The 66,837-nt window shown below is 53.3% G+C and overlaps 6 protein-coding genes across 11 annotated transcripts; all 6 read right to left on the reverse strand.

The window, feature by feature from the left end:
* Positions 1-3,620: 3,620 nt before the first annotated feature.
* On the reverse strand, positions 3,621-35,715 carry HOXD3 (homeobox D3). Of its 2 annotated transcripts, XR_015699005.1 has the most exons (5): positions 35,404-35,715; positions 11,551-11,634; positions 7,546-8,091; positions 6,090-7,084; positions 3,621-4,770 (listed from the first exon to the last, which is right to left on the reverse strand). XR_015699005.1 is itself a non-coding variant. In XM_087733323.1 (4 exons), exons 3-4 carry the CDS (start codon positions 8,039-8,041, stop codon positions 6,330-6,332), a joined length of 1,251 nt encoding a protein of 416 aa, XP_087589449.1. In that variant the 5' UTR covers positions 8,042-8,091; positions 11,551-11,634; positions 35,404-35,715; the 3' UTR covers positions 4,897-6,329. The 2 variants fall into 2 exon arrangements, 1 of the variants encoding a protein (XP_087589449.1); XM_087733323.1 differs by lacking the exon at positions 3,621-4,770 and having other exon boundaries at positions 4,897-7,084.
* On the reverse strand, positions 21,905-28,720 carry HOXD4 (homeobox D4). Of its 2 annotated transcripts, none has more exons than XM_087733326.1 (4): positions 28,608-28,720; positions 27,347-27,373; positions 22,885-23,876; positions 21,905-22,475 (listed from the first exon to the last, which is right to left on the reverse strand). In XM_087733326.1, exons 3-4 carry the CDS (start codon positions 23,291-23,293, stop codon positions 22,171-22,173), a joined length of 714 nt encoding a protein of 237 aa, XP_087589452.1. In that variant the 5' UTR covers positions 23,294-23,876; positions 27,347-27,373; positions 28,608-28,720; the 3' UTR covers positions 21,905-22,170. The 2 variants fall into 2 exon arrangements, with proteins under 2 accessions (XP_087589452.1, XP_087589451.1); XM_087733325.1 differs by having other exon boundaries at positions 22,885-23,873; positions 28,608-28,713.
* A 3,326-nt stretch (positions 35,716-39,041) lies between the features above and the next one.
* HOXD8 (homeobox D8) lies at positions 39,042-41,159 on the reverse strand. 3 transcript variants are annotated; one of them, XM_087732142.1, is made up of 3 exons: positions 40,914-41,134; positions 40,487-40,634; positions 39,050-39,879 (listed from the first exon to the last, which is right to left on the reverse strand). In XM_087732142.1, exons 1-3 carry the CDS (start codon positions 41,034-41,036, stop codon positions 39,584-39,586), a joined length of 567 nt encoding a protein of 188 aa, XP_087588268.1. In that variant the 5' UTR covers positions 41,037-41,134; the 3' UTR covers positions 39,050-39,583. The 3 variants fall into 3 exon arrangements, with proteins under 3 accessions (XP_087588267.1, XP_087588266.1, XP_087588268.1); XM_087732141.1 differs by having other exon boundaries at positions 39,042-39,876; positions 40,487-41,159; XM_087732140.1 differs by having other exon boundaries at positions 39,046-39,879; positions 40,487-41,146.
* Positions 41,160-45,173: 4,014 nt separating this feature from the next.
* Positions 45,174-51,920, reverse strand: HOXD9 (homeobox D9). Of its 2 annotated transcripts, XM_087731543.1 has the most exons (6): positions 51,755-51,920; positions 50,720-50,870; positions 50,345-50,470; positions 48,798-48,855; positions 46,716-47,333; positions 45,174-46,250 (listed from the first exon to the last, which is right to left on the reverse strand). In XM_087731543.1, exons 3-6 carry the CDS (start codon positions 50,345-50,347, stop codon positions 46,009-46,011), a joined length of 921 nt encoding a protein of 306 aa, XP_087587669.1. In that variant the 5' UTR covers positions 50,348-50,470; positions 50,720-50,870; positions 51,755-51,920; the 3' UTR covers positions 45,174-46,008. The 2 variants fall into 2 exon arrangements, with proteins under 2 accessions (XP_087587669.1, XP_087587670.1); XM_087731544.1 differs by lacking the exons at positions 48,798-48,855; positions 50,345-50,470; positions 50,720-50,870; positions 51,755-51,920 and having other exon boundaries at positions 46,716-47,643.
* Positions 51,001-53,879, reverse strand: HOXD10 (homeobox D10). The gene is made up of 2 exons (XM_009462343.2): positions 53,126-53,879; positions 51,001-51,710 (listed from the first exon to the last, which is right to left on the reverse strand). Exons 1-2 carry the CDS (start codon positions 53,865-53,867, stop codon positions 51,433-51,435), a joined length of 1,020 nt encoding a protein of 339 aa, XP_009460618.1. The 5' UTR covers positions 53,868-53,879; the 3' UTR covers positions 51,001-51,432.
* A 7,710-nt stretch (positions 53,880-61,589) lies between these two features.
* Positions 61,590-63,018, reverse strand: HOXD11 (homeobox D11). Its single transcript, XM_009462344.2, has 2 exons — positions 62,412-63,018; positions 61,590-61,825 (listed from the first exon to the last, which is right to left on the reverse strand). Exons 1-2 carry the CDS (start codon positions 63,016-63,018, stop codon positions 61,590-61,592), a joined length of 843 nt encoding a protein of 280 aa, XP_009460619.1.
* Between the last annotated feature and the right edge of the window lie 3,819 nt (positions 63,019-66,837).

Below are 66,837 nucleotides of genomic sequence, written 5' to 3' on the forward strand. Positions count from 1 at the left end.
AGAAACATCTGTGAGAACAATGGACCAAACCAACCCTTGTGCCAGCACGCTTCTAGAAACATGTGGGCCCCTGCAAAGCCCGAGACAGCCACTGTGAAATTAAGACATGATGTAGGAACAAGCCCAGCCAAAAAGACCCTAAGCCCTGTTGGGTGCAGACACTTACCAGCAGTGCCCCGGGGAGGCTGCTTGAGCAGCATGTGCATTGAAGGCAATGGCAGCCCTGAGCCACAGGGACTACTTTGAGGTTGGGGCATGTTGTCTTTCCTCTCTGGAGCAAGCCTCCACCCTCTGTGCTTGTCACAATAACTAACACACAGGAGATGCAACAGATCCCTCCCCAGCCCTTAGGAAAGTGATGTGGAAGGTCTGGCATGACCTTGTCATTGCTCCTCTGCTGCCACGACATTGCCAGCCGGGGAGAGCTGGTTCTCAGCGGTACGTGGGGATGTACATCCATGGTGTGGAGACAGCCAGGGTGTGGGTGGGCATCCCGAAGAGAGGTAAGCAAACACTGGGGATTTAAGCAGTGGCCCTGTTAACACAGGCAAACCATCAAAGGCCCCTGGAAGGAAGGCTATCAGAGAAGAACTCTGGGGAGTTTATTTTGCAAAGTGTGAATAAAACCAGGGAGGTACAGAGACCCCAGGGCAAAGAAGGGGAATCATCCTGCTGCTCCGGGGGAGCCAGACTCAGCTCCAGCACAGGCACAGCCCTTCCAGGCAGGCAGGGCACTTTGTGCTCTTCCTGAGGAAGGTGTGTTTCCCTCCGCCATCGATATTTCCCTGCCACAAGCTCCCCTTTCCTGGCTGACCCCTGGGGCGGTTTCACCAGGCCTGGGACAGGGACCTCTCCTCTCCCAGTACGTGGGATTAACTACAAAGATCCTCTGCGTGAACACAGAGAAGAGTAAAGTCTCTCCCTCCCTCTGTAAGGATTTCCCCAGAAGAGTGATTCCCCATGGGCCCCTGTACCGTGTAATGCCCTGTTTCCTGTCCCATGGCTGTGAGTTTGGTAGGAAGGAAAAATTATGCGTATTGATAACCCAGAGGTATCAAGGTAAGCCACACTGCTGTGTGCAAAACAGAGATGTCAAAGGGTTTGCAGCCAATATTTCTGCCTTGCCTAGCCCTTCTTGCTCCCAAAGATCCTAAAAGGTGGCCTAGATTCCTTGGAGGAAAGATCGAGGGTATGCACCTCACTCAGCGTGGGGTTGTCTACCCTCTCCCAAAATTTCTGCTGTGGCAAGAAAAACTGTGTATCAGCAAATAAAGAAAAAATGAACCCAAGTGTTCAAATTGTACATTCAGGAGTATTTTTACCCAGAAGACCTCCATCCTGCCTAGTACAGATCCCGTGCTAATTTTGTTCAGCTTTGTGCTTATGGTCATTGCAGCTGAGCCTTTCTGGGGTTCATCCCAGAGCTCTTCAGGGAGCTCTGGGTCCCTGGGCTCTGAAGGTGGAGACAAAGGCCCACCTCTGCTCCTGAGCAGCATCTGCAGAGGCCTGGGGATGTGCAGGCACAGACACCTCACTGTGTCCCCTTTTGCATCTCAGCCTTTGTGACCAAAGGAGCTCGGTCCCGTCCTGCCACGTTACTCTGTGGCTCTCAGGCTCCGGGACTGGGCTCTACCTCTGCTGGCCGGAGTTTCTGGTCGAGTCCCAGCTGGCTCAGGCCCAAGCAGAAGTAGGAGGAACCGCTGTCGAGTGAAAAGTGCTCATCATGTGATTGATGACCCTTAATAGAGCCAGCCCCTTCCCTCCCCTGCTGGCCCCACTCCCAGCGAGGACCACGGCGTACCCGCTGCCACTGCACACATGGGAATGGAGAGCTGTTGCCCATTCAGGGATTAACCTGCTGCTCAGTCCCTGGAAAGTGTCTGCGGCCAACAGAGCTCTGGTCCAGCCCATCTCATGCCTTTTAAAAGCAGAGGTAGCCAGTTCATCAATATATAACATCACGTGGTGGCCAACCAACCACCGCAGCCCTAATTGCCCCGGCAGCACCAGCCCCTTTGTGCTGCCCGTCTGGCTCCAGCTTTTGTTCCCAGGCAGGTCTGCAGCAGCAGTGCTGGATGCCTGGGCCTCTCCGCCGTGCAGCACGCTGCACCTTCGCCAGGCTGCCATTGTGTGTGGCTGCTGGGCACACACGGCAGGCTGGCACATAGAAGGACGGCATCGCAACCTGCAGCTCCTTCCCTCCTTCCCTGGCCAGCAGCTGTCAGTGAGGCACCCTCCCAGTGGTAACCCAGCAGCTCCATCCCCTTTACCCTCTTTTTTCCCTAGCTGAGTTGTCCCTTATGTGCCTGGACCTTCCTGCAGGCTGTTTCATAGGGCTTGCCATGGGGTTCAAAGGGTGTGAGACCCCAGTGGTGGATCCTGCCTTCAGACTTCTTGCCATGGAGCTCCAATGACCCAGCTGGTCCCCAGGAAGGTCAGGGGGATTCTAGCTGGTGCTGGTGAGCTTGCTTTCTTAGCCAGCCTCCCCTCTGCCTGTCCTTGCCTCCTGAGTGTGCAGCCAGTTGCCTCCTCTTCACCCATGGACAAGGGTGCCTGCAGCCCCAGGTGACCCAGGGGTGGTCCCATGGTGGCAGCCATGTGGGATGCCCCAGAGTCCCTCCCTGGCCTGCCCAGGGACCAGGGCTGGGAGCCTGCAGTGCTCTGCCCAGGGAGGACTCGCTAATGGAGCAGGAGTCATTTGGCTTTGTTTTCCCAGCCCCACACAAGTGGCTCCTGCAAGACAGTGGCATCCCTGGGAGCCCCTGGCTGTGCCTGCCTAGGTCCCCCTGCCCGGGTGCTGCTCACCAGGTCCTAGACAGAGGGACATGGATGGGACCGCCCTCAGAAGAAACAGGGCACAAAGGGGCAGCTCAGCCCTGCACTGACTGCACAGAGCTAACACAAAGCCTCATCTCCTTTTTCCAGTGGGGAAATGGCTGCAGCCCCATTAAATGGTGGGTGACTGTAAGGGCCAGACCAACAAGTGGAGACCCAAAACCCACTGATCTGAACAGGAGAACCTGCATGGCTTTGCTGAAGCTTGGTGCACCTCTGATGCCTCTCAACCAGTGCTGTCGGCTGCTCCCCACCCCAAACACTGCTGCAGCACTGCTGGCATTTAGAGGCCTTGGCTCAGTGACCCTGTTACGGGTCTGGAGCAGATGAAGGGAGCAGGGAAGGAGGGGAAGGGGTGCTCGGGCTCCTACTTGCAAAGAAAGGCAAGGCTGGGATCAGCCCCAGGCTCTTGGCCTTGGCTGATGCGTTGTGTTTTAAATGGGTGACCAGAGTTCAGCACATCAGATGTTGTTGCAAAGGAGCTGAGTTTCTATTGAGTGTGAAAGGGCGTTGGTTTTAATTTATGGGTTTTAAATGATGGGCCAAGAAAAAGTCTGGCTTGTGCCAAAGTGTCTCTCTCCTCTAGATTGCTGGTGCTTGTACAAACATTGTAAAAATGCCAGCGATCTCGCTAAAGTAACATTACTTCTAATAATTAGGTTATCATCACAGACTTCTGTCGCGTTACAAACGAGACGCCTCTGCCAGAGTCACGGAGAAGAAAAGTGAATTTATTTACAAGAAGATTCCCCCTCGCACATGCTCCTCCTCCTCCCCCACTGGAAACCAAGTCTGCAAACCCCCTCTCTCTGCAATATGAAAATAATTCAGGGCAGTGTGCCTCAGTAACACCGTGTTTGTGGTCAGGGTTCCTCTGAAACCCCCTTCTTCCTCAGATCTGGGGAAGGGCTATCTATAAACAGCCTTTTCTTTCTTAACAGATTTAATGAAGGACTAATAGTGTAAGTCAGAGCAGACGCTGTTTGAAGAACAGCCTACAGAGCACGAAGGTGGGAAACACTTGGGAAAAGCACATTGGGTTACACCAGGGACAGCCCTGCAGAAATGGTGCCTTGCCATTTTGCAGGTAGAAGCAGGTGATGCAAAATACGTCGTGTTTTCAAGAACACACAAAAAAACCTACGTGGACAATTTCAGCCGTGGGTACATTGGTTACAGAAAGTTTTGGAGATACAAACATATATATATATATATAAAATTATGGAATATTATAGAAGTATAATTCACGAGTGGTGTTTAGCCTTACTTTTTGCATTGTTTCTATGTTTTGTTTACTCCTGGATGGAGCTTCTAAGAAACAATTTGTGCAAAAACTTCCATAGAAAACAATTTTAGGGCTCAAAATGGTTAAAATATGTCTCCGAACAAAGTAGTTTATTCTGCTCTGTTTTGTTTACAGATCTACAACACATATATCCAAATTTGCTTGGGTAAAAGTGAAATTTAACAAAAGATACACTTCTCAACGTAGCACGACATTGTTAAAATTGCACAGAGGGGAAAATAAAACCCTAGGTAATATTTTGAATCGTTACTGTCCAGCCAAACACAAATACCAGAAGGCGAGGAAGAAAGCAGGGAGGAGAAAGAAAAGAAGAAGAAAAGAAAGAAAGGAAACTTGTCTGTGTTGCCCAGAATCGGAGGAGTTAAAATCTCTCTCACAATAGGAATGCCAGGTCCTGTCATTAGAGGATGGAGTAGGAGCCGCAGCGTTTGTCAAACCGGGAACTGGCGCGTCGGACGGGTCGGTGGGGAACACAGAAGTTCGGATCAATCTTTAATTTGACACTTTTAGAAAGAGATAAGAATAGTCTTCTCGGAGCGACGTGTACCGTCAGGAAGAGACTTTAATGACAACGTTTACAAAAGAAGTATCTCTGTAAATCCAGCGAGGGATTCAACACAGCTGCGTAACTAGAGAGGAGGAAACACGAGGGTTCAGAGCATCGTTCCTTTTTTTTCCTTTTTTTTTTTTTTCTCCTTTCTGTTTTTTTTCTCTCTCTCTCTCTCTTTTTTTTTTTTTTTTTTTTTTTTTTTTAATCCTTCCCCGTGTTAGCTGTCCCGTCCGTGGCAGAGAGAGGCGGCGGTGCCCCTGGTGCCGCGGGCAGAGGGGACGGCACCGTCCTCGCCGGGCGCGGGGGGAGCGCGGCGGCACCGCCCAGCCGCTGCCCGCACCCCGCCTCGGCGGCTCCCCTTCGGCTGTACGGATCTGATTGTCAATTTTCTTTCAAAGTTTATTTTTATGAAAAACAAGAGGAAAAGCTCGGGCTTCCAAAGATGTCTAAAAAATTGATTTATGGTTAGTATAAAGACAACAGTATAAATAACAAAGGAGGCGGCAGCTGCTGCGCGGATTGCTATGGAGACCCTAATGAAATTAGCACTATCAGAGGGTTTCTAATTTTTTTGCGTTCTAAGCGTCTAATTTCTTTCCTATTTCAGATAGCCAGAGTGTAATTTAAAAAAAAAAAAAAGAAATAAAAATAAAAGAAGGAAAAGAAAATAGCCCACCGAAATAATAATTTGTGCGATAGATACCCAGTCAATAAATAAATGTTAACCTCACCGAGGTTTTTGTACGCAGGATTTGATCTGAAACGAGATGGCCAAGCGCCCCACTTTGCAGATCGCCTCCTCAAAGCGGCTGCGCCCCCAAGTAAAGGTGGCCTCACCCGGCCGAGCCAGCTGCCGGCCAAGCCACCGAGGCGCTCGAGTGGGGCCAGCCGCTTAGAAATAAATACTTTAAAAATACTTTCGGGTTTTTTTTTTTTTTTTAGTGTAACGGCTCTTCGCATGATGTCACAGTTTGTTTTACTCTATTAACGACTTACGACTTGCCGTCTTAATTAATCCTTACATAAACTACAAACACCAGCCACTGTTACAACTGTTCAAGACTACTCTCTCAACTAGCTCAGACCGAATATACTAAATAGGTGAAATGTAAGTCACCACGGACCTGAATCGCTCTCCCGGAGTACTGGTGAAGAAACTCTACAAATACCCACATAAATACATTAAGACGAGGATAAATAATCAGTGATACAAAAATGTCTCGCTTAAAATAATAAATACATATCATTTAGTCCGATGCGATCCTTACGTTCCGGAAGAATCCATAAATTAACTTCTCTGAAATAAGCTTACGCGCGGGTGAGTTCCCACCGCTCACGACTGGTCTAAAACACCTCAGCATGACGCGCTGCTAACACTACGGCATCTCTAAGACTTACCTTCAAGTACACCAAGCTTATCAGTCCCTCGGTTGGCAGTATATTGCACTGTCATGCTTAGCACAGCTCTAAGAGAAGGGGTCCTGCTCACGGACCTACTCGGGGCTGCGGAAGAAGGAAGGGAGCTGCTAGGGGAGACAAATCCACTAACACTGTTGGCACTCGAGAGCAAAGTAACACTGTCCCGTCAGAAAAGTGAGGTAATGGAGAGAGGAGCGGGCCCCGCCGGCCGCCGCCCCGCTACAGATGCGTGAGCTTGGGTGCCTCCTGCATCCGTCCCTGAGAGGTGTGGTGGGAGGAGAGGTCCGTGTAGGTGGGGTGGGGGTCGCAAGGTCCGTGGTGGTGGCCGCCGGGGATCTGGGCGGCGCAGCTGTAGTCCACGCTGGCGGAGGAGGGGTGCTGCAGGTGCCCCAGGTTGAACATGGGGCCCGAGGCCGGCATCGAGTCCACGAAGTTGCCCCCCACGTAGACGGGGCTGCCCTGCAGGCTGGGGTTGGCGAAGCCGCCGCCGCCGCCGCTCTGCATGGGGTGGGGGTCGTACTCCGCGCCCGCGTAGCGCTTCTGCTGCGGCAGGCAGCTGCTCAGCGGCGCCGTGTAGGCGGCCAGCCCGTACATGCTCTGCTGGGATTTGGCGAAGGAGGTGGGCGAGGGCGCGTCGTAGCTGAGGCTGTTGACGCTGGGGAGCTGGCTGGAGTAGCCGACGTGGTTTGGGCCGCTCAGGGGGGGGCTGCGGTCCGGGGACTGTCCGACGGGGGAGTGCATGATGCCTTTGGCTTTCTGGTCCTTTTTGTACTTCATCCGCCGGTTCTGGAACCAGATCTTGATCTGCCGCTCGGTCAGGTTGAGCAGGTTGGCCATCTCCACCCGGCGCGGCCGGCACAGGTAGCGGTTGAAGTGGAACTCCTTCTCCAGCTCCACCAGCTGCGCGCTGGTGTAGGCTGTGCGCACCCGCTTGGAGGCCGGCCCGGGGGGGCTCTTGTCCTCGCAGCTCTCTCCTGCGGGGAAGAGGCACAGAGAGCCGTTGGTCCCCCCCGAAAGCCCCCCCCCCCGGGGTCCCCCGGAGCCCCGCCGCCCCCTCCCGCTCTGCCGGCGCTCGGGGAGGGGGCGCGGGGGGCCCGGGGGCGGCCTCCCCCCCTCCCTGCCCAGCATACACCCCCACCCAGCTGCCTCCCCCCGGGGGCCCCCTGGGGCCGCCCATCCAGGCGCTGCCAGGACCCGTCGGAGCCGCGCCTGCCGCCGCCGGGCGGGCAGGGGGAGCGGGGCGGGAGCCCCCAGCCTGCCCCACCCGCAGCGCCCGGCAGGGCTGGGACCCCCGAGCGGGGCGGGGGGGCGGTGGCAGCTGGAAGAGCAGGGGACACGGCGCAGGGCCAGGGGGCTCAGCCCGAGGGGTTCAGCCCGAGGGACTCAGCCCGGCTCCCCGGGCGGGCGATGGGCCGGGGCGGGGGTGTCGGGCTACCTGAGGGGGCGCAGGTGCTTTTCTGCTTGGAGTTCTGCCGGGACTCCTTCATCCAGGGGAATATCTGCTTGCTGAGGGTGGCGGTGGCCGAGCCCGAGGAGTTGGGGCCCCCTTTGGCTTTTTTCGGAGGGGGTGCGCTGGGGGGAGGGTTGGGCGGCGAGGAGGGCGGCAGGGCCGGGGGCTGCTGCTCGCCGATGCCCGGGGGCTGGCTGCCCCCGGGGCCGCCCCCGGCCGTCCGCATGCAGCTGCCGCTCAGCTCGCTGCCCTTGTGGGCCGGGGCCCGGCCGGGCGCCGAGCCCTGGACGGAGCAGGCGGAGCCGGGGTACTCGCCGTCCAGGCCGGCCGGGCCGTAGGGCTGGTGGGCCGCGCCGTAGGGGTAGGCGTCGGCCTTGCTGTAGGTGTAGCCCCCGAAGAGCCCCGCGTTGTCGTAGTAGGCGGCTTTCTGCATCCTCCGCTCTGCGATCGCCGAGGCCCGCGGCCCCCGCTCAAATAACATTGACCGCCGCCCCGCGCCTCACGTCGTCGGCCCGGGCCACTCGCAGCCACCTGGGGAGGGGGACAGCGGGGACACAAAAGAGACCTTCAGTGGGGGGCGCCGGCTGGGAGCGCCCGGACCGGCCCCCGCCTGTCCCGCACCCCGCCACCCGCAGCCTCCCCTGGGCGGGTGGGCCCGAGGGCAGCGGGGAGGGAGCGGGGGCACCAGGGAGAGACCGGGGGACATCAGGGAAGGACCGGGAGACATCGAGGAAGAAGCAGGGGACACCAGATGAGGAGCAAGGGACATGAGAGAAGGAGCAGGGGACACCAGAGAAGGAGCAAGGGATATCAAGGAAAGAGCAGAAGACACCAAGGAAGGAATAGGGGACACCAGAGAAGGAGCAGAGTCGCCAGGGAGGGAGCAAGGGACACCAAGGGAAGGAGCAGGGTCACCAGACAGGAGCCAGGGCAAACCGGGGCATGCCAGGGAGAGAGCAGGGCACACCAGGGAAGGACCGGGGGACGGCAGGGAAGCAGTCACCCGAGAGCGATGGTGCTGGGGGGGACGGGGCGACATTGGCGGCCCTTCCTAGAGGCCACTCTTTGAGGCATTTGGGGGGATGTTTTCTTTCTCTGTTCTGTCTTTGGACCGTTCCCGCACGAATTTGGCGGCTGCAGGCGAGGGCTCTCAGCGAGCGAGGCGAGGCCGCGCTGGGTGGCGTCCCCGGGGACCCCGCCGGCCCGTTTCGGCTGAGAGCCCCCGCCGCCCCCTCGCCCGCCCGCCCGCCACGCGTGCGCAGGGCCGCGCCGGGCTGACATGATGGATTGAGCCCGGGCTGCGGCCGGGCAGCGGCAGAAAAATCCCGTCCCCTTTGTAAACCCGGCCTCCTTCTTCCCCCGGATTCCTCCGGAGTTAAAGTATAACCGGCGCCATTCACTCCCTCCACTTTGCACTATAAAGGAAGTCTCAGGTCAGCTCCTCTATTTTAATCCTGTGATGAATTAAATTCCCTCACCCGGCGTTTCTCGTCCCTTTTATTTGTCCCCAGTAGAAAGAACCTGAGACGCTGGAGATCATTTTTAGGGGGTTCTCTTCTTTTTCCAGTCTGCAAACTTGTGGCGCTCCCCTCCCCGCCCCCCTGCCCCCCCGATCAAGCTGCTCAGACCGAAAAAGCACGGTCCCCTTAGGGCAGATGTTTTGGGGCAGGGGGGCTGTTACCTTGCCCCTTGCTGCTCCCGAAACTTCTCTGCGCGTCTTGCAAGATAGAAACTCGTCTGCGATTTTGTTGGGGCTTTTTAATATTCCCTGTTCTTATTTTTCTTGTCGGATAGGGGTTTTCTCTGACATTTTTAGTAATTTTGTAAATTAACACATACTTCACCCGGCAATATAAGTCTGTAGCTCAACCTATCTTAAGGGTTCATTGTATTTCTCCAGGTTTTAAGCCTATTAACATACCAGAGAAGAGTAGCTAGAAATTTTTGAACAATGTCCGATAATTACCATTCTCCAGCCTATACTTAAGCAATTCTACGAGAGAACTGCTCTTTCTCCCGCAGCAGTTGGCACCGCCAAGTACCGCTGATCTGTTCTCTAAAATTCGCCGGGCAACTCGTCTGTGTAACTCGGAACAACCTCAGCGAGCTGCCTCCCGCCGCCGCTCTCGGCGGTTTATCCCCTGTCGCAAACCGCCGCCGTCCTTTTCTTCCCTGAACAAAAGCCTGGGATGATCTGCGGAGCTGATGGAAACGGGAAAAGAGCTTTTTTCCTCTCCTGGGAAATTTTAGTAAAAAAAATGTCTTTGGAAATGGACGGTGGCGATTCAGACGAGTTTTAATGTGCTGTGATAATCTTGACGAGTCTTGAAAGTATTTTTGTGCGAAATAAGTCTGAAGCTCGTTTTCCACTTCTATCATCTGCATTTTCGGGAGCGATCTGGACTGAGGACTTTTGTTAGCACAACACCGCCTTAAGCGTAGGCTTTTATGTGCCTTGTAAAATATAGTTCCCAAAAGAGTACGCAGAATCTTAAGAAAGAATATTGCTGTTAAGCTGTTAAAAGCCTTATTTCTTTTCTGAAATACCAACTGCTTGTGAACTCTGCTTGAACCTAAAAAGGAGGGTATGGGCCATAAATCACATGGACAATGCTCAACTGTTTGGTGGCTCATCTTTAGATCTTAAAAAGAGAGAGAGGGAGAGAAAGAGGGAGAGGGAGAGCTTTCCAGGTTTTGATTTTCTACGAGTGCAAGGCCCGGGGTGATGTTTTTATAGGTAACACCAAAGCAGGGGCTCAACACTTGGTGGTTTGGCCAGAAACAGCCTCCAGGAAAAGAAAAAAAAAAAAAAAGAAGTGACATCCAAATGGTGAGGCCGAGCCGTGGGAGGTGGGCTCGGAGGCACCGGGGGTAGGAAACCGCAAAGTATCCATGTCTGTGTTTCAGATTTCCCTTCCTCCTCTCCAGAAAGGTTAACCTCGCCTGAACTGTTAGGCGTTGCACACGATAATGGGGGTCTTTGTCCCGCCACTGATTCCAGCGGTTTTGGAGGTTACCGGCCCTCTCACGGCTCTGTCTGGGGAGCAGCCGGGAGCCCACGCGTCCACTCCACGCGTGTTCGCGGAGCGGGGCCGGCCCACGCCGGCACTGCCAGCCGCTTTCCTCCCGACACTTTGGTATTAAGCAGTTCTCTTCTAAAACTTCCACTACACTTAATTCTGCCTAGGATCAATATCTAATATGATACCGAATAAATAAGAGGCGGTGAGAGCGGCCAGCGGAGCGGTTATTAAAGCAGCCGGAGCTCTCAGGGTGCATATCAATGCACCTGTCACTGCGGTTTGTAACAAAATTTATGACTGCTAGCGCCGTGGCAGTAAACGCTCCGGCCAGGAATGAAAAGGAAAACACTTCCCAAGCCCCGGCACTTTCAGAAGTGCAAAGCAGCCGGCGCGTAGGAGGGAGCCCGGCAAAAGAATCCCCCGCTCGGCACGTTTCCCGGCCGCCGGCCCGGGGCAGCCCCGTATATAAGGAAAGCGCTGGAGCCGCCGCCGGCCCCGGCCGCCGCGCCGGGCCGCGGGCAGGGCAGCCGGGCGGCGGGGAGCCTCTGCCCTGCCCTGGGCGGGCGGCCGGGGACCCGCCGCTGGGGCTGCGCCTGAGCCGGGGGGGGTCTCGCCTATGGGGGGGCTGAGAGCCCCGCGGGGGGGTGGCTGGCTCCGGCGCGGAGCGGTGGCCGTCGTGGGGCCTCTTAAACCAGCTACCGAGATTCCCCCGGGGAGCCACGGGCTCCCCCCGGCTGGGCGCAGGGCTTGGCGGCTCCCCAGCCGGGCTCGGCTCCCCCTGACCGCGGGCTGCTTCCCGCTGGGCTCTCTGCGGGCTGGTACCGGTTTGGCGTGGAGGGCGCCGGGCTCGGCCGAGCAGCGCTCCCGCCCCGCGGGCCGGCGGCCGGGTGCGGGCTTTGCTCCCTGCCGAGGGCCTGTCGCGCTGGGGAGCGGGAGGCGGATGGAAAAGGAAATGGAGAGAACTCACCACACTTATGTTTTTTCTTGATTTTTGACTTTAACTGTGTGGGTAGGATCTTCAGGTTCCTTGGGATAATCCGTGGGCACAGACCTGCAACAAAAGTGAGAAGTCTCAGCGGAAACGGCTTTGGTTTGGACTTTCTTCCTTAGGACTTCGTTAATAAACGCACCTCTCGCCGGCAGCCCTTCACCGTGTCTCTCCATCCGCGTCAGATCTTTTACCAGACAAAGGGCAGATGCTTCTCTTCATTTATTAATAGCGCTTTGAGAGAGGCGGGGAGCAAAGAAACGAGCAAAATACCCCGGCTGCGGGTCGGACGCGGGCAGGGCGGCCTGCGGGGGCCGCTCCGCCGGGCCCCGCGCACCGGCCGCGGCCGCGGAGCCGCGCCTGCCTCCCTGAGCGCCCAGCCCGGGCCGAGGCGCGGAGAAGCAGCTCACGGCGGGGAGGGAGCCCCATTGCGGGGGAGCTGCGGTCACCCCCGTCGGCCACAGCCACCGCAGCCGCCGCCCGCACCCACGGCCCGCGGAGCGCTCCGCGGGTCTCTCTCCCTTCCTCCCCCCACTCCCGGGTAAGACAAAGATAAGCGAAGAAACCCCAGCACGGAAAATACGCCACAACTATTTGCGTCTTGAAATGAGCATTTTGCATTTGGCAGTGTAACATGTCGACTCAGGACTTTAAGAACTCGAGTGCCAGAAAATCCCCCACAAAGAAGCCCGGGTCCTTATAAAGACGATATCTAGCCACCATAAGCCTTTGAAATGACCTTTGGCTCGCATAGCAATAACTCACCACTTAATGAACAACCAACGGAAGCGCCTCCAATAGCTCACAACACAAGAGAGCTTACAACTTTCCACCAAGTCTTCTCTCTCCCTACCCAAACCCAGTAGGATGCAACATTGCCCCTCCAAATCACCTTAATTTATGCTGGCAAACTGGAGTTAGGGAAATGGAGCTTCATGATTACACATGATGCTCGCTCAGGTTCTTGGCCCGGGCCTGTCCCGGTAACGTCTTATATTATATATTCACGTGGGCGTACGTCAACTTTAAGTGCTTTTTTTTTTTTTTTTTTTTTTTAAAGAGAGTTCATTAGAAATAGCACTTTACAGGGTGTATGAAGGCAGCGTAAGTTGGGTTGCACCTTAGCCCCTGAGTGGAGAGATCATAATATTGCAAAGCGAGTCATTGTTAGCCGCTGTTGATTAACACGGTAAGTTTTCATTTTGTGCCTAATTAATTATCGACTTCTCATCCCTTTCTGAAGCAGCTCCTCAGCCTCACAAGCGATAGCCTTCTTGCTCTAGACATGCTTTACTTGGCGAGAGCTTGGCCAAATACCGAGAGTTCCACGGCCACAGGAATAGCCCCCAAAGTTTGTTCTGCGGAGAGGGGAGCCCGGGCACGCCGGGGCTGTGCTCAGCTCCCAGCACTGCTCCTGCAGAGCCCAGCTCGGAGAAGAAGTTGCCAGAGCTAAACCCAGGGAAATCTTTAGAATTATTCAGGCGTGGGCCCAATATAGGTATTATTGAAATTTTAGGTGAAGTTATAAGTGAGTGCTTCCATCGAGCCAAATGAAATGCTGCTTGCAGTAATTGGATTCAGCTGACTAACTTGGCAGGCCAGCAGCTTGGAGGCATACAGCTAAGAAAAATGTTCACTGCCTTTAACTTCTGATCGAGCAGAGCAACATGCAACAGAAAGAAAAGAAAAAAAAAAAACAAAACCACCCCACCCCAACTTTCTCCCCTTCCCCTCGCCTCCCTGCCCCGTCTCCCGCGGGACGCCGCGGCCCCCGCGGAGGGCTCGCCCGGGTGAGGCGGGGCGGGCAGGGTCCGCGCAGCCTGGCACCCGCTCCTGCCCGCCAGCACAAAGCCGGGCTCTACGCGGGGGCTCTCTAAGAAACACAACCCGCGAGTTCACCCGGGCTCCAGGCAGGCCGCAAGTCAGTGGGAAGAGGTGCTCCTGGGAGAGCCGGGCTGGCTGCAACAGCCCAAGGGGGAGCGGAGCTGCCAGCGTGTGCGGGGAGGCTGCGTGGCCGCTTCCAGCCCCCCAGTCCGCCCAGAGAGGCACCGGTCCCCCCCAGGCACCTTCCCACCGCCTTATCGATCAAACCGCACAAATGCAGGGCAAGAAACTTCTCGGCAGATAAATATCAAGCCGTGCTGCAAACAGCGTGTGTAACTCGAAGGCATGAGCATACCGGTAATATCAACACTAGAACAACTGGGGGAGGAAAACAACAGCCGCTGAGGAACACGAATGCACGGCGAGGGGAAAAGGTTCGGGAAGGCACTTGGCAGGGATATTTAAGAGACCCTATGTAGGGGCTACATTACCGATGAGCCTATTTTAAACCGCCCTTTACAAATCAACACGGCTACCCCCTGCCCGGCTACCCACGGCAACGCATTAACGTGATGCTCAATCTTACTTTGGCAATGGGAGCATCTAGCAAAGTTGTCTCTCCCTCGTTTCTTCGCTTATTTGAAATTCCCTTCCTGAACCACCGCAAATTGGGAGTAGGATAGGGATAAACCTCTTCCCCTAGCCTTTGGGAAGGAGTCCACTTTTTATTTAAAGAGCATAATAAAAAGAAGATACAGCTTAAGACGTTCAAGGAGGTGGAGACCACTCCATGCATTTGCAGCCGTTGTGGGCAGAGATTGCAAACAAATTCCAGACAGTCTCTGAGTAAAGGCGATAATGCAGCCCCTGTGGTTAAAGGTCCCATTTTGTCATGCAGTTGCTTACCTGTGTATCAATTTATCATAAACCTGGGCTCCTCACTTTTCAGGATCTGCGCTTGCAGTTCTTAGAATATATCCTTCACCCTTTGTCTGCAGACAATACTCTCCTAAACCTGATCTTGCGGTTTTACAGACATTTCCATACACCAGAATTCCCGATAGAACGAAAACAGGCTCAGGCTCAACTACCAATAAAAGAGAGCGAGTGGAAATCGGAATTTGTTGGGCTTTAAAAAAAAAAAAAATCAACACACAACCCTTTAGCCATCAGCCTCCTGCAGCCAAAGGCAGCAATTGGCCGGCTCGTGTTTTGTTTTGGTTTTAAATCGTGCGGCCATTGATGAATTTTGGGGGCGAGCAGGAGAAACCCCTTTATAATCAGAAATATAGGCACTGCCTTAAAATACAGGCATATTGGCCCACGTGATCGCGGGAGCAGCTCGCCGGGGCCGAGGCAGGCGCGCTCCCCACGGCCACCCGCGCCCCCACGCAGCGGGGCAGCCGCGCCGGCACCCGCGGGGCGGGCTCCCCCCGCGCCCCGCGCCCCGCTCCGCGCCCCACGCACCGGCCCGCCCGGCCGCGCTGCCCGGCCCGCTCTCCTCCCGCAGTGCTCCGCGCCGCTCCGCACCGCTCCGCTCCGCACCGCACCGCGGCGGCGGCGGCGCCCGCACTTACGCGCCCCGCGGGGCCAGCGGAGCCGGGGAAAAGGTGAATTCCGCGGGATGATCCCAGGGCGCAGAAATTCCCGGCGGAGAAAGAGGAGGTATTTGGGACCGGCTGCAGCCGAGAGTCTGCGCCGAGGGCAGCTCCGCAGCAGCGCTGCTCTGGCCGAAAGGCGCTGGGGCTCACTGGCGTGCGCGAATTTTTGTTTTCTCCTTCTCCGTGCCGGGAAGATGCCGGGCAGCGGGGACTACCCCTGTCTGGAGGCTAAAGAAGCGTTGGGGAAAAAAAACCCTCATGACATTAGTGCGTGTGTGTGTCTGCCCTGAGCTTGCCTCCCCCCCTCTGTGTGTACGGAGAGACATAGAGCAAACCCGATGTATATCCGTCATGTGTGCCCACAAAGCTCCCCAACAATTCCAGTTCGGCAAAAGAAAAAAAAATTATATTAGCTCCTCTGATTTTTCTAACATATCTGTAGCTATAAATACACCACACCTAATCTAACATCTGCTATGATTTCATTACCATCCAAAGCATGGGGATGTGACAGTAACGTATTACCTTACAATACTAACCGTAAGTGCATTGTAACATTTATCTAAATTACATTGCTTTTCCCGACTTTGCAAACCAGTTATAAAAAGATTGGAGTCCAGTGATGGAAACATAAGTTCAATGTAAATTATTGTGTACGGCTTCGGATTTATAATCCTATATTTCTTCGAAACGATGCACTTAAATCTCGCCTCAAGTAAGAGGTAATGGTTCTTTATATCCTTTTCCGTCAGCCATATATTTCGGCGTCCGGGTAGTTTTGCAGAGCCCCCCGCGCTCGCGTGTCTGTGTGTACATACAGCAACCCCTACACGCACAGCGTGTTCTGCATACTTGTGTACATACACACAAAGCCGAACATAATTCTGGCCGCTGTTTAGACATTTTGGATGACGGAGAGGTCTTTCGCTTCCTACACAAAAGTGCGAGGGAGAAGTTGGGCACCGGTCGAGCAAAGAGCACGAAGAGGATTCGGAAGAAAACGCCTGTTTGGAGGGCAGTTCGGAACCCCCTGGAAAAAGCCCCACAGCCCTCGGGTGTCTTTTCAGAGGCTAGGGGGGAGAAAAAAAAAGAAGAAAAAAAAAAAAAAGGCGAAATTTAATGTAAAAATGGAGGACGGCTGAAAGAAAGGAGCGCCTTCGCCACCGCCACCAGAATTAAGACATCGCAAAGGGGACTGAAAAAGTATTAAGGAAATGTTAATCCTTTGGCTGGTGGGACTCCAGCTTTGCGCGAATTTGTCTCCAGTAAAGGATCTAAGACTTCTTCAATCGGAGCATATGTTCATAGAGCAATAAAACAGAAAGATTTACAGTCTCCGCCCGCCCCCCAGCAGCCTCGCACCCTTTCAGGAATTACTTATGATGATTTATAACAACAACTCCGGCAATTGTCAAACTGATAAAATAGCCCGGGCTATATGCGGGAATAAACGCTCTTATGAAAGGGCTGCGATTTATGTTCGGGTCCATTTTACTGCGTGTCTTGGTGGAGTTTGGTTTCTTTCCCGGACCAACAGGATAATATAAAACTTCATTGATAAAAATGTAGGAGTTCCCGTGAAGTAGCAAATCTGTTCCTTAGTCACTACCAAAGCACATAAACATTTGTCATCTTTGAATAATTGAATTAATGTGTTATTGTTTGAATGTATAATTCATAACATAGGAAACTTTGTCTCTGTCCTGCCACCGAAACGGAAGTAATAAAAAGCTACAATCTAGGGCTTTTTAGAAATTACTCCGGCAAGGGATAATAAAGAATATCCTGTTTGTAGAAAGTATTTCCAGCTGACTCTGGGATTTCGCAGAGAAATCTCAGCCTCGTTCTCCATATTCTACGGAGTTTATGGAGACTGGCTTTGTATAAAAATACAAATCCAATTTCCCCCTAGTCCGGGCTATTGATCGGGGGCTGGGGAGGCGGCGTGCCCGCTTCGGAGGCTGGATGCGCCCGGGCTCGTCCGCAGCCCGGCGCCGGGCGGCGAGGCTCGGGCGGAGGCGGGCGGCGGCCGGGGCAGGAGCGGGCAGGGGTTACGGGGAGCGGGGCCGGGGGAGCGGGGCCGGGGCCGGGACCGGGGGAGCGGGGCCGGGGCAGCGGGGCCGGGGCCGCCCGGCCGGCCGGCCTTCCCGCGGGCGGCGGGGGCAAGGCGCGCTCGGCGCCGGCTCCGGCCCCGCTGCAGCCCCGCCGTCAGGACGCGGGGCAAAATTTACGACCCCGCTTGCGGAGGAGCTGAGGGCCTTTCCCCGCCGGTGGGAGCGGGCGGCGGCTGCCCTGGCAGCCGCATTGTTCCCTCCGCGCCGCTCCGCGCCTCCCCGCGCAGGCGGCCGCGGTCAGCGCCGCCGCCCCGGGAGGCGGTGAGCCTGCCTCCTCCGCGGGGCTCCGCGCCGCTCCGCGCCGCTCCGCGCTCGCCCTCTTTCCCCCGCTCCCTGGGAAGCAAAGGTCACCGCTTGCGCCCGGTCCGGCTCCCGGCCGCTGCCGAGCTGGAAATCAGGAAGCAGCGTGCCCTATTTGTCAAGCGTTTGACAGCTGAGTTCATTAAGGCTTAAATAAGAAGGAATAAAAGTAAAAAATGTTTACGTACCGGGCGTCTCTTTTTCGGCAGCTACCAAAGAGCTAGGTGTGCAGAGAGAGGGACTGCACCCTTTGTATATTATATTCTTGGGATCTCTTCAGTTTTCAAGTCTGATAGAGTCCTTTGCTTGGCAGATTAATGACGACTCCCTGTTTCTTAAGGGACGTGCTGAATTAATTATTTCGCAAATCACGTGGTCAGGACTTGTAGAAATCTATTCTTATCATCTTCCTTGCACTTTGAAATTCTGCCTGTTATGACTGTTCCTAGCAAGATTATTTTGGTCTCTAGGCTTGAGGGGGGTGGGAGAAAAAAAAAAAAAAAAAAAAAAAGGAAAAAGAATCAGGGGAAAGGGCTAACAAACATGGCCGTTGGAAGCGGTGTGGCTCTGCACCGAGAGGTCCCTATTTACTGTACTGTACAGTGAGTGGGCTTTGCTATTGACTCTGCCTTTCCCCTTCATTCTTACCTTAACGACTAGTGGTGATATAATATACAGAACTGTATTGATGTATCGGGAGTAACAGGAGGAGCCATTAAGCAGGAGAGAGGGAAAGTATAATCACAAAATGTGCCTCGGTATTTAAACTTAGCGAGCGTGTGCTCAGAAAGGCACACGCACCCTCCCCTCCGTGCACTCCGGGCAGCAAGGGCACACACCTCGTCCCGTGCACCACGCTCCTTCCCCGGGCTGAGCAGGAGCCTGGCTTTTTGGACTCGTGCCTTGACCACGCTGCAGGAGAGAACGAGCCCTCAGTGACAAATATTTATGGCAAAAATAGTGCAATCGACTTCTCCTGGCCGGAGGTATGTGATATTGTCTGAGGTGCTTACGCAGGGGAGAAAAAAATGATGTTTGCCTTAGGTGGACGGGAAAGTTTAAACTCTCCAGGTTTGTGTTTTCTTGTGATCCTTCGTTTGTATCGGCTGAAAAAGTGAAGCTTCCTGCTCAGAGAAAGCTACTCAGTGCATCGCAATTTCAGATGTCCATTTCTTTTTAAATTGATACGTTCCAGGACTCACCTAAAAGGCACACATCTGTGTGGGGATCGAGGTGGCTTCAGGTGTGGCTCCTCGCCTACTACCACACATGCATAAATCCGGGAGTCATTCTAGGAGGGCTTGTTAAATGCAAAGCAGTAGCAAATGGATGACAGGCACTTTTAACTGCAGCCTAAATGTAAATATAGACTCCAGCTTGGCCTAGAGTCACACCATTATGGCTGGGGCAATCAGCAAACCTGTTCAAAGGGACATTTGGAAGGATGCTATGCAGAGTCACTCATCTTTTAACACTGTAATGATGGGAGGGACCAACATTTTCACAGAAGAGACCCACCTTGTAGGGACTGTTTGTTCAAGGTACAAACCAGAAGCTATTTCTCTACACCTTTTATTATTTCAAATGTATATGGAGGGCTTACATCAAAACTACAGGCGACAATTATTATAAATAGCGCTTTAATCAATGGCAGCAAAACATTGGCAAAGTCTATAAAAAGCATCACACTTCAACAGAGATGAGAGCATTGCTGGACAATGCGACCATTCGACAAAGGCTCCAATGCACAACGTTTCACCCATGATAGACAAAAATAACCAGCTTCCCTGCCTACACAAAGTAACTCCGGAGGAGGGCTAAAAACCAATAAAAAATAAACCTCAGGTTTGTTTTCTGTGGGAGATAATGTCCAGTGGGTGCTTCTGGTCGTTATTACAGACATTCCTGACCCTTCAGGGCACTGGCAGCTGGAAACTATTTCTTTTGGTACTTTCTGCCTCCAGTTCATATATTCTGCCAGCTTACAGCACAATTACAACTATGTAAACTTACAGTGCCCCGGCCTCGCTCAAAGGGGACTTGCAAACAGGGTTGTAAGAACTGTGCCTGCTGAACCCAACACTCGTCCTGGAGATATTAACATTTCAAAAGACAATGAGACAAATTCTGCTCGCAGCTACATCCCTGTTTGACTTCAGTGGGCGGGGGAAGGAAATCTGGGAGCAGAATTTGGCCCTTTAACTTTGGGAGCCATTTCTGTCAATGAGAAGTACAAAGCAAGGATTTGCTTATCCAAGGCCATTATTTTCCAGAACTGTACCACAAAGTTGGTAGCTCTCTCTCGAATCACACGCTTGCCCTGCTCCCAGCCAACTTATCACAGACTTTAAGTAGACAGCGGGAGTCCGGGAGGGGGATTTTCAAGAAGATCAGCCAGAGAAGTTTTTCTTCTTTTTTTCCCCCCCCCCCCTTTTTTTTTTTTTTCCCTTTCCCCAGATTCGTATGAAGAGCAAAGGCAGGGCTTTGGACAACTCTGGAGACGAAAGGCCGCTACCGCAGGAACCGGGTGTAACAAAACTTGAAAACTTGGCTCAGGAATTCCCTCCTCAAGCGCTGCTGCTCGCTGCTCTCCATGCCAGAGAAAGGGAAGGGTAGTTTGGGTCCAAAAGGTTAAGGGTTTAGAGGTCACTCTTCCCGGCTGAAATACAACTAATCGAATAGAAAATTTGTCCTCTGGGTGAACCTGTTCCTGCAATTTAGCCGAACTTCAGTAAAATACCTTTTCAGCTTCTCAACGTGAAGGCGTCAGAAAAAAGACGTCTTTACTATGTATGAACTCGGTGCTTTTTGTCATAGAAACAATGATGCGAATAATGCGGGAATATCCATCTTTAATATCACGACGTGGAGATATTCAAGTATTGCCATGTGCAAGTCTGAGAACTGGGCTAACCCTAAGGAAGAACAAAGAGTTTTCTCCAGGCTCTAAAACAAAAGACCAAGTCTTAAAGACACTTTGCGGACTGCTAGGGATGAGAAAAGGGCAGAAATTAACCGCTGCCCACAGTTAATGCAGCCGAATACACTCCTGTTGAAAAGCTTGCCTTTTATTTTCGAATTCATTCAAGCCCATTTTGGCCAGTGTTTTCCCGAGTGAGCCCAGAAAGCAGTGAGTCCTCAGTGGGAAGCACCCAGCCTGGAGATGGTCACCCCCTGCTCTTTCCACCTCCCTTCAGCGTTTGCACTGGGTTTCCTTCTTTCCCCCTTTTCCTTTAATAAAGGAATCATCTCGTTACAATTTCGATGATATTGTCCCTCTGCCAGGCTGCCCTGAGGCTACAGGAGGTAAGGGCTGAGCTTTAAAACCGCCTGAGCCGAGGTGTAAGTGGCTGAGGCAGCTGGTTTGGCTGGGTTTGGTAGTTACAGCACACTAAAACTTTGGCACGATGCAGCCAGCAACCAGGGACAAATCCGTGGGTATTGGACCAGCTCTGCTCCCATCCAAGCCTTTCCCCTTTCCCTGAAAGCAACTTGCTGAGATCTCCAACCATTGAAGTCATGTGTTGTGGTTTGCCTAAAAACTATCACTGTTCTTCAAAAAAAAAAAAAAAAGAAGAAGAAGAACCCAGCAGACCAAAATAACCCCAAAACAAAACAAAGCAGCAACCCACATAGCCTCTCTCTCTCGGGCAGAAAAGAAATTTAAAATCTGATTGAAAGAATGCATTCAGCTTTCAGCTTTGAATGGCTCAGGTTATATCAGAAATTGGACTAATTTTTCACTCTGGGGTTTTCTTTTTAGTTTTTTGTTGCGGGGGTTGGGGTTTTTTGTGGTCTTTCCCCCCCCCCCTTTTTTTCCACCCCCATTTTTAAATGAGGTATCGATGGTTTAAAGCACAGCGCTGAGCAGAGGAGACTTTGGAAACAGATTTCAAGCCTGTTAGCCCTGGATGGCACACGGTAAGGAGCAGGGACGCTTCTCCTATTCACAAAGAAGGCAATTCAAAAACAGGGACAAGAAAGTTGTGTACGTTCAAGACAAGTAAACATTACACATGTGTTCATGAGACTGGGAAGGAGAAATACTGTATTTCAGCTACCCTTCCCCGTTTTTGGTTTGACTATTTTTCTTTTTATCTTCACTCTTCTACGTAACAAATAAATAAATACGCTAACACTATCAGTACATAAAATAACCCGTTTTCACTTAATTCCTATGCACAGCTTCTGAGACGTTATGGAAATGAGCAAGTATTTTCATTACACCAAGAAAGGTAAAGCAGCACAAAAAGTCCACAATTACTAGTCTTTATGTTCAAATAAAAGACTATGCTATAAATTTCCTGTCCTCAACTTGCCCAAATGCATCCTCCCGAAATTGCATGGGATAAAAAGACAATTAAAAGTAAAAATCCCAGAATAAAGCATCAAACCTTCACTTTCAAATTCAAAACTGAAACACAGGACAGTTTCATTTTCAATGATTTATTACTTTTTATGGACAGAAGGTCTCGTTTAATATTTTCCCAATTCCCACTGCCTGCATGATGTGTCTTTTTTTCCCTCTCTCTCTTTCCGCCCCCCACCCCCTTTTTTTTCTTTTTTAGGTTGTGCTAGCAGAGGCAAATAAAATAAAAGTCCAAAGTAGCGTCATTTTGTCTCCTGTGTACAACGGTACCTTAAAGAAAGATGACAGTTTCTCGAGTCCTTAGCTGCTACATGCAGGTTCTGCTTGGGCAGTGTCAGTTATGTACAGTACTGGTCAGAAGCAAAGGATGAAATGGAAAATTTCACCTCTTCTACAAAGTTGTCAAGTCAGTCTGATGGTCCTTGGAACCAGTCTGTAAATGGGGGTTTGAACCAGAGGAAGAAGACCTGCCCTTCGTGTTGGGCAGTTTGTGGTCTTTTTTCCACTTCATTCTTCTGTTCTGAAACCAGATCTTGATCTGGCGCTCAGAGAGACACAAAGTGTGGGCTATCTCGATACGGCGGCGCCTGGTCAGGTACCTGTTAAAATGAAATTCTTTTTCCAGTTCTAGGACTTGCTGTCTGGTGTAAGCTGTGCGGGAGCGTTTAGGTTCCCCTCCGTTGTAATTGGGATTCACTGGGAAAAAAATACGGAGAACTTTACAAAGCTAATCTTGACTTGCCGGTTCGACTTTACAAAAGAAAACCTTACGAGCTGCGAGCATGTGGCCGGGCTGGATTCGTCCCAGTTGCTTACAATGGACGGGCTGCTCTCCCCCTCATTTAAGGCAGGCGCTCCAGGCACACGCAGCGCAGCTAGGTAGGCTGGGAGCCCCTAGCAGGCTCCTAAAATGGAGTTTTTCCCCTGCACGGCAAAGCCCCGCATGGCCAACGGCCTATTTCCTCAGCAATAAAAATTTATGACGAGTGTAATTGGCTACCTCGGCTTAAAAAGCTCGTCCACGAGTCTGGCAGGGACTCGGGCGAGCGTCGCTGAGGACGATCGGAAGCAGGGTAGAAGAGCAAAGTAAGAAGAGGATCCTTACCCGAGTTAACATGGACTTTCTTCATCCAGGGATAAACTACTGCTGGCTGCTTAAGTGCTGACCCGTTTGGGGGTTTGAGGGCCGGCTGCTGGCTGCAGGCTCGCGAGTTGGACATTGGAGGCGGTGGACAATGCTCTGCTTGGCCGGGGAAGTGGCTCGCCGGGCCGGATTGCTCCTGTCCGTGACCCCGCGGCTGCACGGCAGAGCCTGGGGCATTGCTACAGCTAAAGGGCTGCTCGCTGTAGTTTGACCGTGGGTAGAGTCCCTGGTGCTGGAAATCAGAGCCCTGCGAGGCACTGTAGTACTCGGCCCCCTGCTCGCCTAGGTAGCTATTCTGCAAATATTCCTCGCAAGGAGGAAATTTGGGATCCACATACTTAGAGTTCACCATATACGAACTCATGGCCATTAATTTCTGAAGGTAGAAAATACTAATTTTTCTCGTGTTGTCTTTTTTTCCCCTGCCATAGAGCCCTCCTACTTGCTGTCAACTGAATAAAGTTAGGCGGGCATGTGACCGGCCCGGCCAATGGGGAGGCGGGAGCCGATCACCGGATTTCTCCGCAGCTCAGCATTTCCACCAATTTCACTCCATAATATCCCGGTAACCGGGTGACCCCCCTCCCCGGCGGGTCGCACCCCCCGGGCCAGGTCCCGGCGGTGCGGGGACGCTCCTCGGGCGGCGGCCGCCTCCCCGGCCCGCAGGTAGGGCCAGCCTTTTGTCCGAGCCGCCTGCCCGCAGCCCCCACCGGCGGTGCCCCGCCGGCCGATTGACCGGCCGCAGTCGCCAGCGGGGTTCGTCACCTCGCTTGAAATAAAATATCGAAAGAAATACGCGGAGCGAGGAGCTGAAGTGGGGTTAAAAGGGAGGAAACGGGCAAGGAGGCGAGGAAAAGAAAAGCCATCAAAGAAGAGGGTAATATGACGTACAATGGATCTGTCCTGTCTTTGTCTCGCAGAGGTCATCCAAAAGTTACCAGAATTTAGTTCTGCTGAATAAAATTAGGCAATCAGTAACTTCTCATTCACTTTCAAGCCTCAATATATATGTGTGCACACGTATGGGGGCACACAGGCAAACGCCCACGTATATACGCGAATCTGTACACGCGTGTGAGTAAAATCATACAGATGGCAAGAAACCGTTCACTTTTAACCGCTGAAGTTCAATCAATTGAGCTGAAGACGGCATTTAATTAGGTTAAAAATATCACGGGTTTAATGAGGTAAATTCGGTCTTCATTCATCAATATCATTCCTGGAGCACAAGTAAATACCTTCCAGTGAGGCGAATGCTGCTTTTGCTGCTGTCGTAAATATTTTGATGCGATCTGGACCCTTGACAGAAAAAATTTGCTAACTTCTGGCAGATCTAGCTAATTCATGAGTATCTTTTTAAAGATTCATTCACTGATTGGTAGATAATTTTTTTTTTCAGAAAATTTGTAACTTCTGCTGAGATTAACTGTTTAAATTCACAGTCTGTCAGTGAGAGTTACGACTGAACGACAACTGAAATTTTAAGAGACGTCCTAAAACCTAGCAAATAGGAGGGAGGCAGCAAAACTTTTATAATTTCTGAGTGTTCGGCACGCACACGCCTTTTGATTCCGCCAGTATTTAAACTTCTAACCATTTGCAGAAAGGTGAAGTTTTTGCATCGACCATATATTCCCCTAGAATCGAATCTGTGACTATATGAATATCACACAAATTCGGTTCTACAGGGTATATATAGACAACGTAATAACATTCTGTTTTCATCTACAATAGAGCAGGTCTTTGCAATTCTCTTAGTCCTTACTGTCTTCTGAGGAATGCAAACTATTCTGCTGGGACTCAGTTCTGAAATACGGATTTGCAGGAAGGTGGGATTTCAGAAAAGATTCACGCTTGGTATTATCGCTGCAATAGAGCTCTACGACTCTCCACCAATTTATAGCGATGAATTTCGCCTACCAAATTCTCAGAAAGACCTGCTGCTCACTTTAAATGCTCTGCCGTTTACGTCCTCGCTACGAAAAACGGACGTTACCGGTCAAATTGCGCTATTTAGAATAATAATGGTTAAAATAATTTAGAAAAGAGCCTTTATCTATTTAGGCTAACACGAATCTGAAGAGATTCTCCATAATTAGAAATCCTCCCCCCCCCCAGACAAAAAAAAAGAATTAAAAAAAAAAAATCGAAACAGAAGTAAAGCAGCCGACAACAGAAACAGCGATCGGTGAAAAAGAGGAGATTAAAGGCTGGAGTTAGTTGCTCTCGGGAAGCAGAGAGTTTCCAAATTTACCTTCATCCCATTATGCTGGTCTAGCTATTATCCCTGCGAGCTGCCTGCGAGCCGCAGCCTCGCACCCTCCCAGGTTCTCCCCGCCGTAGCGTTTATGGTGAAGGGCAGGGCGAGAGGTCAGCCGAAATCATTTACAAACATATCACAAAGTTTCATTATTTTTACTTTGTCGACAGCGGCACACAGGAGTACAAAAGTTCATGAATTGTGTCTGACCCAGCTCCTCACTGCTGTCCTGCGGTCAACCTCTTCTCCTTCCACTATTTAAAACAGGCACCATAAGGACAAATAATGGTGCGGGTGTGATACGTCCAACCACTGCGGAGGGCAGATTTGGGGGTGTTGCGTTTATCCGAGCGATGTGTACCGGTTTGTTTGCCTGCCTTCAACTCCCAGCTGCCTGATCTGGAGGATGCTATTTTTAAACATCTGCTTTCTTAGCACTGCGGTGGTGTCTTCTTCACAGCAAGTGCAACTCGAAACGACTTTGTGTCCCTAATCTCTTTCCCCCCCCCGCCGCCCCGGATTATTTAAATCTCCACCCAACTATTTTAAGCGGCTCGCCCCGCTTTCTCCTCCTTTCTCTGAGGGGAGGGGGGATAGCACCCCCCCGGGGCGGGGTATTAACCACCCGGCTGAACTGGCAGGGTAACACCCCCCCCCCCAAACGGAGCCTGCGTTTGGGGCAGCCCCGGGAGCGGCCAAGCCCGCCGAGGGCTGCCCGGGGAGAAGCGATGGGGCTGGGGAAGCAGCAGCTCCCCGCTCTCTTTAATACTACACATTTTCATATTTGTTAGACGCTGTGACCTGCGTTTCACCTTATTGCACGACTTGCTCAGACAGGTCAAAGCCAAAGAGTTATTGATGAACAAAAGCGTTATATATTCACCTCCTGTTCAACTGCCCATACAAAACGCTTTTGATCTACCAGGCTTTTTGTATTCTGGTTCATAATCAGTATGCTAAATGTACGTTGGCAGAAAACAAGTAATCCATACATTTAGGGCCGGCCCTGGAGTAAAATGCCAAGGGCATCTACACAGCGCAAGGCTGAGCTACGCGGGGAGGAAAGTTACCTATGGAACAGAATTAAAACTGCAACGCTGGAGGCGATTCTTTAGTTCGTATTTAAAGGGCTCGAAAACCAATATCTCCACATAAGGCAAAAAGAGAAGAAGCCTGGCACAAGCAGTGAAAGAGATTATTTATCAGCAAGCAGGGAGAAACGCAAACAAACACAGCTCCGCTCCTCGACAGCTCCGGGGCTGGCAGAAGCAGGGAGGGCAACATATACCGAATGAATGAATCTGCAAATATCGCAGGCTTTCTTTTCCTCCTTGAGAGACAAGCCGGTCTCAGTCTGAAGCACCAGGACTGATGCACTTAGCTCCTTACTGCAGCCAGAAAGGTCCAACAGCATTGCCTGCTGCACACAGATCTGCTGCCCTCCCCTCGGTCCCCCCAGCGCAACTCATGCGGGACCATCGGGGATGCGGAAACCCCTGCAGCAAAAGGTTGCCCTCCTAAGCTCAGACACCCACTCCCCCCCGCGCCTTCACAGCATTTACATCCACGTTTGACTCTCCCTTGCCCGGAGAGACCTAGTACCAGAGGACGAGCGCTGCCGCCCCGCACGACCCGGCTGCAGCGTGGGCTGACCCGGCTGGCTGGCGCTGACAGCCTCCAGCCTCCTTCACTCATTCACCAGGCTATGCCAAACGAGGTCGACGTTAGAGAGCAGGCACAACTCCGCTTTGCACCCCGTCTGGAGACAAGGGGGGGGAGCCCAGGTCCTGAGGCGCTGGGGCACGGCGCCGCCCGCCCGGGCTCTGGGCGGGGAGGCGCTGGGCGGCCCCGCCGAGCCGAGCCGGAAAGGCTGCTGATTGCCTCGGGGGGGTGAAGAGCAGGAGGACACCTGTACAGCCCTAGAATAAACCCCCGGGAGGCTGCACCTTTAGCGCTAGCCGGGGTTATGACATGGTACCACAAGCCGACTCCACAGAGACTTCACATGCTGACAGCCTTTTCTCCTTTTTTTTTTTTTTTTTTTTTTTTTTTTTTTGTAGCAACATTCAGCAGGGATACATCAGTTTAAATTCTTCCAGTCTGGAGGGAAGAAACAGGATTTTCAAGCATCGCAAACTCTACAAGAAATAAGAGGTTACTTACCGTGGATGTCCTTCCATGCTGCCGAACCTGTTGCAATAAAAACGTTTGTTACTGTTGTATTCCACATACGGGTGATATTTCTGGAGAACAGTTACAGAGCACGTTTGATAGATGAAGGCAGAGAGGAGCTGGTGGTAAATCCTGCGAGCAGCGGAGTGGTGGGGTGGAAGCCCCTTCCGAATGAGGACCACGTTGCATTCAGGCAGTTTTTTATGAACACATGCTTTCCCTGTGACCGGGGTGTGATCTTTCACTTTTAATATTCATAGTCTAGATTTTATACTGGATAATTTCTAAAGGGATGAAAAGTCAGACCTCCCTCTTTCACTGATGGAAAAAAAAAGAATAACAAAGGCCTTTTTTTTTTGTTCTGTGGCAATCCAGTCACTTACAAATGAAATATTCAGATCACCTTTGCTAAACCATCACCCATAAAATGTCACAATATGCCAGGCAGCATCGTATCCGTGCTGAGCACAGAAAGAACTACAATTTTATAAGAATAAAGCTCGGATTACTCTAGGATAGGTCCCCTTTAAGATCACCTAATTAACCAAACAGTAACCACGACACATGCGTCTTTGTTTTCATTACAGAAGGACGGATTTGACTTGAACTTTCCTTCAAATCTCGTAATAAATACATTCAAAGATCACATTAAGGAAAACAAAAACACGCGCTCGGTCTAATGCTCCTGAAAACGCAACCTATATTTTAGAGGAAAATGCTAATATTGGGGGTTTCTTTTCTGTAAGCGATTTTTCACCCCTTCTGTCACCTTCCTACGATATCTTGGGAAGTTATCGTATTACACACAGAGCGATTGCCTCGGTATCAATAGTTCACTAGATAGAGCTTCCCAAGACTTTTTTTTGTTAAAAAAATATTTTCTTAGTTCTGCCCACTCTTGATAGCATTCAGAGCTTGCGAGGACAGTGGAACAATATCAGCGTTTCGGCACTAAACATTCTCTTACGGGTCCTTTCCTTTCTTTTTTATCCTTTTTTTTTTTTTTTTTTTTAATAAAAAAGGCTAGCTTCCAATCAGATGTCCCATTAAATTCCGCAATCTCGGACGGGGAGCAGCCCGCTCCTCCCGGCGCTGCCCTCACCACCTGAGCTCTACCTGTCCCTTTTCCCCAGCAAAGCTGTTCCGCAGTGCCGGGCGGAGCAGCGCTGCTTCCCCACTCCCACGGAGTTTCCCGGGGCAGGGAGGGAGCCCGGGCGCGGCGGCGGCGGGGGGAGGCTGGTAGCGGACTTACTGCGCGCCCCCGCCGCGGCCGGGGGGAGCCGGGAGCAGAGGTGCCTGCACGGCCGCATTCCCGCAGACGGTTCCCTGCTAACACTTTCCCGATTACTGCTTCCAGGAACGAAAGCATCTGCACTTGTATGCTCTTAAACTAATTTATGGTGGGAATTATATTTTGGCTTGTCAACTCTCAAGCCATAAAACAAAGTTTATTGGAATCACGTGCTTCTAAATAGCCACTCAGGACCTATCTCTGTGGAACCATAAATAACCTTCAGCTTTAAACTTTTATTCGCTAAATAAAGGTTCGCTGAATCTGTCCTGTAAAACGGGACCGGGTCGGAAGAGCGGGGATGGGCGGGAGGTCAGCTCCGCGGCGTTATGCCGGCCTTTTTGAGGAGCGTGTTGGAGGGAAAGCTGCTCAGAGGGGAGTTAGCGCTCCCGAATTGCTCTCGAGAAGGGAGCCGGGTGCATTTTGCCGAGGGTACCCGTTTGAACCCTTTCTTTGCATCTCTGAGGGGACAGGGAAGCCCATCGTCAGTAAAAAACCCAGAAGTACTGGGGGGAGAGGATATCCCTCTCTCCCTTCCCGGGATGTTTATGGGATTTTGGTCAGGCGCCCCTGGAAAATGGTTGTGACTCGTTCAACTCGGGCGAGCCGTGCCAGGGGCTGCGGGCTCGCCAGGCACCGGGCCGACCTTTGCAAGCGACCAAACTGCTGGAAACAGCGAGGGCACCGGGCTTTGGAAAGGGAGAAAGTGTGAAGCCTGCCACAATGAGATCTTTGAGGACTGGAAGTTTAAGGAGGGTTATAAAACAATAAAACAGCCCTGGTGTGAAGGGAGCAGGGTGTGAGTTAGCAAATGAGAATTTCAAGGAGCCCGAGGACAGGAAGTCAAATGTCCCCGGCAGCCACACGGCATGCGGGAGCCCGGGCACCAGCTCCCGATCTGTCGTGGCTAAGATGAGGAAGTTGGAGCGGCCAGCAGCTCCTGGTGCCCCAAGGAGGGGCTTGTCCCTTCCCTAGGGGGCGAGGAGCCGCGTCCGCCCCGTCGGGGACCGGCCGCGGGCAGAGGGGACCGGCCGCTCCCCCGGCCCGCGGGTGCGGATGCCGATGCGTCTCTGCACAGGGGCTCAGCCCTGAAAAGCCAGCCAGCTTCGGCTCCTTGCTGGGTGGTGGCACCAGCGGGGTGGTGCCTATCTAACGCCAGTTAGGTCCCTCCTGGTCTGCTCTTACTTGGCCATTTCCTACTGAATCTGGCTATACAAGTTTGAAATTGCCTAAAAGGGGCAGCCTAGCTCTCGCCGTACTCTCCAGGTGGCTCAAATCACAGTTGATCTATTAGTTTTTCTCCAGAGAGCAAGAGGCGTCCTGAGCTCCTTTCCTGCTCCTTCTTTCCGACGCGGGGTTACTTTGCATTCCGCTATTTTCCTTGCTTCGTGTCAATGCTTTAATCATACAGCATCACCTTCATGCTTTATTACCGGCCTAAGCTGGGGAACGGCTCTTTCTCCGTGTTGCCCCCCTGCCCAGGGCAGCTGGCAGGGGCAGTGCGTAAGGTGACATTTCAACAACTTCATCGGGTGGCCGATGAAAGCCCGGGGGATCCGGCCAGGCGCCCCCGGGAGAGGGGTGGGCTGCCCTGCGTGGGGCTGACTCGTGGGTCGCTTTCAGCCGGAGCACGGCGCGCGCTCCCAGCCCCGGGCAGGCGGGGGAAGGGCTCCACGGGGCTGTGCCCCGCACCCCGCTCGGGCACCCGGGCCTGGGCGCGGCAGGCGCTGGACCAGGCTCCGTGGCAGCCTCCAGCTCCCCTCCCCGCCCCAAACGCCCGGTCCTCACTGGCCTCCGGGGGAATGGCTTCAGCGACAGGCAGCTGCAAAAAGACAGGAGGATGCCCGTCCCCTGGGAAGGTGGGGGAAAAGGCTACGGATGGGGACGCGAGGGGAAGGGTGCAAGGGCCAAGTCCAACAAAATGTGGGGAAAACAGGCTGGGACGACAAGAACCACGATGCGGAGCCAAATGCCTTTGGCGCGGGCCTGGCAGCGGGTGCTGGGCGCGGCGGAGGTCCGGTCCCGGGCAGCGGGGGTCACGGGTGGGCTCCATCCCCTGTGCCGGCACGGGGAGCGTCACGTCCCTCCCCGCGTGTCTGCGATCGCTTCTTGGCGCATCTCGTGGGCAGGAGAAGCCCAGGGTTTCGGGACAGGGCACTGCCCACCAGCTCTGTTCAGGCGGGTGCGGGAGGAGAGGGGCCGCGGCGGGGCAGGCAGCGGGGCAGCGCTGCGGGCGGGCGGCCGGAGCATCAGCCCCTGGCAAACGGGGCGGGAGCGGTGGCCCGGGCCGGGCGTGTGCGTGGGGCAAACTGGTCCGGGAGGCTGGGGCTAGGAAAGGTGAGGCTGTGGGAGAGAGAGGAGTTGATGAGAGAGATTCAGCTCCCCTGTGATCTAGGGGCAAGATGAATGTTTCTGCAAGTGAGTAATTCTAGCCCTGAGATTTTGAAGAGGGAATTCGGAGGATTTTCACATTTCCTATTCTAAAATGCAGATGTGAAAGCTGACTTTGCAGCTCTGGCCAGTTCATTCTCCAGGCTTTGATGCGAGTTCTCATATTAGGGGCTGACGATCTGGAGATGGATAAGATGTGGAATGAAGTAACCCAGTAATTACCAGGTTTCCCTCTGGTAATTGTTGCGATAAAAGGGTTGGGGAAATTCAGTCTCATGTGTAAACCGCCCTCGCTCTCGATGCTACTTGACAGGCACGAAGACCAGCATCCTACCCCGAGGACCACACCGCCAGAAGATGACAGGCTCCATCTCTGGCTTTGAAGACCGACCGAGCGCCTTGATAGCGTCCGACGCATTAGCCCTCTCTGCTTTTATCACAACCCCGACCTTTCCACAGTCACCTCGCCGCCCATGCCCTCGCCGAGCAGGATGTGGGCATGCAAAGGCCCTGCCCGCAGCTCCCCGCGCCCGCGGGCAGATCCGGCGGCAGCAGAGGCCCGGGGCGGGCAGGGCAGCGGCGGGCGGCGCCCCGACATCAAACGGGGGCAGCGGCGGCGGCACCCCGGCTCCGCGGGGGGAGCGGGCGAGGAGCGCGGGGCCGGGAGGGGAGGCTGCGGGCCGTGGGAGCGCCTAGCTGGGGCAGGCACGGCCGGGGGGCCGGGGGCCCGGGGCCCAGGGTCATGCCCGGGCACGGCTGGGGAAGGTGAAGCCTGGAGGCAACAGGTGAGGCGGAGGCAGGGAAGTCTGCCGGGCCCCGGCTTGCAGGGGGCAGGGGGGGTGTGCGGGGGCCCGGGGCTCTGCCCGCGGGAAGGGAGCCGGCGGGAAGGCGGGTGCGGGCCGCCGCGGTGCTCTGGCACCCACATCAAAGGGGCAGGGAAGGAAACGGTGGCTGCCCGACATCAAAGGGCGGGCCGGTGACCGGGAGGGCGGCGGGGCACTCGAGGTGAGCCCCGCCGGCACCGTGGGGAAGGCAGGGAACGCGGAGGGGCGCCCAGGGGTGCGAGTAAGGGCCCCACCCGTGCCCCCCGCCCGCCGGCCGGCCTCTCCCGTGGGCGGGTGGGCGGCCGGGTCCGGGGCCCGGGGCAGGCGGCGGGGGGCGGCGGGCCCCTCGCCCAGGCGGGGAGAGCGGCCAGGCTTGTCCTACAGCGCCTTCTCCTGGAAGAGGCCGTGGAGACAAAATGGCTGGTGGCGGCGGCCGGGGCCTGCCGCGCCCCCGGCGGCCGCTCCGCTCCGCGCCCCGGCCCGGCCGCCCCGAGGGCGGGAGCCGCGGGCAGGTGACCCCGGCCCGGGCCGTCGGGGCGGGCGCCCACCCGCGGGCAGAGACGGCGGAGCCGGGCCTCGACGGCGGGGCCGGGCGGGCGGCTGGGCCGCCCCCCGCAGCCCCCGCAGCCTGGCGGGGTCCCGCTCGGGGCGGCCCCGGCGTGGGGCGCTGGGTGGGCGATGCGGGCCGCCTCCCCCGCCTGTCGCCGCCCCCTCCCCCGTGGGTGATGGTAGGCGAGTGGTGGGTTTGGGCAGAGCCCGCTGCCGCTGAATGCACTTTTATTGCCTCTTGTCTCTGGCAAAGACCCTTCCTCCGCGCCCCGCCCGGCCCCCGCGACCTGCTGCAATGTTTATTGTGCCTCATCTTTTCCTTTCGCTTCCTGTTTTTTCCTCTCCCGCTCCAGCAGCATTGAGTGCCGCACTGCAGTAGAGCCGTAAATACCTTTAACAGCTGCCTGCCAACCGAGGGGTGAAATACTGTCTTTGTTCGGATTTCTTTCTGCCCCAAGCGCTCATAAAACACCCCGTGAGACTTATATTTGTTTGGGGAAAGAGAAACATTATTGGGAAATGAACGAATCGGCGGGCTTTGCTGTTCTTAAGAGCGCAAAACCAACGTGTATTTCTTCGCTCAGTCTTATCGCGTTTCGCGGGTCCGCAGTCCACCCCGCCTGCCCTCCTTGCACCCCAGCCCCTGCCAGACTCGGGGAGCAGCGGCCGCACCTCTCCTCCGGGCAACTTGCAGCAGCTAAGCGGGAGCCCAGCCTGGCTTCCCAAACGGCAGCCGGCGCCAGCCGGGCACTGCCAGGGCGCGCAGGCTGCCCCTTCCTGCCGTGGCTTTTGCGGTCCCGCTCTTTTACTGCCCCTGCGTCAGTAACGCGTGGGCTAGGGATCGGCTCGTTCCTTTCGAGAAAAAAATGAGATGAGTCATAAGTTCCGCCGAACACGTCGGGAAACGAAGCAGGTGTGGGAAATGTGAAGGCGAATTCTGTATTCCGAAAATTACAGCACACCAACACATCTACACACGTACAGGCGCTCACGTTATGTAGGTGTATAAATATATATACAAATACAGTCCTCATATGTGCCATACGTGTATATACACGTACATACAGAGTTTGTTATGGATACTCACACACATAAATATATTTAAGAGCATACACATACATATGTGTGCTTCGATGTTAATGAAAGAAATGAAAGGGGGGGGGAACAAAACAAACAAGAAAAAGAGAAAAAGCAAGGAAGGAAGGAAGCCGTTTAGGAGGGGCCGACTCCCACATAAACCAGTTGGATCATAAATGCATCTGTGTATCCGTATGTGTCAGCATATGGACCTGCAGACACACACATGCACATTAGAATTCGTTAGAACATCCTGCTTTTGTTTTCTTCTTTTCCCCCAGGCTACGAATAATTTGAAAACAACTCAAGGACGAGATTTTTCGAAGTTTTTGGAGAGATTTATAGCCAAGCATCTATAATTACTGTGTCACCTAGGAGGGATTCTGAGAGAGAAACCTAACGCAATACATACTTTCCAAGTTACTCTTGAAGATTGTTGCTATGTTGAAAACGATTCCTCCCAAATAATCCCCAAGCCCTTCAGCAACGCGGGGCGGTCGGCTGGTGCAAGGAGCCAAAGCGTGAGGGAAAGGCATCCTATCGCTTACTGCGGCGGGGCTCGGGCTTAGCAGGCGGGGGAGGTGCTCGGGGATGGATTAAAAAGAATTTCTGCAGCTTCAAAATATGTACCTGGGACACGTCCCACACCTTTCCACCCTCACCGGCTATGGTTCCGTCAGGCATTTTGCTTTGCCGTTAAGTAAGTAGCTGCTTTTGAGGTAAATGGCGATTCGGAAAATTGCTGCAGTGCAATGGCACGGTGCATTTCCATCACGACCTAAACGCTAAATACCAGGCAGCGTATGTTTCGACTGTGCATTAACATTTTGAAAATGAAGAGGAGATGTGTAAAATATATATACGTTCAAAATAATATATTTCCAAGGCATATATGTTCTACAGAGAACAGTAGGGGTGTAGGTACGTATACACGTAATGCGGATATGGATATATATACGTATATAGGTAACGCAGATACAGTTTACGTGACTGTTCTATCTCCTCTACATATTTCAAAATAAACCTCGGTTGGTTTTTTTTCTAGAAAAGTCGTCCCCCACTTAGCCCCCCATGACTTCCACCTGGGTAAGCGGCCGTGCTGCGGGGCTGCGCTCCCGGCCGTGGCTCTGCGCTGCCCGGCCAGGAGGAGCCCGGGGCTGGGGCCGCCCGGGCGGCCCCGGCGCCAGCCGCCCGCCCGCTGCCGAGCCCGGCCCGTGTGCCTCCCGCCGAGCCGGCCGGGGCCGCAGCGCGGGCTCATGCACGGTAGAGCGGGAGAAGGATGTGCCAAGCCGCCCCGGCGGGGCGGGCGGGGGCTCCCGGGGCTGGCCCCGGGCAGAGCCCCCGGCCCGGCCGGCTCAACGGGGCCGCCTCGCGCCCTCCGCCCCCGCGGGAGCAGTGACCCCGGTTCTCCTGCGAAAACACCTGTTAAGCTTTAAAGTTAACGCGAGCGCCCTTCCGCCATGGGTGAAACAAACGACAGCACCACCACACCGCGCTTCAGCCTGGCAGGGGGGAAAGTGCCCCCAAAAAGGCCTTTTCTTGGAAGGAACCCCGCGGCGGGAGAGGCGCTGCCTGCGCGCACTGCGCCCCAGCCTTCCGCCCCTCGGCGCGGAGGGTGGCGGCCCGCAGCGCCTTTCCGCGCCAGACCGCGCGGCAGCCTCACGCACCCCGCGGCGTGCCCACAACAGTTCGTGATAATAACAACAACGATAACTGCAACAGCAATAACAGCAACAACAGCAACAACAGCAACAATAGAGATAATAGCGATAGCAATAACAGCAATAACAAGGGGCTCCGAGGGACAGGTGACCCAGCGGGGCAGGAGGACAGGGGAGCCGGCGCCGTGCCGCGGTGCGGGACGGTGCGCGGGCGCGGAGAACCGGCGGCCAGCCCGAGGGGAGCCGAGTGCTTACCGGTTCGCGGCACTGCCCGCCTGCGGAGGAGCCCGGGAGGGTCGCTGTAATCCATTTTGCGCCCGCGTAGCAATCCGTGTGCCGGAGGAGGTAGCGGCAGCGGGGGCAACCAGCGGCGGGAGAGGAGCGGGGGGCTGGAGGCGGCGCGGCGGCGGGCGCGGGGCTCCGCGCATCCCCCCGCGGGCGCGGGAGAGGAGGCGGCGCGGGGCCGGGGCAGTGTCAGCGCGGCGGCGGCGGCGGGGCCGGCCGCGGGTTTCGGGGAGCGGGACACAAACATGAGGGCGACTGCCATACACCTCAGCCTAGACAAAGGTTAGGAAAAGAGGGGCTGAGGCTCTCTGAAGGCAGAATGCAGGGGGAAATTCGCCAGGGAAATCAGGAAAAGGCCATGAAAGCGCTCGCTGCCTGCACATGACCAGCCGCAGCCAATGACGAGCCCAAATAGGTCATAAAAAGGTCTATTACCAAGTTGTAAATTTTCTTCAAACAAAAAGGAATTTACTGCAATTCCTTGCGGATTTTGCACATACTGCTTCCCAGCGCCATGTTTCTTTCGCCTGCGCGCTGCGCTTTTACTGAGTCCTCGGTCCCGCCTGTCCGCGGCCTGCGCGCCCCGGGCGCGGTGGCGGGGCCCCACGGGCACGGCCGGGGCGCGGAATATCCGCGGGGAGAGCGGAAAGCGGGGCGAGACCCCGCGCAGCGGCCGCGGAGCCGCACGGGGGGGGGAAGGGGATCGCGCTGTCCCGGTGGGTCCGTGCCTTGCCCCAACGAAAGGGGGCTTTACCCGCATCCCCCCCCCGCTCCGCCGGGCCCTAAAAGAAGCCGCATTTCCTTTAGCGCCCGCTGCTGAAGCCGAAGACGTCGCCGACTTAAAAACAGTCGGAGCCGCTTGCCCAGCGGGAGCGTGCGGTGCCCACGGGTTGTGCCGGGCGCTGTCATCGCGCCCCCGCTGCCCGCAGCCTCCCCGGGCGGGGCCGCCTCCGCCCCCCACAAAACCTTCCCGGGGGCGCTGGCACCTGGGGCACCAACGGCGAAAATCCGATTCTTAGAAAGTACTCGAAAAGACTAAAAAAACGGCCCCGTGTCCACAGGGAATGCTCGGCTCGGGGTCGGAATATTGCGGGTGTTTCTTGCTCAATTTTTGTTTCAGGGAATAGCCAGAGCCCTCCAGCAGCGGCCTGCGTGTTGATTGTACCTGCCTCGAAAATAGAGCTAACAAAAATAAACACTCCTACAGCTGTGGAGTCTTTTTAAAGCGCTGCTTCAGGCAGCTGCACACCCGTGAATAGTACACCCGTGCAGCGTGTCCCTCGGCCGAGGCACCGGCACCTTTCGCGGTGGCTCTGCAGCGCCCACGGCCGCGCAGAGCTGCTCGACGTGGGAACGGAGAAATTCCGCGGAAACCAAAGGCGCGGTAGATCCGCGCTGCGGCTCGCACGAGCGGCCTCTCGCCGCCGCTGCAGCCGCGACCAGCGCAGCGACGGCTTTTTCCTGACGAAATACCGCTGCTTGCTCCGGAGCTCGATGGCTCCGGTTTTACCGGCAGTTTACTGACCGCCCGGGCCAGTTTCTGGCTCGCTTTTCTTTTTCTTAGCAAGACTCCAAGTACGAATGAGGCAGAGATTCAGCTGCCAGGCTACGGGGGGAAATACCTTAACAAATACATTTTTTCATTATTATTATTTTTCCTAATAAACAAGACAGGGACGATCCCAATCACCGCTAGGCCTTCGCAAATGATGTGTGCACAAGGAAGTCTGTTTTTGCCTGCGTGGCTGCGTTCCCGGTCGGCCCAGGGAGAGTGACGCTAACGGAAACTTTGTCAGGAATATTTTAATTTTATTCTCTTTGTCTGGCAATTAAAAACAACTACAGCAGCAGCTCTTTCCGGGACAAATATTAGCCTAGGAAGTGCTCCGCTCGGATGTGAAGGTCCCCCCGCAGCAGCACGGCTCTCCCCGCGGCAGGGCCCGCCAGGACCCCGCTGCGCCCAGCCTCGGCCGCAAGCGCAGCAGAAGAAAAAGGCTAATTCCCTGGCCGGAGACCCAACGTGCCGGTGCCACTGGCAGCGGTACTATATTTTGAAAAGCGAGGAATTTTTTCTCTGCGTCAGGCGACTGGGTTTCCTTAAACCTGCCGTCACCAGCCCCACATCCTTCCTGGACTCTAGGGATACCGGTGTATTTATGCAAATCCATGCAGCAAAATGTTTACTTCACCGCTTTGCTGCAATTTCCCCGCGTTTACAACCTTTAACCGATTACGCGATTAAAATAAACCCAGAACAATAGCTCCGCTTGCTTCTGCCTCCCTCTGGAGCTGGCGCTTTGCAGGAGTGGAAGCGGGCCTGGCTCGGTGGCGGGGAGGGGGGAAGAGGAAGGGAAACGAAATGAACTGAACCCGCCGTACAAATCCCAACCCCGGGGGCGGCGGTTCCCGCCGTGCCGGGTCCGTTCCCGGGAGCGGAGCTGTCCGGGCGGAGAAGGAAGGGCCCCGGCGCCGGGGGGGGCCCGGCGGCGGCCGGCGGCCGGCACCTCCCCAGGCCCCTAGGTGTGAGTGTCCGAGCGGGGCCCCGGCTCGGCCCCGGCTCCGTCGGGAGCAGGCTCGTTTCTCGGGCAGAAAATATAAATTTGTCGTGTTTGTCGCAGCGGCTGGCGCGTCCCTGCGGTTCCCTTCACGGAACCATCAGTCACCGGGGCGTGTGGCGGTGGGGAAAAAATGACGCAGAAACCTTGGTAGGGATTTATACCTCATACCTCAGCCCTCTGCCTGCTGTTCCTAAAAAGGACTGCTCTCGGCCGTCCTCTCAGATACCGCGGTCTGCGGGACCCCACCGCGGAGCGGGAGAAAGGGGAGGGAGGGGAGAGGGGGAGATAAATTAAACCGGTTTACTGATCGGAGCAGACTTCTCTCCCGTGGCTGCGGGGAACCGTGCCGTAGGCTCTGCCCTCCCCGGCTGCGAGATACTGCACCCAAACCGTGAGATAACATTTAGGGGGAAAAAAATGCCCTTTTTTCCCGTTTATGCGTGGTTTGGGACCACAGATGATTACAGCCCCACGCAAGGCCACAAAAACTTTGCATTTCTCTGCTCGTCCGCCATCCGCGGTGGGAGGCTAGGCCTGGTTTGGCCGCCGTTTGCATGGCGGGGCCGGCAGCCCCGCACCGGTCGGGAGCAGACCTCGGGGCCGGCGGGGGCCCGGCCTGCGCCCCGGTCCCGTCCCCCCAGCCGGGCTGGCAGCGGGCGGCCCCGCCGCCCCGGGAGAGGCACAGAAAAAGGCGAAGGCAGGGCCCAGGCCCACACGTCGAGGGGGCTTCCAGGGCCGGGCCGCAGCGTGGGCTTCGCCCGCAGGTGGGGCCGCGGTCCCCGCTGGCCGCTGCTTTGAGCCCGGCCTCGCAGAGCCCAAGGCTGGCGGGCGCCGAAACGTCGGCGGCGGTGACAGGGTGTGCAGGAGGCAGGGAGCGAAAACGAGGGTTTGTGTCCCATGTGCCATTCCCGGATCCCAGAGAAACACCCAGCGTCGGAGGAAGGACGGGGGAAAGGCGCAGGAGAGAGTTTGTCCAGGAGCGGAGAGGCTCTGAAGGTTACTGGAGGAGTGGGTTACAAAGAGGATACCAGGAAGCCGATACACTTTATATTTGAATAAATTTGGTTTATTTTAATCAAATATCAATAGCAGAAGGTTAAATATATTTCTAAGATCTTTTCTTCAAATTTATTAAATTTATTTAATTTACTTAACATAAGATAAGAACAAGAATTAAAATAGTACAAGTGCACTTGTCTTGATTAATAAAGCATTGTTAAATGTCTTGCTTATCAGTATTTATTATTAGGAAGTTTATGTCGTTTCCCGCAATCACCGTCTTTTAAGATTGCAAAAAAATATGTATTTATATATATCATTAGACACGTATTGCTACAAACTCTGTATCAAATTTCCAAAAGAAGTAGATGAACTGTTAAATCTAGAGATTGTTCCGGATACGGTTAAAAACAAAACAAAACAAAACAAAACCACAAACAAGTGAAGCACCCGAAGCAGAGAAATGTCAAGCGGAGGGACACGGGTTCACTCGTCCCACGGCGGGACCACGTACAAGGGGAGACGGGCCGAGATGTCGGGCTATGGCGCTGGTTATTTTTTATAGCCTTTCACAAAGGCTTTTAGGGCAAAATTTAATTCGTCTGGCCCTCAGCTCTGTCTTCTTCCAGATCATGTGCTTCCTTTTTGGCCTCCCCTTCCTTTCCCTCCTGTCTGGAAGCGGGGAATTTGTCCTTGTTGTTTTCTTTTTTCCATTTCATCCTCCTGTTCTGAAACCAGATCTTTACCTGCCTCTCGGTGAGTCCTAGTGCGTGGGACACCTCGATCCTCCGCTTCCTGGTCAGATAGGGGTTAAAGAGGAACTCCTTTTCCAGCTCTAGAGTCTGGAATCGGCTGTATGTTTGTCTTCCTCTTCTCCTACCCGGCGCTGCTGTTTAAAACAAAAACACAGGGTTTTGGAGGTTGGAGTGGTCGTTCAAAAGAAGGCGCAGGCAGGGAGCGAGGGCTCGAGTCCCCCTGGCAATCCCTGGAGAGAAGCCCCGCAGAAAGGCAGGGAGAGAAAGCAGAGGGCACGGAGGCACCTGGAGCTTTACACACGAGTGCGGGAAAACCAGCGATAGCAGATGCAGGCAGCCCCCCAGCCCCCCCCCCCCCCCCCCCCCCCCGCCCCGCATCGGGGTTTACGGGACCGAGTTTGCGGGGTCACTTTATTGCCTGGCGCCCGGGACCCCCCGGCCCTGCACCCTTCCCCTGCAGGCGGCGGCGGCGGGAGCCGGGTGTCAGCTGCACCCCTCTCTCCGAGGGGCGACGCTAGGGCTGCCCGTGGGGTGGCGGCCGCCTTCTGCGGAGGATCCTGCTTGCTCACTGTATCGCTGTGCACTCGCAAGTCACCGCGGTGATAGGAATCGCGGGGAGAGAGGCAGGGAGAGAGGGATGCAGAGGCAGGGAGCGAGAGGCAGCGAGAAAGAAGCGGGAGGAGGAAAAGAAAGTTTCAAACTCAGACGTGAGATGGAAGCAAATTTTTGACTGCGTCCAACCTTGTGGTCTCATCCAGGGAAACATTTGAGCAGGAGACGAGCTCTGATTTAAGTGGTCTGGTTCCTCGCCAATATTAGCACTGGACGATTTACAGTCAGGATATTGTACCAGCTCGGCCTCTTGCTGTGTCGTAAAAATCTGCTGTCTCTGTAAGTTATCGTATCCGTAAAATTTAGCGGGCTCCCCGTGACAGGTAACCCCGCTGCAGGGGGCAGGAGGCGGAGGCGCGGCGGGGGGAGGAGGAGGCGGCTGGTAGGCGGCCGTGGGGCTCCCCCCGGCCGGGTGGTAAAAGTCCGCGGCCGCGCCGCCGCCGCCCCCCGCCCCGCCGGGCGCGGGGTGCGGGAAGCCGGCGGCGGCCGCGCCGTTCCCGTAGAGCAGAGCGGCGGCAGCGGCGGCGGCGGCGGCGGCGGCGTGGCGGCCGCTCACCTCGGACGCGAAGTGACAGTCGTAGTACGGGGGATTGATGGGCTCCCCCGCCGCCGCCGCCGCCGCCGCCGCCGCCGCCGCCTTGTACTTGGAGTACAGCGGGTTGACAAAGTAGGAGCTCATCGGGGAGGGGGCAGCGGCGGGCGGGGGCGCGGGCGCGGGCACGGGGCGCTGCTCCCGCCGCCGCCGCCGCCGCCGGTGCCTCTACGCCGCGCTCATGCCGCCGCCGCCGCTCGCCCGTGCGCTCCCCGCTCCTGCTCTCCGTGTATGTGGTGACCAGGACTGGAATATAATCGCTCTCAAAATGACCTGCCTCACTGCTTTTACTATTTCCTATTAGGCACACAGCAGCCCGCGCACGCACACGCACACCACACACACACACACACACACACGCGCGCGCGCGCGCGCTCATGAGCTCAGGGGGGACTTTTGGCTTCAGTTTACATGTGCCGCTCCTCAGGCAAGAAAAAAACGCGGCCCAGCCCTGCCCGGATCCACCCCAGCCGCGGCGGCCCCGCTCCCCCCGCCGGTGCGCGCTCGCCAGGAGCCGCCGAAGCCCCCGCCGCGCAGGGGCGAGGCGGCCGCGCAGATCCCGCGCGATAACCGCGGGCGCGGTGCCCGGGGCGACGCCGCCCGGCCCGCCCAGACGGCCCGGCCGGCGCTCAGGGCCGCGGCGAAGCTCCGAAGCGCGGCCTGCTCCGCCGGCCCGGGAGGGCAGAGGCCCGCCGAGGGAGCCGATGCCCGGCGCGGGGAGCCGGGGGTGTCGGCGAGGGAAGCTGGGGCGCCCGAAGGGCAGCAGCGTGCAGCGGCCGGGCCCCGGTGCCAGCGGGCCCTCCGGGTCATTTCCTTGCAGGCGAGCAGAGCGCTGGGAAATGAGATGCACATTTACCCTTGACGCCGTGCACGCATGGCTGAGGCTCCAGGTTAATTGATACTTAATGGAAATCATGCCTATGAATATACTTTCCATCATTTCACCCTTGGTGGACGTCATTACCGAGGCAGAGAGAGGGAGGAAAGAAAAAAACAAACGTGTGGGTGAGCGGTTAGCACCGCTCGGGGACGCGGTCCGAAATAAGCGAGCCCTGTTCTCCGGGAGGAAGGAAGGAAGGCGCTGCCCGGCAGCCCCGGCGCTGCCCCGGCTCCTCGGGGCGGCCGCCCCCGCGGGGGGAGCGCGGCCCGGCCGCCTGCGCGGGCCCCGCTCCCCGCGCTCCGGGAAGCGCCGTCTCCCGTCCTCTCTTCCCTGCTTCGTCCTGCGGTGGGAACCAGCTTTTCGGACAGACACCCCCAGGAGCTCGCGTCCGCCCTATTTTGAAGAGAGACGAAAAAAGGAGGTGAAATATAATACGGGCCCCGCCAGAGCCACGTGTGACCGTCTGGTGTGAATTGACAACAAATATTTGTGGTTACATAAAAGGCATCGCAGGCTCCTTCCCCATCACACCTCACTCCCCCCCACCCCCGCCTCCATGCCAATTAACTCGCTTTGTCTAGGTGGCCAGCCCGGCTGCCCCGCATATGAGCTCCCGGCCGGGTCCTGGGCCCGCAGCGACACCCCCGCCCGGCCCGGGGCCCCGCGGCCCGGGGCACACGCCTTTGGGAAGCCAGCGGAGGCTCGGGGACCCTCGTGCAGCCCGAGGCCAGGCGGGGGGGCGGGAGAGGCCCGGGGCGGGGGGGGGGGGTAACACGACTTTTTGGTGCTACAAGGCCAGACAGCAGCAACAGCCCATCGCAAGAGAGCAGCGGGAAGGCAGAAGGCCAGGCCAGGCAGGGCGGGAGCAGCGGCAGAGAAAGGCCGCCTCACCCTGCGGAGGGGCGCGGAGGGGCAGCGGCCTCTTCCCGCATCCGCGCCGGGCCCCCTCCGCCCTTCCGCATCCTCGTCCCGCCGGGGCGCCGGTCCCGCGGGCCAGCACGGCCACCCGCGGGGATCGGCTCCGGCCGGGGGGGGCGCGGAGAGCGCTGCGCGGGGCGCGGAGCGCTGCGCGGGGAGCGGGGCGCGGCGGCGGCGCTAGAGTGGAGCGCGGGCGCCCTCTGGCGTCGCGCGGCGGCGGCGGCAGGCGGCGCCCTCCCGCCCCGCGCTGCCCGCTCTGCCCGCGCCGCCCGCGCTGCCCGCGGCGCTCCGGCCCCGCCGCCGGTGCCGCCAGAAGCCCCAACGGCTCCGCAGGCCCCGGTGCCGCCGCGGGACTGCGGCGCGGCTCCGCGCCCCTCCGGCGGGGCGCCCGGGGAAGAGCCGCTCCTCCTTCGCTTTCTGCTTTTGGGTTGCTTTGCTTCCTTTTTCTCTTTTTCCCTTTTTTTTTTTTTTTTTTTTTCTGTTGTCGGTCGGAGTTTACAGTGCCATTTTCTTAGCACATTTCGGCTGCTCTCTTTTTTTTTTTTCCCCAGTGCTATAATTAACTACATACAAAGAATGCGCCTCGTTTACACATGGCAGCCAGGAAAGACGCCTGAGCTTTGAAGACCGCTGCTATCGCGTTTTCGATCATGTTTCCCCACATATTACACCACGAATTCTCCATGTGTGGTAGTTTCAGCGTTATACGTTTTTGTCTTGAACGTGTTATTTTGTTTGCCCGTGCATTTATGTATTTATGGATTGATTTATGTAAACGAAAGTAAAGACGAATCTTTGTTCACCCCCCCCCCCCCCATTACACATGCCTGTGAATTATTCGGTATAGTGCGGGTGCGTGTGCACGCGACTGTGCATATGTGCAAACATATATTAACGCAACCAACGGGTAGGAATTAAATTATTGTTCAGTTTGACACTAAAAGTCATTTCCATCAAAGAACTGCGTTTCGTCGTTCGAGACGTTTGGTTTTCTTTCTGCCATTTTGAAATAAACGCACAGAATGTTGGAAATAGGTAAACAAAAGGGGGGGGGAGAAAATATACAAGGTAATATCTGTCAATCTGCCTGAGATAAAATATTAAAAAGAGATGGTGTGAGCTTGTTGACAATTTCTTACCAGGGCCTCTGCTAGAATCAACATAATATAGCATTGTGTGGCAAGAATATTGTTTACGTGTTAGATAGAGATCAGCCCCCTCCATGATTATTTTCGAAAATATGGAAGCTAACATCGTAGGATTCACCGCAGTAGAATATCCAATAAAAAACATTTCAACAAATCAGTGGGCTTTGTAAAACCTCTCAGTTTCGTGACCTTCGGGTCTTTTTCGAGTCTGTTGCCTTGGCCCAACGCTGACATACTGAAATTTATAGTCCAAGATTTTAAGACCTAGTTTGTCTGCATTTTTTGGCTTTTTTCCCCCCTCTAACAAACACAAACATCAAAATAAGGTGGTTTCAAAGAAAAGCGCCATAGCATATCGTAAACTCATTAGGTCCAGACGTCTAGCCATCTCAATGGTTTTATTATACCACGGTTCTTCCTGTTTTAAAAGAATTATAGGTATCTTCTCGACAATGGATGGGAAGCAATGCAACACCTTTTCCTGGCACTGCATGCTTTTGCCTTTTTTTTTTTTTTTAAATAGAGGTAAAAAACATTAAACACCAGGTCTCTCAGCTCTCCCCTTAATCTTGAATTAACCGAACTGCTCGTAAATATTTACGGGTCCTTCATTTTAATGGTTGCTCTTTAAACAAAGCATTTTTTACAATGAACTTCATCTCAATTATCTTGATAAAGTCATGTGTGTTTATAAATGCAGAAGGCATGAGACGCGTTGCTAAATGAGCTCTCGCCAGCAAAGCTGAACGTATGGAAGCAGCCGTGTCCCCCCAGAGCTTCCCAACCTTCAGATTAAAGAGCTCAGAGATTAGAAACGGGGGAAAAAAGAAAAAAAGAAAAAAAAAAAAAAAAAGGTTTAAGCGAATAGGCATCATTTTGTTTCCCTGGCTCTGGAGGACCGGTGCGGAAATATTTCCTAAGTTATCCCAAGAGATCGCTGTTGTTCCGAAGGCCGCCCGAGCGCAAGGCGCTGGGGAGCAGCCGGCGCACCTACGCGGCGCGGCGCGGCCCGAGCCGGCCTCTCCGCCGCTGACCTCCAGGAGCAAAGCCCTGGGAGGCGAGGGGGGGAAAGCGCTTTTCCTCCGGCCTTTGTGGCTGCCGGAGGTGCTGCTGCCCCGGCAGCGCGGCCGGGCTTTCCCGCGGCCCCGGCCCGGCAGCTCTCGGCCCGCGGCGGGCTCCGCGGGGGCTCCGCGGAGGTTCCGCGGGGGCTGCGCGGTGGGGCGGGCGGCGCGGAGGGCATCGCGAGGGGCGCACAGATTTCTCCTCTCACAGCAGCGCTGTCGTTCGGTCACGGCAGACTTTATTGTGTAATAACTGACAACAATTACAACAGGTCCGTAGTTCGAGACACGGGGTGGTTATTAATTAATACAACAGTCACCGGGGGCAGGGACGCCAGCTAGCCGGGGGACCGGGAGACGTTAGGCCTATTGCGAACGGCTTCAAGGATGAGACAACCTCCTAATAGTGCACTAAAGGGGGGGGATAGCTCGTGGCCTCGCTGTGGCATGTATTGCGAAGGAGCGAAATTCAGACCTAGGAAGCAGAGGTTTTGGGTAAGGTTTCCTCTTCGTAAATCGTGGACAACACAGCACCCCCATTGATTTAAGCGCCTGTAATTTAATATATATTTTATTACCGTAAATATAATTAATTTCCTTACCTTTTCATTTTGGCAAAGTAACTATCTAGACTACATCACTTTTAAGAACCATGTCAAACATTTAACATCAGATAGAGTTCCCAAAGCTAACGTGCACTCACAATATCATCAACCAAACGGTCTGGGAAGGGAGGGGGGGATGAAGCGACTCTGCAAAACACATTGGCGAGCAAGACAAAATTTCCCAAAATACCTGACATAGACCACGTTTCACTTCTATCTAAAAAAAAAAAAAAAAAAAAAAAAAAAGACCAGATTGATTTAAAGTTGGGGGGGGGGGGGCGCGGGAGAAGGAGGAGAAACGTAGCGGGGGCTGAGGGGGCAGGGGAAGAATAAAACCAAACCAACAAAAAAAAATCCAACAACCAAAAACCCAAACCCAAAACAAAACCCAAAAGCCCCAAACTCAAAACTAAAGCAATATTCCCCAACTGCGTTTCTACCCCAGCGTTAGTCTCCTTTATTGCCTTTCTCCTTGTTCATCTTTTTCATTTTCATTCTTCTGTTCTGAAACCAGATTTTGACCTGTCTCTCTGTGAGATTTAAAATCCTAGCTACTTCGTAACGGCGGTCTCGGGTGAGGTACATGTTAAAGAGAAATTCCTTTTCCAGTTCCAGAGTTTGATACTTTGTGTAGGGACAACGCTTTTTCCTCGTTGAACGAGCGTGGATCCAGTTTGCTGCAGGGTTATCTGGAAGAAGGGAGGTATATAGGGGGCGGGGGGGGGGGGAGAGAAAGGTCGTTAAATTAATTTAACGAAGGATGGACTGTTTTCACAACTTTGGAGGAATTATCATAAAAGCCTTAATGCCCCAGTCTGTTTACTGTACAAATGATGTCTTGATGGTAGGTGGTTATGTGGAGTCTTTTATGGGTGCTTGCTGCTGCTTGCGCTGGGGTAGGCGTCTAGACGTTTTTATAGGTTAGTAAAACTATCAGTTTTGCACATTCGAGCCTTACAGGTTTCGGCAATAAATCAAAGGGGCAATTTCTTTCTTTCTTTCTTTCTTTCTTTCTTTCTTTCTTTCTTTCTTTCTTTCTTTCTTTCTTTCTTTCTTTCTTTCTCTCCCTCTCTCTCTGCCCCTCTCTCTGCCTCTCTCCCTCTTTCTCTTCTCTCTTCCCCCCTTTTTTTTTTCTTTTTTTTTTTTTTACTTACTTGGGTCAAGTTGCTGCTGTTTCTCCTCCTTCAGATCGCTGCTCGGGCTGGGGTTGTGGCTGCAGGCGGCGGGGTCCTTGGAGCTGCCGGCAGCCGCCTTCTCCCGGGGCTCCTGGAGGAAGGAGCTGCACGTGTACTCGGGCACACCGATCCCCTGGGACTCCCGGGACGAGGAGCACTCAGTCCTTTTGGAGGAGGAGGAGGAGGAGGAGGAAGACGAGGAGGCGGCTGCTCCCGTCTCCGGCTTTATCCCGTAGTGGCGCCCGTTGGCGGAGCCGGAGCTGGACGCGGAGCCGCCGCTGCCGCCGCCGCCGCTGCCGCCGCCGCCGCCGCCGCCGCCGCCCGGGAAGCCCGGGAAGGGCTCAATCCAGGAGCGCACGTAGCGGCCGGCGTCGGCTGCCCCTAAGTGGGGCTGGTGCATGTAGGGGTGGTAGATCCCGGTCATTGCCGCAGACGGCTGAGGGTGAACCGTGGACCAGGAGGTGGAGAACACGGTGGATTTTGGTGCAAAGCTACAGGAGGAAAAATCTGAACTCTCTGCAACACCTGATGGCCTGGAGGTCGCACTGTGACCTCCCTGGACGAATCTACTCCCGTAAACTTCTTCGCTTTCATGGCCTATGAGAGAATCGACATAATAGTTACTTATGGTGCCACTAGACGACATTTTAGGCTCCCCTCTTAGTCATATAAAAGGTTACACTGTTAACTGTATATGATACCCTCCCGGAGAACAATCGTAGTATTTTGCAGACTGCAACCCTCAACCATTGGTTGCGGAGCCCACGTGATCATATTTACCAATACTGCGAGTAAATCAATCCGCTAAACTGGGGCTGCTGTGATTAAAAAAAAAATCATCATCAACAACGGCCCCGCACAGCGCGCCGCGCCGGCTGCGCGCCCGGACCGCGCCGGGCCGCCTGCCCTGCCCGCCCTGCCCGCCCTGCCTGCCCTGCCCGCCCTGCCCGCCCTGCCTGCCCGCTTGCCCTGCCTGCCCTGCCCGCCCGCCTGCCCCGCTTGCCCGCCTGCCCTGCCCGCCTGCGCTGCCCGCCTGCGCTGCCCGCCTGCCCTGCCCTCCCTGCCCGCCTGCCCGCCCGCCTGCCTGCCCGCCTGCCTGCCCTGCCTGCCCGGGGCGCGGCGGGCGTGGCCGCGCTGGCAGCCCACGGCCGCGGCGGGCGCGGACTATTTCTTCACCTCCTTTGAGTGATTTCTGCCATTCATTTCTTAATCAATGAGAGGCAGGGTGTTTAAATAAATCCAACAGCCTTGGCTTGCTAATCACACTCCAAGCTGCTGAGGAAACCCGCTGGGAAAGGGGGATTCTTGCCTGTAAAAACAAACCATCGCAAGCTGGGACTGTAACGACTTCTCATAAAACAGGAAAATGTTACAGTAAAAGCACATTGCGGTACTTCCATATTTCAGAGCATGTGCGGGTATTATTATTCGCTCCCCCCCACCCCCGGACAGAAAGTTTCCATGGAAAGGATACACTTTTTAAAAGAGATGCCCATTGTGTTGTTTTAAAACAGGTGGAAGACCTCTGTAATGATTTTATGCCTTTCAATAAAAATTTTATGAGGTGTATTTGATTATAGATTAATGTGTCCCTAATAAAATGGACGGATGGAAACAGCAAAGCCTGTGTCTCCGAGCACAACTGACGTGTGGCTGAACACATGCTCCTGTATCTGCGAAACTTTGGGGCTACACAGCTCCGGCGCAGCCCCCTTCGGGTGCCCAGCGCGGCCCGGGCGGGGACGCGGGCAAACGCTGCCCGGAGGCGGCGGCCCGGCCCCGCAGCGGGCAGCGCCGCGGCCGCGGGGCAGGGACCGGCGGGCGGGCGGGCAGGCAGGCAGGCAGGCAGGCAGGCAGGGCTGCCTCCGGCAGAGCTGCCTCCTCCGTCCCTAGTTCAGGGGGAGCCGGGCCGGGCCGCGCTGGCCACGTTCAATGCCTACGTGAGATTTTTTGCCCGCTTTGCTTTCTTTTCCTTCCTTTCCCTCCCCTCCTCTCCCTCCCCGGCCCAGTTATCCTTCCCCGAGCGAAACGGTGCCCGGTTAGTATTGAAAACTAGATTACCCATGGTCTTCTGCCCACGCCTGCTCTCCCGAGCGAGGGACGGCGGCTGTGCCGGGATCTGGAGGAAAGGCACAGAGTTAGTGGGGAGCCCGCAGCACAGCCCGCCGAGGGCACGAACAACAGCTCTGAGAAAACACTTCCTACTCGCCGGCCGGTATGAGGAAGGGACTGAAATTCCTGTTTATTTCATGATTTATTACTCTCTTAGGCTGTTTTCTTCCTTTTTTCTTCTCTTTTTTTCCCTTTCCTTTCCTTTTTTTTTTTTTTTTTGGTCATCTCGCTTTAGTATTTTCCTTTGCGTTTTCATACTTTTCTTATATTTTTCTCTAGAAGCAGGGTTTGTGGTATGGCGAAGGACTGCCCCTCGCTTCACACAGATATAAATTGATAAAGCAGGCAGATTAGAGTGAGCCTCCTTTATTATATACGTTAAACACTTGGTATGGAGCCAGCTAATTACTTCCCACTGCTGAAACTTCTTTGGTGATGTAGCGAGTATCTTTAAAGGAAAAGAAAAGACGGTTCAAATGTATGCAATATTTAAAGAGAGGGGTTTTTTTTGAGCACCGTTTTGTTGTTTGTTTTCGAAACGAGAGCAAGCACAAAATACTTACGTGCTTGCGGCTCCCGCAGCTTCAAAATGATGATGCTTTGGTTTGAGGAAAATATACCTCTGCCCTACGAGTAAACGTGGCCATGAGAAAGCATTGGCTTAAATTAAATATCAGAGACAAGAGAGCAAAATGCAACGCCACCAGCTGCAATATGAGCAGTATCGGTGTCCCCAAGTCAGACAGCATTGGCACTATCTTGCGTTTAATTTCTTGATTTAGAAACTGCTTAGGGGAGGAATGGGCGTTGATTGTGAGCAGGCTGGTTGCCCAGCGCGAACAGTAGCCACGCTATTTTTCCAGTACTGTTTGAAGGTGAAAGCATGCCCAAGTATTTGCACTTCAATTTGGAGTCATGTTCATTTGCAAGCCATTTGCCGTTCTGCTTAGTATTTCTGCTCACACAGGCACTCACCCGCTCTCACACACACGCCCTTCCTCAGCTTCCAGTGCAGAGCCCTGCGAATAACATTTTTCAGCTATGTACAGAAAGGGTTAAGAGTCGTGAACTTCATTATCTGGATGTGTGCTACTAAAATGGAATTGCGCGAAATAAAACCATCTCTGAGCAAACAGGAACGGTGCAGGGTGACAAAAGTAGGTCTGAAGAGGCTGGTGTACTTTTGTAAGCACGCTTGGGAGGGTTTCTGCTCAAAAAAGCCAACCCTGCCAGATGTTTGAAGGAATTTTTTTCCATCCACCATCTTCTGAAAGCTCTTGAGCTAACCAAGAACCGAACTCTTTAACATTTACTTATACCCAGCTTTGCATTTGGTATGATGTTTTTTTTTTTTTAAGCGAGTAAAGACACGAAATCAAAGTCTACATATTGTAAGCACGCAGTGACCGATATTTTTAAAATCAACATACGAACGTCAAATAAAATGACACACATATTGCTGACAGCTTGTAGTAGAAAGATTTTTTATCACTTACCATTTATGAGTTGATTGGATGAGGATGTCCAGTTTAGGTCATAATATTTTACTACGTTTTTCTTTTTTTTTTTTTTCCTTTCTCCCTCTCTCTCTCTTTTTTTTTTTTTTCATTCAGTTTGTCAGACTGCGAACATCACACAACATTTTATCAATTAATCGTTTTTTTACAGGCACAATTGCAAATGAATTAGGTTTACATCATTTCCCGCCCCAGTCTCCACCCCACCCCTAAAAAAAAGGAAGGAGGGGGAAAAAAAGAAAAGGGTGAAAAAGAAAGAAAGAAAACCAGGCAGACACACACAAAGACCAGAAAATGGCAAAGAAGGTACATCAGTCCAAAGAGCTGCTGATAGAGAAAGATCAGGAGACCAACCTGCATCCGTACTTTAAACATTTGGAGAAAACCAAAGGAACCGCAGTAGTTTACAGAGTTTATTGCATTATACATGCGAACAGAACATGCACAAGAAGGACATATTGCTGCTGAACGACTACTATTCCACATATGCACCACAAGGAAATGTCTACAATGGAGAAGAAGGAAATATTCCATTTTACGAAGGACAATCTCTAAGTTCATTTGCGAGGATAGTTACATTATAATGTGCTTCTCTTTCCCCCCGCCCCCAAAGTTTTTTCCCCCCCCTTTTCTTCTTGAAGTATTGAATGTACTCAAAACGTTATGGCCCGTGTAACAGCCCCACATAAATACCATTTTGTTAGTAAAAACATGAAAAAGTCACATTGCTTGGATGTTCGACAGTTCCAATAAGTTAAGACCAAATGATAATATTCAATAATAGTTACCCTGCATTACGATGAGAACAAAAATAAATTACACGTGCTAGGTTTTATATATACTCATCATAGTAATACATATTCACTTGCAGCGCTAAAAGAAGGACGAAGAGTCACATTCTATCAGGAAAAAAAAAACAAACAAAACAAACAAAAAAACAAACCCAAACCCAAACCCAAAACCGAAACAAAACTGGAAAATGCCGGGGTTTGCCAGAGTCTCTCCTGCCTTTAGCAAGTGGCGGTGCTGTGCCCATTCCTCACTGGTGCTCCCCCCGGGGTTAGGGTTTAAGAGAAGGTCAGATTAGCGGTCAGTTCCCGGATTCGGTTCTCCCTGCTCATCTTCTTGAGCTTCATTCTGCGGTTTTGAAACCAAATCTTGACCTGCCTGTCAGTGAGGTTTACGCTCTTACTGATCTCTAGACGGCGCTCTCGAGTGAGATACATATTGAATAAGAACTCTTTCTCTAATTCCAGTGTTTGGTGTTTAGTATAAGGACACCTCTTCTTTCTGCCACTCTTTGCAGTTAGCCAATTGCTTGTTGGAGTATCAGACTTGATTTCCTCTATCAAAATCAAAGAAGAAGAAAAAAAAAAAAATCAAAAATACCTCAGGCTGTTAGAGTGTACCCTTGGCCATGACCCCTCCTCTGCAGCGTCTGGCAGATATGGTGGATGTGGGCATGAAACACAGCTCGGGAGAGGTGTGGGCGCAGAGCGGGGACCCGCTGCCAGGCTGGGCTCGCCCGTCCCCGCCGCACGGCACCCTGCCTGCGGCCGCCCCGCTCGCCTGCCCCTGCCAGGAAGGGGATCTCAAGTTTTCAGCTGGCGTTCAGCATTTCGTCAATGTTTAACCTGCCACCACCACCCCCATGGCAACATTTTAACGGGTCTATGCCTCGCCATGGCCGCCTCGGGCTCCCACCACACTTGCTACGGAAATATCCCAGTTACAAAATATCCTCGCACTGTATTTTGAAGCAGCTTCCCCCCCAGCCATCAGCTGAATTACACCAGCACACCTAGGAGCAGACAGGCGTTTTCCCAGCCAAAAAGATACACAAGAAATTAGCACCCTTTGCCTCGGATTATTTTTTTTTTTCCTCATTTTCCTTTTAGATTTTTTTTTTCCCCACCAGAAAGAAATTTGCCCCACATCAACCTAGACCTGGGCTGTTAAATACAATTCAGATAAAAAGAATCTCCATGCACACGTAGGGTAAAAATCGACCTAGAGGTTGCAAAGTACATTTTGATAGGAGAAAATTCCCCGTTTTGGGATTCTTTGACACACGCCGTTCGAAAGGAAGGCTTTAGTGCACTTTTAAAGGGAAAATAAAAGCAGATTACCATCACCTTTAGCTTTCAAACGCATTTCAAAATACTGTTGCACTTTTGGAGACCACCCCAAGGTTATCTAAAGCATCACATTGAAATATTCCACCTTTGGACCAGGCAGATAGCGGGCTGCTGCTTTCATTGTGCATTTGTTTCCAACTTTACCCAGCCTGGTAGCACCTATTCCTCACCTATTTTAATAGGATCGTAATTAACTTTAAATGCAATCAAACCGCAGTAAGGCTCAGTGGGGGGAAAAAAAAATAAATAATAAAAAAAAATCAGCGAAATATTACGAGAGAAAAGTTGAGCTGGTCGTATTTTACAACCTCCAGACCTGCTTTTTTAGAGGTATGGGGCTGCTTTTGGCTGCTGCAGCGCATTAAGGAGCAGACGGCTCTATTCCCCGCATCAGAGAGGCGGTCTGCATGCACGAGAGAGGCAGATCTCTACCGAAAATCTTTGGACCCTTTTGTGTAGCATTTTTGCCTGCCAAAATCTTCAGAGACACAGCACCTGCAGCCCGATACTCCTTAGCATTAAATGTGATGGCTGTGATGCTCGTTAGTATATTCGAGCGTGCTTTATGGTGCTGGCGTGTTGGAGTTACACCACGGCACGGCTTAAACTCGGTAATACAGACCTTTACTCTCCTTCTCCTGGACTTCTGGGCTGGACACGGAGCCTTCGGGCAGGCAGCTCCGCTCGTCTTGCAACGTGGACTTGGGCTCGGGACTTTCCACTTGAGAGACTTTAGCGGTGCTGTCTTGGTTGTTCGGGTTTTCATTCATTTTCTTTTCCAGCTGAAGTTGAGCAGATATCTGCGGTTTGGAGCTGCCGCGAGGGTTTAACTGTAACATTACAGTTGAACTCGTTTCAGGGCTATTATTGTACTCTTGGGTTTTCCCAGTGGCGTAGGTCTGGCTCAGTCTAAAATATCCTGGGACGGGAACCTCGGGGTTCTCAATGGGGCATGATTCAGACACCAGCCTCTGGTAGGAAGGGACGTCTGCAGAAATGAGTTTGGATCTCTTATCGGAATACATGCAGCAATTGCTTTCTTCTTTAATATTTGTAGTGAAGGAACAAGTGGGGACCTGCTGTGTAACAGGTTGCTCTATTCGACAAGATCTGTTCGGGTCTGTCCAAGTGTCTACTTGAGGTATATAAGGATGTACATTCATACCCATATTTTGGTGATTAACTTCTCTTTTAGCCAGAGACGGAAGGAGTCCACAGGTTTGCATCCCATACGTCCCAATGTCTGTGCTAGGTGGCATATACATGCTGGCGCTGTTGGAGTAGAAACTGTCACTCCTGCACGCACTGATGAGAGAATCTACTAAAAAAGTATTAGCGGCAGGAGAGCTGTTGGGAAAGGACATTTTGGGGCGGAATTTGAGGAAGAGAGATTGTGTCCTTTGTAGGCTGACATCTCTAGGAAAACATTCCCGTGTAATTGCGGATGCCTCCGCGCGACCACATGACAGCCGGGCCAATGGCAGCGCCCGCCGCCCCGCGCCCCGCCGCCCCGCCGCTGACGCGCCCCGCCGCGCCGCCCCGCCGCGCCCCGCCGCGGTCAACAGCGACCCCTAGGCCGCCGCCGCGGCACCGCACCGCGCCGCGCCGCCCCGCCGCGCCCGCCGGACGCGCTGCGGCAGCCGGGCCGGGCACCCCGCCGCCGCCGCCGCCGCCGCCGCCGCCGCGCCCCCTCCCCCCCGCACCGCACCGCGCCGCGCCCCCCCCCCCCCCCCCGAGCCTCCGCGGGCGCGGGACCCCCCCGGGCCGCGCGGCCGCCCGGGGCGCGCGGCCGCCCGCCGCCGCTCCCGCGAACCCCCCGCGCCTGACAAGTGCGGGGACAAAAGGTTGCGGGATTTATTAATGCGTATTAGGGGGAATCAGGGGCGATCGATAACAGCCTCATCTACATTCTTGGGCGACTTGGTAATTTTCTTGCTTCTGAAGCTTTTTCCAGAGTTATACCCGCTGTTGCCGCGCACGGGAAGATATTTTATTAACAAATCAATCGAGACTTTGTAAAGGATAAGATTAATAGTTACGATTTAGCATAATGGCGTTCGCGTTATGAATTATTGAAAATTATACTATTGATTTTTCCCCTCGCTGCTAACCGAGAAGGTCAATTTTTGTTTTAACACACATCGTCAAATATTAAAAGCTAGACTTTTGTCATAACTCGAGTTTTATAGGGAGGCTACATTCCTAAAATTATTTTACAATGCTCTCTCCCGATCGCCTGGGAAGAAAAAAAAAAAAAAAAAAAAAAGTGGGGTTTTCACTTGTCCTGCAAACTGAAAGCATCATAAAGATAATTTCTCCTGCTGTAGCATTGCTTATTAAAAAACACACAGAAACTCCTATCCTCGCTGCAACTCTTCCAGCAACTTTTCCTTTTTCTTCCCTTTCTTTTTTTTTTTTTTTTTTTTTTTTGGAGGGCGAGGAATGATAAATGCATCTGTGTTATAAAAAAAAAATAAAAATACCGAAGGCAACAGTACCTGTCTACACGGCAAATCAGATTTTTCCGTCCCAACATTTTAAACTTGTTTTGCTGGTTTTCCCCCCACTTCGTACCCATATTTACACCCGCAGCTATTACGTTTTAAATAGTGATGGCACAAACTGTTTATTACTCTTTTTCCTTTCCTTCCTTTCTTTTTCTTTTCTTTCTCTTCCCCCCCCCCCCCCCTTTTTTTAAAAAAACTGTTCTCAAACTGGAGTGTTTCTTATCTGGGACTAATGCTGTCAAGGACTCTCGCCCAGACAAAGTGAACTTGTTGATAATTTTTCTGTCGGATTCATCCGCCTCTTCATTTTGGGCCTTTCTACCATCGGAACACCCTTTCAGATCCCCGGGAGCGGGCAGCACGTGAAAGGATTTTAAAAAATCTACGTGCGTCTTTCGCACAGCCGAAACCACGCGTTTTCCACCCGCCTGGGTTTGAATTTTCCCCCGTTTCCTGGCATTTGGAGGTTTTGCGCTTTGCCGTACGCTTCACACTGCTGGAAACAATAACCCTATTTAAAATTTCGCTGTGGCAATGAGACAGACCTTTCAAAACCTTATCGCAGCTGTTCAAATACAACATCATTGTCAGGTTAAGAGCCGGCGTCTTTTATGGCTGCGGCCCCCAGCTTCTGCCTCGCCGGAGCGTTTCGGTATTACCTTCGTAACCTCCGCCGCTTCCCGGCTGCCGGCGCAGCCCCCTGCCCTCTCCGGGCAGGCTCCGCCGCCGCGGCGGGCGGAGGGGAGCGGCGGGCGCTCCGGCGAGGCGGCTGTTTAAGATCATGATCAGAGCCACGGCTAAGATTTGCCTGCGCCCGAGGAGCAGCGGCGGCGGAGCCCACGACGCTCCCGCCGAGCGCCGCGTCCCCCCCGCGCTTTCTAGCAATTTCCTCCTCTTCAGCAACAGCCCGGACGACCCACAGCGTTTGAAGAAACAAAATACTATTTTCCTGGACGCAGCTTAAGCCTCGACTGTTAAATCTAATCAGGAATTTTATGCCCATCAAATGGCTCTTTCATAACCTTTATTTACACTTCCAGAAAAGGGGGTCCCAGAAACACCCCGGCTGAAGCAGGAGCCCAGCGGTCCGCGGCGGGTTTCGCCCAACAGCCAAGTTAAAACAATGCGCAAACGCTGAGCTGCTTTCCACGCCGGCCTCGCCGGTGCTAGGGAGGCTCACTCCCTGCCTCCTGATTAGACATGAGGGCTCTTTGATTTTTTTAATTGGAAGTATGAATTCCTTGCGTGTCACTACACGGAAAGGCGGATGATGGCTGTGATGATAATGGTTTAAATATCGTATTCAGGACTGGCAAACAGCTCCGTAAGACCCTTCGCTCACGATAAATCACGAGGGTTTTTAAAAGCGGGCAGCAATTTTTTATTGAAAATGAACGGTAGGAAAGTTTAAGTTTGATGTAAATAGAAGTTGAATAAACATGCGAGAGCCGCTGGGGAACTGGGGACTTAGGCTCTGGGCATTTAATGTCACTCCTGTTTTAAATCATATTAAAATGGAATCAAGTAATTAACATTAATAAATAAATCAATATTGTGCAATAAATGAGATATACAATCTACATTAATATAAAGGTTTTGCTCTCAGAGCCCCATATTTTTCCGAAGGAGGGAGGGAAAAAAAAAAAAAAATCCCAACCAATGGGTCCATGCAGATGTAAATTACTGTTTGTAATAAAGCATAGGTGGACATTACAGTTTTCTCCTCTAGCAAATGTCAGGGCTAAAAACTTGAGGTTACCAGACGTGGCAGCCGGGCTTAATTTTCACTGCCTTATCTTCCCAAACCTTATTACTGGTGATATGATTATTTCCTTTTTTCTCGGCGGTGCTGAGGATTCTCATAGTTGCAATTTGCTGTGTTTGTGTCTCATTATGGGAGGGGGATGGGAGAGAGGTAGGAAAGAGGCTAGATATTTTGCAGATGCCTTCAGTAACAAAGGTATTGCGAGGAATATCTTATTTTTAAAACAGGCTGGAACCCAGGAAGTTTTTAGTAAAATTCCTTTCATTTGCTCGATTTCAGCATTTTATTTAGGTTGTCTTTAAACGCTCGGATTGTATATTTTATGCCACGCTGTTTATATTGCAGGGAGATTGAAGAATACTTTTCATTTAAGGAAAAAAAAAATTGGCTACGATATTGTGTCCTTTCTTCTTTTAATAATGCAACTGTCACGTTGCCCAGATTTCCATGAGCCATATTTTCATAGAAAGAGTCGGCGTCTGGGCTGAGGGCTCAGATTCCCTGGATTTTTTTGACCGGGGGGGGCGGGGGGGAGCACACGAACATGCTGATGACATTATGCCTTTTCCTAAATATGAAAGCTTATAAAATAAACAAAATAGCACGCTGGCCATTTCTTCAAAGGTGTTATTTCTGAGCGTGGGGCTCGCCCAGTAGCACCGACTGTACTCCCAGCTTCGCCTGAAGCCTCAGCCCTTCCCCTGTTGTATTTCTATCTTTCTCTGGACACAGAAGCGCATATCTGGTATGATGAGACTTTAGCCTGTACTTCGGTCGCCGCTTCTGCCCCCAGCCTGGGTATTTGGGCTGCACGTTTATCTTTCGGCAGATTCCTGCCGCATTTGTAGTTTCATCAGAAAATAAGCAAGTGCCATTTTCGTTCTCCTTAAAGGACAAGCCCAAAGACATTTGGAAATAGCTCACAGCCTTTTCTGTCTACAGGAATAAAACAGAGAAAGGGGTGAGGTAAAAAAAAAAAAAAAAAAGATAAGATATTATAAACTCGCACAGAATCATCACAATTACACGATGATTCAAAAAAGAAGAAAGCGGCGTTTCCATATTCCGGTATATAATTTTTTTTTTTTAATTAACAGCACGCCCTGGCTCCCGTCCCTCGCCCGCACTCGCTGGGATCGGCCTCCCTGTCATTGCGCGGGGTTAAGGCACCTCGCATGAAGGCTGGCGGGGCTGGGGTCGGTGTGGGCTCTCACAAGGAGCCCTCTCACGCCGAGAAAAACAAACACGCACCGAAACTTCGCTAAACGGCTCCCTCTCGAAGTGGGTCTCTCCACCGAGAGCGGGGGATTCTCCTGCGGGCTCCGGCTGCGCCTGCCAGGGGTACCTTTGGCGTCAGGGATCCCGAGGATTTCAGATTGTACAATGCCATTTTATTGCCGACGGAAAGGCTATTTCTAGGAAACTGTTAACAATGAACTTCTAAAAAAAAAAAAAAAACAACCAAACCCACAACCCAACAACCCAGAAGACAAAGTGCCAACAAATGCTTTCACGAGAGACGGGGCTTTAAAAAATGCGGCATATGGCTGAGCCAACGTGAACTAGATTTCGATGAATTCTGCAAATGAGCAGAAAGCAGCGAAGCCCTTTCTTTCCTCAGATTCTGACCAAAAGTGCGCACTGGAGGGGAAAAAAAACAAAACAGAAAACCAGAAAAAGGGAACATGCTCGGTCACTGGAGAGCGTCCAGGAAATTCATAAGCTTCGCTTTAATTTTCTAATCTCTAGTTTCATTTTAATAGATCTCCATAGTACTTTTAAGGAGAGGGATTTCATTCAGCAATGCCTTGGCAAGGTGATGTTCGGATATTAAAAATATCTTCTTTTCGCTTTAATCTCTCTGTCTCTCTAAAAAAAAAAAAGCACTCTCAGGATCTAATCTCGCCTTTAAATAAAGTATGTTTTTAAAATTACGCTTTCTGTACCTAGAGGTTTATTTAAGAAAAGCCTCGAATAAGAATCGAAAGATAAACTGTGGAAACGCACGGTTTTTATATTACTTTTTGTTCCATCCGCGTTAAAGCTGTCCTTAAAGAAGCAAATAGATTTTCGTTCTAGGGAACGAATTCTGAATATCACTGGTTTTTTTTCTTCCTTTCTTAAAATTATGGGATTTTTTTTAAAGCTCGGATGCATTATAAAAGATTACGACTCCCCAGAAAAAAAAAAAAAAAAATTCTTTTAAAGTGGCATATTTCTCCAGCACGTCACGGTTATGGGTTATTTGTTTAATAAATCTTTTTGATGCTTTATTTTCTCATTTGGAAGGCCCTGAAATCTTATCGTTACTTATATATTAGATATTTTATTAGCAGTGGAATTATTATAGGGGGAAGAGAGAGTGGAGCACCCGGCCGGCCGCGGGCATTGCAGGGCCCGGGCGCGCCCTCCTGTGGCCGCGGGCCGCCCAAGCACCGGGGCGATGCCGCCTCTCCCGCCGCCTTTCTCCTCGGCTCAATTTGCTCTCTGTCATGGGTTTCTTCCTTTCTTTTTAAATGGAAACTTAAAACTGCTATAATTGAGCATTTATGCGAGATTAATGCTAGGGTGTTTCGGTTTCCGCGGCCCTCTTTTGCGGTGTCTTAGCATTTTAAAGGCGTATTAATCCGCTAAGAGAGACGGTTAAAGCACTGCAGGGAACAGAAAATCAAACGACTCGTTCTCGCCCTGTGGATTAAGGCTCGGGAGAGACGCGAGAATTTTGCTATAAGGTCAGGAGAAACGCTTTGAGAAATTCCCCGCGCCTTTGCGCATTTCTAATTAATGGGCTTTGTGGGGAAACGCACATCTGCAGAAAAGCTACATAGAAACACCGTCTTTCTGCCTAAATTACGAAGCATTTCCTACAGCCTCTGCATTTTTTTTTTTTGAGCGAAAAAACATTCTTTTTTTTTTTTTAAGAGCTAAAAAAAAAAGGCGATTTGGGGCGAATTCCCGGGGCGCGGAAGAGAAAGGCGAGGGAAGCGGGGAGCCCGCCGTGCTGCGGCTGGCGGGGACCGGAGCGGGGGACGCTCCCCGCCACGCCGCGGAGAGCCTCACCTCGACCCAGCTGGGATTTTCTTTGCGTTATGATGCATTTGCTAATATGGCCAGCTATGCGGTAATAAGTGTGTGTGGTTGTGCGTGTGTGTGTGAGAGAGAGAGAGAGAGGGAGGGAGACGGAGAAAGAGAGAGAGTGGGTGGCGGTTGAAAATAACAGAGGAACCTTAAGGCGCCTAATTATTCAGAAAGGTTAAAGGTGATGACCTTGACATTTTGGAAGTTCAAAGGCATACACTTATGTTTTTCTTGCTAAAGGGTTTAAGAAAAAATTTTTTTAGTCATGCCTCCCTCCGCTTCCATTTCTCGATTTTTTGAATTCTCGGGCTTTTCCTGACTTATTTGGGCACTTTTGCCTTCCCTGCGTGCGAGCGTAGCGAGAGCCGCTTCGTCCTATTCAAAAAAGGCAAATTCTTTTCTCACTCCTCGCCTTTATTGCAGATTGCGGAAATCTCCTTTTCACCCACCAGAAGGTGTATAATATAACCCAATTAAGCTGTTTAGAACCTCGGGGTTTATGGTGTTGTCTAGACAGTTCAAGGTTTTGTAAACAGCCCGGCCAGGTCACGCAAGATAAAGCGGCGCGGAGCGGAGCGGACCTCCGCCGGATGCCCGCCCCCGCCCAGGGCCCGCCGCCGCCGGGGCAGCGGGCTGCGCTCCGGGCCGGCCGCCGGCTCCGCTCGCCCTGCCGGGGGATGATATTTAAGAGATCCACCCCTCTGCCTCCCGAGTTTTTTTCTTCTTCTTCTTCTTCTTTTTTTTTCTTTCTCCCCACTAGTGCCAATTGTTTATAGCTCCCTCTTGTCTGACTCGCTCCGAGCCCTCGGTCTTTCTGCCTTACCCTTCACTAACAAGTAAACAGTCATTGGCGTTGGGGATTCTGGGCTTATTGGGAGCCTGACCAGTTAAAAAAAAAGCCTTTTTCGTTGTTTATAGTAATGGTAGCACCACCAGAAGTGATGGTCTGCAGACAGCCATGTTGGCTCTGCCTCACAGCGAGCAGGGAAGGCTGCGCATACCTACAAAAGGAGAGTTAGACATCCAGACTATTATCTTTTAAAAATGCATTTAAAAGAACCTGACTAGGCTTCCTCCCGCTATTATTTAACTGAACTTGGCTCTAGCCCAGGAAACGCTAGGATCCTTCGGAGATGGAAATCCATACAGTGCACGGAAGTTATAACCTTAACTTTACTAGAAACCATTTATTCACATGAAAAAGACAGTGGCCCATGCTTTTGGATGACAATAGAAACATATATATATATATTTTATATATAGCGAACGTACATTTACCATCTCTTAAATAAACCGCATTCACTTAGAGGGAGGAAAGTGTTACCCTAGCTCAAAAGCAACAACAGAGCCCCCCCCGAACTCAATGAATTGTAAGCAAAAACTACCAGACACACTGCAGGTCCATTGCTGGTACTGTGGGAGAGGAAAAAAAAAAGCACCTTTGGCGAGAAACACTTGAGAGTGGACAGTTGGATTTACCCTAGTTTCCCCTTAGCAGGAATCTGCTCCGCCAAGCCCCGAAATCTCCAGTGGCCATTCAGTATGTGGAGTTGCACATGAAAATGAAACTTTGAGTTCCGCAGGGTGGATGTGTCATGTAAACCAATTTACTTTTGCATTCAGATAGCAGGTCAGAGAGACCGAGATATTCTTTTTTTTCTTCTTCTTTCTTCCTTTTCTCTTGCTCTCTCTCTCTCTTTTTAATTTTTTTTCCTTTCTTTCTTTTTTTTCCCCCCTCAAAACAAGGGATTCCCAGTGAAATATTGGAGTCGATCTCTGTTCAGTTTCTTTTCTTTCATCCTTCGATTCTGGAACCAGATTTTAACTTGCCGGTCAGTGAGGTTGAGCATTCTGGACAACTGCAGTCTTTTCTCTTTGTTTATGTACACGTTGAAGAAAAACTCCCGTTCCAGTTCTCTTATCTGATATTTGGTATAGGGACACCTCTTTTTCCTTGATCTCTGGGGAATTGCTGAAATTCAAGAGAGAAGAAACTGATTTATGCTGCCGCTACACAAACATGCTCAGCTAGGAAGAGATCAGAGACTTTGACAATATCCCATTGCCTGGAAAGCAGCCCTCTAGCAGTTCAAAAAAATATTCCTGGGGCTTTTACTCTCTGGGTGACTTAGCAAAAAAGCGAATATTTCCCAACTTCTCCTTAAAAGAGAGCACTTCGAGCAATACAGGGAGATATTTAAATGGGCTGGAAAAATTCCAAGTTTCTCAAACTCCTCTCTCTCACACACACCCCCCCCCCCCGCCCCAAACAAACGAAGATCTTAAGCTCTAAACCGAAGGCAGCTCTGAGCACTACCTGTGAAATCTCCCCGTCTCCCCCCCGCCAAATCAACAATTTAATAACAATTAATATCCTCTTCCAAGAATACCTTAAGCCCACCTAAATTGGTTTCCTATCGTAAACACGCTTTACAACGGTAAAGGAAATCTTATAGGATATATAAAATCCTTTGGATGCTTATAAAATTGCACATAAAATGCGGCTTGACAAAGTGTTGGCCTTGTACTCTTGCCCCCAATTTACTACTGATACCTACCTGAACTGTTGCTCTTCTCTGCAACAGCCTCACCAGAAGGGGAATCGGCGCTGTTTGCTGGTGTCACTTTCTTCTCTTGGCTGGAAGGTGTTTTACTGCAAGTGCTGTTCTGGGCTTTCAAGTCGCCCTTGTCCGCGTCCCCCTCGCCCTCGGAGTGCTGCTGGTACGGGGGTCCGGGGGCTGTCTCGTAAAACTGGTCGAAGCCTTGCGGCAGGATGCCGTTCCTCCCCACCGAGCTGTAGAAGTTGGAGGCGGCGGGAGACGGTCCGTGGTGGCCGCAGACAGGGTCCGTTTTGAATAACATTTCCGTCCTCCTGTTCGCAGGCTGCAGAAAGTCTCTGTGCATCACCTCTTCAGCTGAGTAATAAGGAGCATAACTGCCCCTGTACTGCCATTTGCTGCGCTCTAATCCGTATTCCCTGAATGCCACTTCGCGCACAGGTTGGACATGAGGTAAATTAGAAGAATAAGGAAAAGTCATTTGACAGGACGACGATTGCGACAAAAAAGAGGGTTTCGTCGAGAAATCTGAGGGCGAGACGTAATAGGCGCACCCTGGCAGATACATATTGGATGTGCCGTGGCTGCAATCGTCAAACTCAGTCATGTCTTCCTTTTTGCGATTGCAAGCAACCAGGAGGCTTCAATGCATTGAACAAGATCCATCTATTGCACAAGAGGGTTTGGACAGGATCAACTAAGAAAAAATCCCCACCGTGTGCTGACGTGCAATTCATCTTGATTGATTCTAGTGGTAATTATGTCACGTGACGCGATGTAGAAATGTCCTTATATCTATATCAGCCCCTCGGAAAGGCTCCTAAGATCTCTCCAAAGAGCCCTCCCAGCACGGAGAGAGGAGCGCAGCGCTTGTGCAAATACAGCCGCTTTTCCCCCTCGTCCCTTCACCGGGCGATGAGGGACACGTAGGTGGTGCGGCTGATCACCTGGGGCCGCGCCGCCCGCCCGGGCGCCTGCCCACCGCCGCGGCCCGGCGCCGAGCCCCGCGGCGCGCAGCCCCCCGCCCGCATCGCCGCCCGGCCCGCCCGGCCGCCGGCCCTCCAGCAGCGGGCGGCGAGGGGGGAGCGCGGCCACCGTCGGGGAAGGTGGCAGCCCCCGGAGCGCGGGGTGCGGGCTCCCGGGCGGGCACCCTCGGCTGGGGAAGGTGGTCGCTCCTCCTCCGAGGGAGCGGTGCTCGCCGGCCGCCGCTGCGGCGGCTGACGCGGGGGTGCCGGCTCACTCAGGAGAGCCAAGTCCCGTTCACACGCTCCAGCCTCCGAGTGGATCTGCCCGCCCGCCTCCAGCAATCCACAGCTGGCATCAAAACCGCTCACCAAATTCAAAGCCTGAGTCCCGAACACCTCGCTTTCCCTCGCTTACAAGCCCAAACACTGCGCGCTTGTGTAAGGGCGCCAGAGACAAACTGCAATGAGAAACAGGCAAACAGAACATCTCTCAGTGGCCGGTTTTATGAAAGGGAGACACTTTCGGGCTCTTCTGGAAAGCAAAGGGCTAGGGCAGGGAGAGGAGTCCTCCCAGCACGGCTTCCTTGGGAATCAGAGCGGCACACAAAGTGACCTCTGTTCCCCTGCCTTCAACTCCCACCAAAATGTTCATTTTCATTGGAAGGGAAAAGCAGGGTTGGGAGCGGGCGACGCGCACAGCGCCCGCCAGCCCCGCGGCCACCCTGCCTTCGAGGGCTCGTTTTTGCCAATTTTCTTTTTCCCTTTGAAATATGATTTTACATAGACGGGCACAAACCGGGTCACAAATGCTGAAAAGGGAAGAGAATAAATAATACGCGCCAGCAACAGCCCTATACTCGAGTATTCCTCATTCCAGAAACCTTTGCCAGCTCTCTATGGGAATGCCTTTTTCCGCCACTGTACGGCATAGCCAGAGTAGCCCCGGCACATGCCGCTCTCCAAATACACCCGAAACCCGGGCGAGCTCCCCACGCCGAGCGGGGTCGCCCCCTGCCACCCAGGCACCCCCCGGGCGCTGCGGCCAGGCGGCAGGCCCCAGGTCACCTCCAAAAAGGCAGCCTCCGCGTCCCACAGCCAGCAGAGAGTCCCGCAGGTAGGCAACCGGCCCCAAAGCCCCGCGGGCAAGCGGGGGGAAGGCCCGGGGGCCCCCCGGCTCTGCGAGGCGCCGGTGCCCGCGGAGGGCTCGGCCCCGTCGCCGCAGGCGCCCCCTGCGCGCCCCCGGCTCCGCGCCGCGGAGGGGCTCCGGGGGCGGGAGCCCCCAGCCCGGGCTGCGCCCCGCAGCCTGCCCCCCGCCCCGCCGCCGCCGCCGCCACCGGCACGGCCCCTCCTGCATCCCCCGGCCCCCCAGAGCAGGCGAGGGCTGCCCGAGGGGCTCCCGCACCGCAGCCCAGCTTGCCCTTCCTAAAAAGCAGACGACCAAAGCCAGGCAGATAAGATGAAACTCATTCCTTTTTTTCTCCCCGCCTTGCTCTCCTTTTTCCTTTTTCTTTGTACAGTATGGTATTTTTTGCCCTGGTGCCTCGCTCGCAAGCCACCTCAAACGCCAGCCATTGCTCCCAGCAGATAGACTCTCGCAAGGTATCACTAGAAATCAAGGCACCAAAACACCATTCCCTGCCTTTATCGGTAACTTTCGAGCCTTCTCCATTCTGCTGCAACACATGAACAACCTCCTAAAAATGATGCCTGCGCAGTTAAAATGGCTCCTGTGTCACTTACCACCCTGAGCTTGCAGCAGAGCAGGACAGGGATCCGTTTGGATTGTGCCCCCAGGTTTCTGATCGCCTATCTCATCAGGAGAGATGGCTCTAGGAACCTATGGAGCTTCGTTTTCTTTACCGTTCAAACAACTCATTACGCCTTAGCCAGAATCCTTCACCTTCCTTTCGATGCAGCAAGCCCAGCATCAATTAAATTTTGGCGCAGGAGCCAACCGGTTTCAACTAATTCAAGTTCAAAGACATGGCGACGATTTGTTAATACGAAAACAGCCCTTTTAGGAAACAGTCCCTTAAAAAGCGATCTAATTTGGGGAATGTGAGTCCAATGTCGCAGCAGAGACCCCGCTGGAATAAGGCAGAGCTGGGGGTCCCCTCCTGCCAGAGCATTTTCACCCCGGGGTCGGTTCCCAGCCCAGCTCTAAGCACTCCATATCCCCCCTCCTTTTTTTTTTTTTTTTTTCCTTACGCAGATTAAATAGCATCGAAACATAAATGCGCATCATGTACACAGTCGGGCGACTACTTTACCGTTAGGCGTCTTGAAACATCTGCAACCGTTGCCTGGAATTACCAAGTATTCGGGTCCAAGTGACATTTCCAAAAGCCCTCCGTGGAAATCAAGGCGACGTGCATACCATTCGGGTTCAAAAACGTACCCAGTCCGGCTGGAGAAGATGCGGTATTTTTGTGCCACCCAAGATAAGACACTAACTTGACCTTAACTTTGTTATGGCGCCCCTAGTATCTGGAGAACGTGAACAGACACTGTCTGGCAGCTCTCGTAAAAACCGACTGGAGAAGAGATTCTGAGTCATTTCATTTATTGCCACTACAGTTCTGCAAGAAAGCTTTTCCTCCCTGCCAAACTTTAATTATTTATGCTCTTTTAGGAAGCACAAAGGCATCCAGAGCCATTCCCAACAAGCCGAGTTGCCTTTGCAGCCTTATCGAAGGAGGAGGAATGGAGAGCCCCCCTCGGAAGGGCTTTATCACGTTTAGGCTGCGGTCGGAATGCAAAGATGTTTATGTTGGAGTAAATAAAGGGATGGATGGTCGCCTGCGTGCTGCGGGGGGACGCGGGCGTGGGCGCAGCAAGCGGGTGCCCGCCGCTCCCCCACTCCCCCCCCCCCCCCCCGCACAGCCTGCACCCACAAAGCCGGGGCGGGGGGCGAAATGCAGCTGGAAGGACACCCGAAATAATCCGGCCGGAGGGCGTGGGGTGCATCCACCTCCCTCGGGTGCATCTCCCGCACGCCCACCCGGCGTGCCGCACACGCGTGTGCACACATGTGCCCACGGGGCGGCTCAGGCGGGTGCGCGCAGGCAGCGCCGCACAGGCAGGGCGCGCCCCGTGTCTGCGGCTCTGCCACACGCGTGTGTGCCTCCCCACACGCGTGTGTGCCTCCCCACACGCCCCGGACGGCTGTCGTCGCCCGCCGCCTCAGAGGATCAGCTGCAACCTGGGGTATGGGCACGCGTGAAATCATGCACCATTTTCCCCCGCCTGTGTGTCTATGCACCGTCTGCGCCCGCAAATATGTGCGCCTGTGCCTGCGCACACACGGTTACACACAACGGGCGCTGCTGAAATAAGGGCATCTATGTACATACAGGCACATACACACATACGTAATGCACATACTTTTGCGTCGCATCGCATTTTAGATCCTACCTCCTCTGGTTTTGCTCCTTTCGTGGGCGATTTAGACTGGAAGCTTG

Source organism: Nipponia nippon, unplaced genomic scaffold, assembly GCF_047370975.1.
Source record: "Nipponia nippon isolate SJK-2023a ecotype South Korea unplaced genomic scaffold, ASM4737097v1 scaffold_5, whole genome shotgun sequence".
Taxonomy (NCBI): domain Eukaryota; kingdom Metazoa; phylum Chordata; class Aves; order Pelecaniformes; family Threskiornithidae; genus Nipponia; species Nipponia nippon.

Bases quoted from the DNA above. Each gene is read 5' to 3' on its own strand.
- HOXD8 (XM_087732140.1), bottom strand. From the start codon at position 41,036: ATGAGCTCCTACTTTGTCAACCCGCTGTACTCCAAGTACAAGGCGGCG. The intron at 39,880-40,486 runs GTTGGACGCAGT...TGTTTTAAACAG, and splicing joins TCCCTGGATGAGACCACAAG to CAGCGCCGGGTAGGAGAAGA.
- HOXD10 (XM_009462343.2), bottom strand. From the start codon at position 53,867: ATGTCCTTTCCCAACAGCTCTCCTGCCGCTAATACTTTTTTAGTAGAT. The intron at 51,711-53,125 runs GTCTGTATTACC...TGATTTTGATAG, and splicing joins CCAGGAGAAGGAGAGTAAAG to AGGAAATCAAGTCTGATACT.
- HOXD11 (XM_009462344.2), bottom strand. From the start codon at position 63,018: ATGACTGAGTTTGACGATTGCAGCCACGGCACATCCAATATGTATCTG. The intron at 61,826-62,411 runs GTAGGTATCAGT...CTTGAATTTCAG, and splicing joins AGAGAAGAGCAACAGTTCAG to CAATTCCCCAGAGATCAAGG.
- HOXD3 (XM_087733323.1), bottom strand. From the start codon at position 8,041: ATGTTATTTGAGCGGGGGCCGCGGGCCTCGGCGATCGCAGAGCGGAGG. The intron at 7,085-7,545 runs GTAGCCCGACAC...TCTTCCCCGCAG, and splicing joins AAGCACCTGCGCCCCCTCAG to GAGAGAGCTGCGAGGACAAG.
- HOXD4 (XM_087733326.1), bottom strand. From the start codon at position 23,293: ATGGCCATGAGTTCGTATATGGTGAACTCTAAGTATGTGGATCCCAAA. The intron at 22,476-22,884 runs GTAAGGATCCTC...TTTTTTTCCCAG, and splicing joins GAAAGTCCATGTTAACTCGG to TGAATCCCAATTACAACGGA.
- HOXD9 (XM_087731543.1), bottom strand. The intron at 47,334-48,797 runs GTAATCTAGTTT...ATTCTCTCATAG, and splicing joins GCGTGGGCAGAAGACCATGG to GCCATGAAAGCGAAGAAGTT. The intron at 46,251-46,715 runs GTAAGTAAAAAA...CCCTTCTTCCAG, and splicing joins ACAGCAGCAACTTGACCCAA to ATAACCCTGCAGCAAACTGG.